The 52,972-nt window shown below is 41.1% G+C and overlaps 1 protein-coding gene across 7 annotated transcripts; it reads right to left on the bottom strand.

The window, feature by feature from the left end:
• Positions 1-857: 857 nt before the first annotated feature.
• On the bottom strand, positions 858-27,010 carry LOC117502534 (probable serine/threonine-protein kinase kinX). Of its 7 annotated transcripts, none has more exons than XM_034161571.1 (7): positions 26,502-27,010; positions 24,972-25,369; positions 14,694-16,623; positions 14,536-14,580; positions 13,025-13,144; positions 8,050-8,148; positions 858-1,851 (listed from the first exon to the last, which is right to left on the bottom strand). In XM_034161571.1, the coding sequence occupies exons 1-7, from the start codon at positions 26,749-26,751 to the stop codon at positions 1,631-1,633; spliced, it is 3,063 nt and encodes a 1,020-aa protein (XP_034017462.1). In that variant the 5' UTR covers positions 26,752-27,010; the 3' UTR covers positions 858-1,630. The 7 variants fall into 7 exon arrangements, with proteins under 7 accessions (XP_034017462.1, XP_034017463.1, XP_034017467.1 ...); XM_034161572.1 differs by having other exon boundaries at positions 14,554-14,580; XM_034161576.1 differs by having other exon boundaries at positions 16,536-16,623; positions 26,502-27,006.
• Positions 27,011-52,972: the final 25,962 nt, after the last annotated feature.

Here is a 52,972-nt window from a genome sequence, read left to right as displayed (position 1 = left end):
CAAAATAAAAATAAGTGTAAGATATATATTTTTCAGTTTAAATAAATTTTTGATTCAACTGTAAATATTGTGATCAAATAATTTATTTTCATTCATATTTCTTTTTTCACCTTCAGATCTTTTGTTTCACCTTCAGATCTTATTTTTTCAGTCTCAAACTTTTGGCCCCATTCTGGCGTGGGAGGGCATGGCTTCGATTGACAGGGGCGTGGAATTGTGAGTGACAGCAGAGCAATCAGTCCTCACATGATGTTGCTTTTCAGGAAATGTGGGTACTTTGATAGATAATGACTTAATTTCTCTCCACTGTATTGTCTTGATACCTGTAAATAAAGTGAAGCTAAAGATGTCTATTACAAGTAATTCTAGACCACTCTTGGTCATTTTTGATGTTTAAAAACTGGAAAATATGCAAGAAAAAGTAAAGTTTAACACCTATACCTAAAAATCCGATGTGTCCCAAATCCAAACAAGACCGTGAATGAGCGCCGCACTCCGCTGCTACCAGAAATCCACTGAACTGCTGATCCACAAGCTGCCCTTCCAGCACCTGGTGAGAGAAATCTCTCAGGACTTCAAGACTGACCTCCGCTTTCAGAGCTCCGCTGTAATGCTCTGCAGGAGGCCAGCGAGGCTGCTTCTTCTTTTAAATGAAACCTCTCATAAAATAGTAGCACTGCAATGTACTTGTATCAGTGCATTGGGTTCCATCATTGCAGTTGAGAGTGCTGAAGTGCCACTGTGCGAAAAATGCAGCCATATCAAATGATATTCAATAGTTTCCTTTGAAGAATAGTTGAATTTGAAGAAAATCAAAGAATAGTTTAATTTGAAGACAATAAACATGCAAACAGAATGGGTAAATGTGATTGATTTAATCCAGTTTACTTGTTTTATAGTGGACAATCAAACATTAATTGTGAACAATGCACATCTTAAGAACTGCTTTGTAAAAACATACAAACTTTTGTGATAGTATACTTCTATGAAGTATCGTGTAAAAAAAAAAAAGGTTTTCCAAATTGTACAAACAAAATAACTGCACCAGAGAATTGATATATACACTGCATACTGTATACTGAGTATTGAGTATTCATATTATGAATACTCACTGTCAGCAATATATGCAGTTAGCTTTGAGTGGCCATATGTGGTCACAAGTATTTTACTGATAAATATGAGGTTTTGATCACATCTCTAGCCATATCGGTAGCTGAGATATTATGGTCAATATGGTTTTGTTTTTTGGACTATGTTTTGGTTGACATTGACCTTGAACTTTGACCAATCTGTTCTAAAAGTTTATCATCTGGGGACACTACCTCAAGTAATATCCACATGGAGTTTGGTGAAAATCTGTCCAGCTGTTTTTTTTTTTTTTTCAAACACACACAGAATTGATTGCAACACCCAGTTTACTCAATAGAGCCACTGTTACTACCTGACTGGAATCCCCGTAGCTGCGATCAACTCTAAGAGATTAAATGTCACTGTGATGGATAAAATTGATTTCAAGTACAGAAAATATAGAAAAGTAATTCAGTGCCTTAATGGCTCAGGGAATTTGTTTCTTGACAAATACAAGTGTAAAAAAAAACTGCTACAAACTTAGTTATTAATCTCCACACTGTTAGCGCTGCACTTTCTTTTTGTACGCTTGAATGCGGTTATGAACGTAAAATTTTAAGGTCTGCCAATTTCGGTTTTTGAGAGCTTCTGGTTCTGCCCTCAAACATTTTTCGCAATCACGCTTCGCTGGTACAACACAAGAACGGATGAATGGATCCATTTGTCTCTCCACAGCTTGCACCTCCGCCTGCTGCCAGAACTTTCTTTTCCGTAACACTTTATCTGCAAATAAGAAGAAAAATAAATTGAGAATGTGAGTTAGAATTCCTATAAGCTCTAAATCATGTATCTCTAGATTTATACAGCGATCAGCCATAACACTGGGACCACTAACGGGTGAAGTGAGTAATACTGATAATCTCATTACAATGGTACCTGTCGGTGGGATCTATGAGGCAGCAAGGTAACATTTTGTCCTAAAAGTTGGAAAAATGTGGGCACATAAAGACTTGAGTGACTTTGAGAAATTATGAAGGCTGGATGACTCGACCAGAGCATCTCCAAAACTGAAGCTCTTATAGGATGCTTCCAGTCTGTAGTGGTCAGTACCCACCAAATGTGGTCCAAGGAACTAAGTAACTAAATCTGGTGAACCAGCAACAGGGCCATGGCGTGACAATTGATTCCCATGGGGAGTGAAGGATGGCTCATGTGGAGTCCATGCCTCAAAGAATTAGGGCTGTTTTGGTGCCAAAAGGGGGACCTACGCAATATCAGGCAGGTAGTCACAATGCTATGGCTGATCAGTATATAAAACCACTCACAGTAAACAGGGAACACTAAATTGTGTGAGGAACCACTCCTCCGCTGCTCTTAACAATTGATAATTGTTAATAAACTGTTAATTGAAATGGTTAATAAATGTAAAAACAAAAGGTCCACTGACTGTGATGACATAGATGTAAGAACAGTTAAAAGAGTTATTGCTGTAATTGTTAAACCACTGTAACCTGTTATTCCAAACTGGTAAATTGCCAATCAAAATGAAATTTGCAAAACTCATACCACCATATAAAACTGGGGACAGACAACAATTCACAAATTACAGGCCAAAATTTTAGCAAAACTCTTTGTTGACAGATGGGATCAATTCAGTGATGAACATAAACTATTTTCAGAAAGTCAATATGGATTCAGAACACAAAGATCCACAGGATTGGCAGTCCTGGAATTAACAGAGGAAATCACTAGCTCCATAGATAAAAAGAAGGTTGATGTAGGGGTATTTATTGATTGAACAAAAAAAAAAGTGTCTGACACGATTGATCACAAAATACTAATTAAGAAGCTAGAGCATTATGGTGTTTGTGATATATGCAATAAAAAGGCTGTTTTATTTTAACTTGTGGTTTTCACACCTTTCTTCACCAGTGTTCCAAAGGAGAAACATATTTTCAGACAGCAGCTGTGTGAGATGCAGCTGATGCTTCAACACCTATAGTGGGCAATACAGAAATGTAGATGTTAAATGTTCGTGGACCTGCCTGATTAGGAACACAGGTCCATCACTCCAAAGGTCACTGATGACACAAATTTAGAAAGACAATTCTCCTTTTCACATCTTGATGTAATGTTATCCACGGCCATACAATCTGACTTCATCTACATTTCTAGTTATATTGTATATTTCTAGTTGTGATTCATCATTCTAGACCTTTGTTCTTCCACAATCAGGAAACACATAAAATATTTGTTAAAATTATGAGCCACTGTAGGCATGTCATCAATATTTTCATCATTATTTCTGTGTAGGCTCTCAGTTGTCCAGGTGGTTTCCATAGTAGAGAAGCTTGAATCTTCGACTGGACTGGGTTGCTTGACGCGAGGACGTTTCGCTTCAAATCGCAGAAGCTTCCTCAGCTAAATTCTTGCTCTGGTGGTCTGACTTCTGTCTTGACTCTTGTAGAGAAGAATAATCAAGAAGTCACAAAAGCTGGAGTTTTAAACCTAACCAGACACCTCCTACCGAGAGGCAGACTGCTATAGGCTGGTGACTAAACAATAGCTCCAATTAGCACCTATTGTGCTCTAGTTAGCACCCTCCTAATGACAGGGCAGCTGTCCCTCTCCTGATGGCTCCCTTGACGACTCTGCTGATGACATGAATGACTCATTACCATGAACAAAAGATTGAAACTGCTTTGACCTGAGTACCCCATTGTAAACAGGGGATAAAGCGTGTCTCAGACCCCCTCCCCGGTTAAGGCTGGGTTTCACACGTTTCACAAATAATGCCTCCTTGACCCCTCTCTCAAACCATTTCTTCTCTCTGGCTAATATTTTAACTTCCTTGTCCTCAAACGTGTGGCTAGTGTCTTTAAGGTGGAGATGAACTGCAGACTGAGGTCCACTGGCGCCCTCTCTGCGGTGCTGGTATAACCTTTGGTGTAAAGGTTGCTTAGTCTCACCTATGTAGTGTTCGTTACAGTTTTCCTGACATTTGATAAAATAAACTACATTGCTCTGTTTGTAACTAGGGATCCTGTCCTTAGGGTGAACTAATTTCTGTCTCAAGGTGTTAACCGGTTGCGACATTGCGACCAACTGTGGGCATTAGGCCCTGGCACTGGTACGTAAGCTGGAAAAGACTGTTAAAAAGATAGCTAACTTTAGAAACCACTTAAGATTTAACCTGAGATGCAAACAAAACAATGTTATTCCCAAATGCATGAAGCAAAAGGCACTAGAAGCAGGTCACACAGCAGCAAAGATCCAGCACAGTTACCTTAGGAGGATTTTGGGTCTTAGAATTAGAAGGCTTCATTTTAAAATATTAGACCTCCAAAATAATCTTGATAGTCTGCACAAAATGTTAGAAACTTTAGTGGAGGAAGAGGCCCATAATAAGATCACAAAGTTCATAGTTAAAATTCAAATGGCTGAGCATTTAAAAAGTAAGGAGAGGCAAATCAGGAAGTTTCACAACCTTTTAGTGCAGAAAAGGCGTACTTGCAGTGGGAGTATTTTTAAAGATACACCCAGACAAATTAGTGACAACAGGGAAAATTGGGTAAAGAATCTCTCCAACAGGGTTCTTACACAGACAGAAAAGGATGTGCTCGCTAAAGGACTAAATTCTCAGGACACCTAACATATACCGACAGATTACATCACTGCAGTAGAGTCAGCCATTAAACATAACAGTTTGTCAGAGTCAGAAGTGGGGGACCTCCGACTAAGAGTCACAGCAGTGCTGAACAGTGCTAAGCCTCTCTGTCCAACATCACAGGAGAAGAACGGGAAAGCTTTTGTCAGCACTGCAAAAGGACCAAAGCATCCTTATCCTGCCAGCGATAAAGGCAGATTCACGGTAGTCCTGAACACATCTGACTATGAGGCCAAGATCAACAACTTGCTCAGTGACTCCAATACATATGAATGTCTGAAGAGAGACCCCACGAGCGGCTATAAGAAGAAATCATTAGCTACCTCCAAACCTGGAGAAAGAGGGACTCATCGACAGGCAGCATACTACAGGACTGTACCCTGGGGACGTCACTCCGTGCATCTATGGACTGCCCAAATCCACAAACAGGACCATGCCACTCAGGCCTATTGTATGTAGCACAGATTCCATCATGTACAATGTGGCCAAGCACCTCAGTGGATTTTGGCTCCTCTAGTGGGTAACTCAGAACACCATGTGGAGAACACACAAGATTTTTGTGACAAGATCAAGGACCTGCAAGCTGGAGGCAGATGAAACAATCATGTCTTTTTGATGTGACTTCGTTGTTCACCTGCATCCCCACCGCTGAGGCCGTCTCAAGCTGTGAGGCAGAGACTGCTGGAGGATGTGGCTCTACTTGAAAGGACCAAACTCACACCAGACCACATCTGCCAGCTCTTGGAGATCTGTCTTAACACCAGTATTTTCCTGTTTAGGGGGAATTACTACAGGCAGAATTCACGGCTGTGCGATGGGGTCTCTGGTATCCCCCATTGTGGCCAATCTGTACATGGAGCGAGTGGGAGGAAGACAGCATTGACGTCTTTCACGGGCAGTCACTGGTTCAGATATGTTGATGACACATGGGTTAAAATCCAACAACAGGAAGTTGAGGACTTTACAGAAACACATCACTCGGTGGACGCCAATATCAAGTTCACACGTGAGGATGCCAGAACAACCACTTAGCCTTCTTGGACTGTGATGTTACGATTGGAGGAGAACAGGCAGCTCCAGAACAGGGGTTTTACAGAAAACCAACTCACACTGACCAATATCTGCTCTTTGGCTCAAACCACCCCCTTGAACACAAGCTCGGGGTGATCAGGACGCTTCAACACAGAGCCCTACAGGTGCCCACAACTGCAGAGGGAAGGGCTAAAGAACAACAACTTGTCTGGAAAGCCCTCACAGTATGTGGGTACCCACGATGGTCCCTGGACAAAGTGCAGAAGTCCCAGAGAACAAAGAGACCAGATAGACAGGAGAGAGACAACAAGAAGAGTGTCTCTCCCTTATTTAGCAGGAGTAGGGGAAAAACTACAGAGGATCTTCAGACAGCACAAAATCCCAGTTTACTTTAAACCGGTTAACACCTTGAGACAGAAATTAGTTCACCCTAAGGACAGGATCCCTAGTTACAAACAGAGCAATGTAGTGTATTTATCAAATGTCAGGAAAACTGTAACGAACACTACATAGGTGAGACTAAGCAACCTTTACACAAAAGGCTATACCAGCACCGCAAAGAGGGCGCCAGTGGACCTCAGTCTGCAGTTCATCTCCACCTTAAAGACACTAGCCACACGTTTGAGGACAAGGAAGTTAAAATATTAGCCAGAGAGAAGAAGAATGGGTTTGAGAGAGGGGTCAAGGAGGCATTCTTTGTGAAACGTGTGAAACCCAGCCTTAACCGGGGAGGGAGTCTGAGACACGCTTTATCCCCTGTTTACAATGGGGTACTCAGGTCAAAGCAGTTTCAGTCTTTTGTTCATGGTAATGAGTCATTCATGTCATCAGCAGAGTCGTCAAGGGAGCCATCAGGAGAGGGACAGCTGCCCTGTCATTAGGAGGGTGCTAACTAGAGCACAATAGGTGCTAATTAGAGCTATTGTTTAGTCACCAGCCTATAGCAGTCTGCCTCTCGGTAGAAGGGGTCTGGTTAGGTTTAAAACTCCAGCTTTTGTGACTTCTTGATTATTCTTCTCTACAAGAGTCAAGACAGAAGTCAGACCACCAGAGCAAGAATTTTAGCTGAGGAAGCTTCTGCGATCTGAAGCGAAACGTCCTCGCGTCAAGCAACCCAGTCCAGTCGAAGATTCAAGCTTCTCTACTATTTTTTATCATTACTAATAAAATATTGTGGATAATTAGTTTTAACATCCATTATTTAATATATTCCATATGCTTTTAATATTGCTTTTATTCTCATCTAAAATCGCACTATAATATTCCTGCTTAACTGTCCTTAAAATATTAATTAAGCTATTCTTATATTTTTATATATATATATTTTCTACCTCTGTAGTTCCATATTTTATCAATTCTCTGTAAAGTGTGTGTGTGTTTTTTTTTTTTTTTTATAGGCATTGTGGAATCCCTTTGTGATCCATGGTGTATCTTAATATTTTCCTTTCTTAGTGTATTTTTATTGGACAGTGTCTATCATAGGTGATTTAATAGTGTTTAGGAACATTTCATAGGTTTAATCAATGTTGTTTTCCCTCAGTATTGAGTCCCAGTTTTGATTGTGCAATTCCTCTTGAATGTCTTCACTGACTCCTCTGTTCTCACTCTTTTATACCTGTGTGCTATCCTTTGCAGTTTTCCTGTACCGCTATCATATACAACAAAAAAAACATCTAGATGATCACCAATATCATAGATAAATAATCTGCTTATTATGTTGTTATCTATGAGGTTTGTAACTATATTATCTGGGTCTGGTGATTTTGCAGTAAAGGCTCAAACCAAACTCATCAGTAGATTATGATTCACCGAGTTAATCAAATCAATATTAAAACCCCCATTGATATCCCTGAAGATTTCTATATTAGAGCCTGGTGTTCTATAGATGCAACTAACAATTACATTTTTCTTCTTTTCCATACCAACTTCTACCGTATACATCTACTATGCCCTCTATCAACATTGCCATTTTTTTCTACCACTTTATATTTGAGGCTGTTGTCCACATACACATTGTGTAATCAAAACCCTAAATTACAAAATCAGGCTTCAGTGTTTCAGGTTTTGACCACTGCTTTTCAATGCTGGCGAGTCAAGACCTAATGATTGTTAGATAGACAGACCATCAAATGGGTTGGCTTGTTGTAATAATGCAAATCCCAGCTGCACCCTATTGACGGACCAAGTCAAACCAAACCAGCATGTGTTTTTTCCAAACACAGCTTTAAACTATCAACAGTTAAAGTTAATAGCATTTTTTTTTTTTTGCAGTAAAAATTCACCTTTGGAATGTCTCACAGCACCGCCTCCTACTGGTGACAATTTGCGCTTCATTTTCTTTGGTGGGATTCCATCCCCTTCAGAAGGTTGTCTACCCTTGGCTGATGGGTCAATGACAAAAACACATACATTGTCAAACATATATACATGATATATTAACGGTATATTTTATATACACCCCAAGAATGTTGACCATAGAACAATCAATGTGGCATTTGTTCTTCCAAGTGTGTTCACATTTAAGTGCAATAAACCAAGTATACCCCAGTGTCCCATCAGAGGACCCAAAGCGCTACGCAAAATTCTGCTGATGCATGAGCATGGCCAGTATTATGTACGTCGGAATGGCAGTTTCAATAAAATGTCTAATTTCATCACAAATAAAAAATATGTCACAAATAACTTACATGATTGTGTCCATTTTTTGTCCTTTCCTTTTCTCATTCATTAAATGTATTCCATGTTATTGAATTTAATTTCAGGTGGCCATTTAACCAACTTTCTTCAAAAAAGGGGTGGGCTGATGCTTGGCCCTGGACCATCTGACGGGAAAACGGAATATAATCACATCATAATCGCAATGTTGGCCTGTACAAGCAACCATGGAAGGGGGTGATTTAAATAAATAAACATAATCTTCCATTCAATCTTTGGTAGCAAATTTTAACCTATTAAGCATCCAGAGGAATCAATTCAGGCCAATATTTCAGCTATACTCACAACAAGCTCGCATATTTTGGCAAACAGCAGCTTACAGTTCCTGTAAACTGTTCACCAAATTAACTGTGCCTTGTTATGAGTTGTGCTGCAGTTGCTTGCTGTTGCATTGAGTTCACTCTTTTGGCACCAATTTTGAAATTTTCAAAACTGTTGCTGCACCTGCGTGGGAAAATGTAGCTACTCTCTGTTGAGTTCCAAGCAGATTGTACACATGGTGTGTAACTCTGTTGTAAGTATTTGCATTTATAAAAGAATTTGTATTTGCAAGAGAGAGAAAGACACTTCAGGCAGTTGTTGGATGTGGGTCTTCCGACTTTCGCCTTGACGTCAATTTTCGTTTCATGTTGTTGGCCGAGAATAGCTCAACTTCCTTCACGCAACTGGCTGTGTGCAAGAATATGACCAGCAATCCCTTTGCTTAGAGCCCCTTCACACATAACACGACTGAAGCCGACTAGCGCATGAAGGAGGAATTACATGCCAGTCGTGAAAAATCGGAGCTGCCTCCAACACCTCGTGCATCTGTCGCTACAACTATTCGCACACACCAGCGGCCAAAAGACAGCATGTGCCCTGTGAGAGCCCATTTGATTCCTCTCGCGGCAGGTGTCGGCTAAATTCCAAGTGTTAAACACGAACATCCAACACCGCTTGCTGGCCACTTAGAAAATGTGGTGCGGTTCGCTCTGTCAGCACTAAAATAGTGAGCAGACGGTCACTTTTGAGCTGGTAGTGAAATCTGTCTAAGTGCCCCCACGAGTGTGGCGTTGCAAAAGCCACACATGTGGCATATGTGTGTGTCGTGCCCCCCACACACACACGGCGTGCGGTGGGAGAGCACACTTGCATGACATGCTGATATGTAGTTACAGACATGATCATATGGGGTCCGGACAGCCACGTCTGAGCGCACACAGCCGGGCTGCAGCGGCTGCACACAGCTCACGTCAGCAGGCTGCTCCATGTGAAACGGACCGCCAAATCACGCAGCAGGCAATCTGAATGTCATGTGCGCATTGCAGGACTATGACAATATGACAAACCAACACCACGACTTTCAGTCACGTATCACCACAAATACGCTGTAACAAACGCCGTTTTGTCAGTTATTATGACACTTTCTCCCTTTTAAAAAAAAATATGTTTATCTTCTTGTTGATTTTACCCATTTTACGCTCTTGTTATAAGACAGTGAGTTTCCGTCTGTTAATCAGAGCATTTGTAAATTGCAGGTTCGAATCCTGAGTGCCATTTATTTTTTTATTTAACCAGGGTTATTTAACTGCAGGGTTCTGTATTGTGTCCCCTTTTATTTCTTATTTGTATCAACCCAGTGATATTCACTAATTATACAGCTGGTTTTTATTTTTCTCCACATCAGTGGCACATTGGGGTGCAACACGTTCCAGCTGCTCGCACTGTGTTCGTGCACGAGCACAATGGTTCATGGTTCCCCATTTTGTGTATGTTTCGCAGATTTTCTTCCAGTTTCTGCGTCTTTTGTGTTATGTGTGAAGGGGCCCTTATCGAGGGCAGCAACACACTCTTCAGTGTGCAATCTACCAGAATTTCATTCCTCATAGTAGTAGTAGAAGAAGAGGACAGTGGGAGTGCACAGGGATACTTCAGTGCTTCACCAATAACTTAATACCATAATACAACATTATAGAATTCTTGCCACTTTGGCTTTCTGTTGTGATTATTGTGTACCCCTGTAGCATCCTCTTTATTATATCAAGACTTGTATTTTTGCTGAAAAATAGCACAACTCACACCTGAAAGATCATATCAACAGGGTTGGGAGGGTTACTTTAAAAATGTATTCCGATATAGTTACTAGTTACCTGTTGAAAAATGTAGTCAGTAACGTAATCCGAGTACCATAATATTAAAGTAATGTAATTTGATTACTTTCAATTACTTCTGGATTACTCCAATATCAAATATGCTAATACAGACAAAAGAAACTAAATAGAAATAGTCTTGACCACATAGTACAGTTTATTAAGCAAAAATAAAACTGTTTCTTTTACATGGCATGCTCTGTTTTACTTCACATTATGAATTAAGAGTGCCACAATATTGTTTTAAACACACCCAGTGTTCACCTGCTAAATTTTCAACAAAAAATGCAAACAAATGAAGGATAATGAAAATCAGGTGGTGTGCGGATGAATTTATAATTAAAAGGGGCTTGCAGAACAATATACAAAACAAAAAAGTCTGCTACTTGTTCAGTAAACATAAAATTATCTTACTTTAGTCTTTCACATAGCATTCGCACCATGTTTAACATATCAGTCCACTTATTGAACTTTCAAAATAAGAGCATAACAGCATAATGAAAACCATTAAGTAAATACTGTCAGTAAGAAGGCGTGATCGCCATTTTAATTCCGGGCAAGTTAGTGATTTGCGTGCATAGAAGTTCAAGAAAAAGGTGGAATATGCCGGAAAGCTGCGCATGTTGGCAAAACCACAAACAGAGGAACAAGGGAGACAATATTTAATTCCATAAGTAAGTGGTTTAAAATAAGAGCATAACAGCATAATGAAAACCATTAAGTAAATACTGTCAGTAAGAAGGCGTGATCGCCATTTTAATTCCGGGCAAGTTAGTGATTTGCGTGCATAGAAGTTCAAGAAAAAGGTGGAATATGCCGGAAAGAACAAGGGAGACAATATTTAATTCCATAAGTAAGTGGTTTTGGTTCTTCTTGTCACTTTGTCCATGATATTTGGATGATAAACAGCTGTATGTCTCCTGCCATGTTGCCCAACGACATGGACCATTAACTCTTCACTTATGTCTAGTTGATATTTTCCACTGATAGACCAATGTCTAGTTAAAATACTTGTCGTTAGTGATTAAAATTGTTCGACAAGACGGGATTTTTTTTATTTGCACCTTAAAATAATGAGATTATAATGACCCACGCTGTGCCGCTCACCGTCACACCCACACATAGAGATGTGTACCCACACCACTGACTTCATGAATGAAAGTCGGTCAATAAAGGATTACTTGTGTAAAAATATAATATGTATATAAATGTATTGTAATGGTTTTAGGAGCCGCGCTGCGTTGAACACAGCAGCAGCTGCAGGACGCCTCAGCTTGAACAGCGCAGATCCGTGTAACTTTCAACACTAATATTTGGGAATGTGTGTGTGTCAGAGTAACTTTAATACTTTCCTGACATAATTTAATGTAATTTAATTTTACTGGCTTGATATCTAGGTCAAAATGGCATTTTAATACGTATTTTGCGAGCATTTTTCTGAGTATATTCAGTCGTGAATCTCCATTGAAAATGCATTAACATCTGGGCACTTCATCAATATTTTGCCCGGTTAGGAGACGTCATGTCGCTGTCCATGAAGGGACATTTTCATTTCAAAGAAAAAAAATAATCTTATATACAGATAATATCATAAAATGCATTAAAATTGTAATCCTGCGAACTAATCCCCATTTTTACTAAATATACCTGTAATCTGAATATGCCTTTTTTTCTGTAACTGTAGTGGAATACAGTGACCTTTTTTTTGTATCCTAATTAAGTAACGCAGTTACATGTATTCCGTTACTCCCCAAGCCTGCGTATCAACTACCAAATACTACTATCAGCTGCAGAATTGTTAACGACCAGTTGTGCCTTCAAACTGGACAGTTTTAAGTAAACCCAAGTAAACACGATAAATCTGTGGCATGCTGGATTAGTGGTTAGCACTGGTGCCTCACAGCAAGAAGGTCATGGGATCACTTCCCGCTCTTTCTGTGTGGAGTTTGCATGTTCTCCCCGTGTCTGCGTGGGTTTCCTCCCACAATCAAAAACATGTTTATTTATGTTCTGCTCCTTTCTCTGCCCCTGACCAAGGCAGCATCTCTACATCCGGAGCTGGTCCCCGGGCTGCGGACTGTAGCTGTCCACTGCTCCTAGTGGTTGGATTGTGTCTGATTGTAATGAGGATGGGTTAAACGCAGAGGACACATTTTGTTGTGTGTACAATGACAATAAAAGCCCTTCTAATTCTAATTCTATCTGCAGCACATGGCTGCACCAACTCCCCTTTATAGTCGTGAACGGCGACTTCAGGCGACTTGTGACCCCAAGTGCCACCAGCTTGAAGCACGGCAAATAGAAAAAATAAATCTTTTGGGATTAATTTCAGGGGCCAGTCTACATACATTAATAGAATTATTATCATCATTAATTTTTTAAATTTAATTAAAATCTGGGAGGGGGTAATTACCTTTGGAAGTAGTTTTCAATGAAGGCATCTCATCCACTGGCGATGATGGTTTGCGTCTCTTGTGCGTTGGAGAGATTTCATCCCCTACAGTAGGTGGAAGACTCTCCTCTTCAGACAGTTCTATGAAAAGAAAAAAAAAAGCATAAATTTATTATTAAGACATCGATACTTTACATGTGCTCACATAATGGTGACTATACCCAATCACTGGCCATTATAATATAATATAATATAATATAAGACCATTCTTATATTTCTCGTACTTCGTTGAGTATGATGGGGTCATATGAGTGCGCCCCACCAGACTCATCAAGCATTCATAATTCCAGATAACTGCATGAATTCCACCTGCGCATAAATAAGTGTGCCCACAAGAGGATCACCATAAATAATCTTCCCAAAATACCAAATAACACCAAATATGGCAAATGGGAGAAAAATAATGAGTGAATTACAGAGATGAACAGAATTGTAACATGCCATATGTGATTTTCCTCAAAAAAATAGCTTACCATTTCTTAAATTACAGTATAATTAGGAGGTATGAATAATAAATTAGAATTATACTACATCTCAGTTTGTAGTATAAGTTTCCTATGAGTGGACTCAAAAGCTTAAACATAACATATAACATTTTTCTTTTAACACATAACTTTTTTAATGATACTTCAGTTTATTGGTTCTTTAATAGATATCAACATATAGTATCTAAGTTTGGGGTTTCCATTAGATAGCATATAGAATATGTATTTTGTCTTCCTATAGTAAGCTAGCAGGGTGAACTTTAGATAGATACCTAAAACATACTACATGATAGCTTCTGTTTCTATAATAAAATAACCATATTTATAGCTTAGCCTACTAGCTATAATTTAATTTTACTACTAGTCTACAGACTAGGTATAATACAATCTTCTCCTATATGAATATTCAGGTTTTAGAAGCTAACACCTATAATATTATGTAATAACTATATTTCTTGTATATGTTGTTTATTACCCTTATTGTGTAAATATCACTTATATACATGATGTCCATTTTCTTGAGTCGCTTGGGTGGGTAGGGAGAGTTCCCATGGGATAAAAAAGCTTTTCAACCTACCATCCCTGGTTCTCAAGACCAGGCACCTAAGTGGCTCTACTCTACTCTACTCTTCTTCTTTTTTTTATATTAGATATTTAGATATAGCTTAGTATACACTAGTACAGTTCTATCTTAGAATTGGAATGTATTATAGAAGACATACCTTATATAATTTTCATATAGAGAGGATTTAGAAAAAAACACTGCTGAAGGTTTTATTAGACATCAAGTCTTTATCAATATAGCAATAAAGAAATTACTATTTTGTGAGTGGTCTTAACAGCTTGCATATTTCACTAGTAGCAATCTACATTACTTGGGATTTAAAAAAAAAAAAGCTAATGGAATAGAAAAAACTCAGTCTATATGATTTTGGTGAACAACATCCATTATCTTATTTCCTTTCAGCACTCCATACCATTAAGTACCTTCTTCTCTGCACCCACCTTCTGCATCACTACCCAGGACTTTTTCTGTGTGAGACAAACAAAGCACTACTTATTAATACACTCAAAGAAGAAGAAGAAGAAGTAAGACTGGGGGTGGGGGGGGATTAGGCAAAGGAATATACTAAAATAAAACACACCATCTGGATATATGATGATTTGATCCAAGTTCTTGTCACGGAATTCTGCTAATCGTCCTTGCTCAAGCGCCATTAGAACTTTGCTGATCTTGGCGAGATGCAACGTCTTCTCGGGCAGCCGGTCTAACTCACAATGGATTGCAACGTCATAACTAAGGAAGTTGGTCAGCTGGTCCAAATTTGTGTCTGCCATGTTCAGCACTGTTGAAAGGGCTGCAGCATGCTTTTGTAGTTTGGTGGACACCAATGCTTTGGGACACTTTGCCCCACATGCCTCTGCAAAGCCACGGATACAGCCTGTACCACTTAAATGTGTCATTGCTGCAGGTCTTGCAAACAAATAGATATTGTCTTTTAGAATCCCACAAGCCTTCCTTTGCTTAACAAGGAGTTCTAACGCACACAGAATTTTTGGAGTCACAAGGATTGGAACCGGTCTACCTTGCTTCGTCGTGGTGACAAACCTTGAGAAATGATGGCAAAGTTTCGTTTCCACTTCAGAAAGTGACCAATCCAAATCCGGATGTGGATCAGACGTGTCCCTTGACAAAAATTCTGACAAGGTAATGCTTGACACCCTTCTTTCCCTGCGTCGGTTAAAGAGGATGGTCTGTGCTAAACAAACCTCTGCCAGATCCACCCAGACCTTTGTCGATGAACACTTCGAGATCTCACTGCTGCACTGAAGTTGCATTTGCCCGAGAAACTGATGAATTTTTTGCATATCCTCAGTGAAGGAGATTAGATTGGGCACATTCCACTTTGTTGTCTTCGTCAGTGCTGTCAGAGAGACCATCGAGTTCCATTTGTTACTGTAGACCTTTTGAAACTCAGTGGCATTCCTGACAAGTGTTTGGTTGTTTGCTGACAATCCCTTAGCTTTTAAGAATTTGCTAACTTGAACCAAGGCATTCCCAAGTTTATATGCCAGTGATGGAACAGAGAACATGTTAGTGGCACTATCATATCCGCAAGTCACCTTGACAGCTTTGACTGTCGCCAAGAAATTCTTAGGATTTATGAAATCCTCCATTTTTGTTAGGTTGGTAACTCTCCTAGCACTGTGGATTAGTCTTCCCATTCCTCGTATTTTGTCTCGCACAAACTGTTGATTCTTAGCCGACATCCCACCTTTGTTTAACAGGTGCTTCCCAACTTCAATAATGACACTGTCATTTTTTACTATATCTGTGATTGGATCATGATTCATGACACCAACTACTTGCCAAAATTGTTTACTGAAGTGTGAAGGCATAGTCATTCCTGGTTTCGTGGGCAATGATTCAGGTTTATGTTTACACAGTTTCATGTGTTTCAAAAAGACGTTTCTTCTAAGAAGTCCATGGCAGTATTCACAGTGAATGAATTTACTTCCCAGCACTTCTTTACGTGGTCGTTTACGGGGTATGAGTTCCCCTTTCCCTGTCTTCATAACCGCCGTGTTGTGAGCATGGTTGCCTTTGTTTCGTATGAGTTCTAGGCATTTTTTTTTCTCTTCAGAACTCTTTGGAAAGCTCATAGCTTTAGCCACATCCAGCTCATCGTTGTGCACCTCTTGTAGATGCCGTGCAATCTTCACATAAGGCCTCTTGCAATACAAACAATAATGTCTCTTGTCATTTACTCTGGTGCCATTTATTTTGTTTAAAGCACCAACAACTAAACTGCCAACAGTCTCCTGGTTTGAGCTGCGTTCTTCTGCTTGAGTGACTTCTGCTGTAATTCTTTTGTTGTCACAAGTCTCATGGTCGGTGATTGAGGTTCTTTTTGGACCAATGTCACTGAATAAAGGATCACGGGACTGGTATTTTGTTTGCTTTGGTTGAAGATGAGCATCACTACCTTTGTTTTTAGAGGAGGCATCAGGAACATCTTCACTCACTGATGTAGAATCATGCAGTTGAGAGTCTTCAAGACAGGTGTCTTTCATCTGAAAAACAAAAATACCAATAATATATATATATATATATATATATATATATATATATATATATATATATATATATATATATATATATATTAGTGCTGCTTGAAAGTCTGTGAATCCCCTGGGCTTTGAAAATTTTTTGGGACATCAAAAAAAAAATAAAAAAAAAATCAGGCTTTGAAATTCCTAAAATTATGCCCTTTAAAGTGTAGGTGACACGATATGTAATGTTTTGTTTTGTTTTTTTTGAGTATTTAAGACTAAAATTAAACAAAAGTTTGAAATTTATCCTTTCCTGGTACGCAGTTACTGAAGAGATAAATATTCGGATTTTGAACTGTGCACCACTAAAAACCAAGAACTTTCTGGTGAGTACCGACATTGGAGAAGAAGGAGGAAGTGACATCAGCGCCGGATCCATTATCTTCATAGGCCCATTAATTTATGGATTTATGGATTATGTGTTTTCGGTGTCAGAACAGTTAATTCTCACCAGCAGAATCCTTTTGATTGGCAGGTGGAACACTTATATTGACGCGCACTCACGCACGGTGTCTGCAGCTTCTCCACTCAACACGGAGGCAAAACTGAGTTTACACATTATTTTGTCGCAAGCAGACTGAAACATTATGAGCAGACGACTACGAGTCTTAACTTGCAGCACAAAGCTGCTCGTGGTGGGACAAGAGGATCCATTCGCTGCAGAGACATCAGCCGCAGATGCAATTAACGGATTACACCTGTAGTTGACTGTGCCACTCCCACAGTGGTACAGTAGAGACTCGACCCAACATGGACTTTTCTTCAGACAGGACAACAAATTAAATTATTTTCAGACATTTTCATCAGACTAAGATGACCTTACTGAAACGTCCAGGTAAGACTATATTATTTACTCTTTGTGTGAATAGTTTTAGGATTTAATAATAACATGTCATGCTACTAAAGTACAGTACACTAACTATTCGAAAAAGAAACAATATTTATTTTTTTTTTAAATCTGATATTTTCAGTCCCTCGTGACATTTTTCAGATTTGAAATGTATGTACCTGTTTCTCAGAAAAAAAAAATCATAAATAAAAAATCCACACGTCCTCATCACTTTTTTCCTGATGTCACAGGTAGTAAAACATTTTTTTTTTTAATCAGTTGATTACGAACAGAGTTGGCAAAGAAAAAAGTTAATCATCTCCACCTGCATGCTGAAATCGCCTGCATTATTATTATTAGTTTTATAATCACCATTTTGTGTTCTGAACTCTGCCAGTATCATCACTGTTGTCAGACTGAAGGTTTTCCTCCAAGGTTTCTTCTCCCTCATTGTGGTCTAAATAAGGCTCAAACCATAAGGCTGTGTCCCCACAGCTTCTTCAAAAACACATTCAGACTGGACTTAAAAAAAAAAAGAAGCTCCACACTAGAGAAAAAATTGTTCGAAAACAGCTCGACCTCCGCAGTATTTACAACTGATTTGGGCTTGAATCAGCAGGTGCCGTTCCAGTGATGACGTAGCAACAATATGGCCACAACTACGGGCTGAAATCAAGTGCAGGCTTCAGACAGCTGTTTATCCTTCACCTGCGCACTTATCAACTTTTATTGTTCAGGATTTTTTAGAATATCACCATTTCATCATTTTTAGTGAATATTTGTGTACATTTTTGGTGTCACCTTCACTTTAAATTCACAGTGAAAAGTAATCGCGACATCATGAATTAAAAGAAATATAAATGTAAAAGCCAAAATGATGGCGTGCATAAGTAAGTGCACACTTCAGTATAACACAAATAAACTATCACTTTTACATCTAGTCTTCTTCATACAAGGAGATGAACACATGAACATTTCCAAGACATTGAATATGCCTTGGTCTTTAGTTACATCAGTTACAAGAACTAAAGGAAAAATAGTAATAATAATCTTCTGACTGAATTTTTTTGTTCACCATCTACCTTTTTTATAGAAACCTTTCGCTATTGCGTCCTAGTGTTTAAGGTAAAACAAGGTAGAGACAGGTAAGAAAACAGCAAATTGTTCTCCTGCTGAACAAGATTAGATTTCACTCACTAACCATTGCTGCTCTTTTCTAATGCAGCCATCATATTATAGTGGACCTATAAAAGTGGACCTTTAATAAAGGGGTGCTGTGGAGGGCACAACCCCCCTCTTTCCATCTGGATGCACCCATGGTTTGTACTCTCTGAGCAGAAACAAGAATTTATGTGGAAAGTGTGATCTGATTGAGGGATGAGAAGATTTTATGAGTGTATCTTACATCATGCTGTCCTCAGAAAAATTTTAGGTGTATTTTTTTTTTTGGGGGGGGGGGGGGGGGGCATTAGTGATTGTTGTTAGTGTGTCACGGGTCTGCAACTGTGTTTTTAGTTTAACCACAGCGAGGACACAGACACTCAGAGCAGACTTTGACAGAAAAGAAATAGTTTAAAAATCTGTTTGTAAAACTCTGCTCTTTGGTCGTTGTATCTCACCACGGTGCTGTGAGACACTCAACCACCCCCCAAAAAACATTGCAGACAGGACACAGACAAACAGACACATGGACTCACCGCCAGGAGAAAAAACAAAACAAAACAAAAATAAAACAGAGATGTTCTAAAAAAAAATTTTTTTTTCAACATTTTAAATGCGGTGAAGTTTATATCTTGCATCCAGCCTTGATTTTGCATCAGGGTGGCATCAGTACAAACCCTGTGTTTTGGCAGCCCAATTGACAGAAATCCATCATAGCGACAAAGAACTTTAATCCCTGCAGTTAAGAAGACATACAGACAGTATGGTACTCTACAGTAAAACTAAGGGAGTGTGCAAGAAGGAGACGAGTGAAGAAAGCCACCAAGACACCCAGACAAACCTGAAGAAGTTATAGGCTTCTGTGGATGTGACTGGAGAAACTGTGCATAGTGCAAGTTTTGATCTTTGCATCACCACTCATAGCTGGAGTGGAGCAAAGAAGAATTTTCTTTCAACAGAACAGATCAGATCCAGGCTTGCATCTAAGACGTGCCTTCTGGCAAATTGCAGCTGAACTTTCGAGTTTTCTTTTAAAAAAAATCCATCTTCCACTTGCAATAAATTGGTGCCAATTTCAATTCATAATTTTGCAAATTAATTAAAAAAAAAAAAAAACAAAAACTGAAGAAATCAAATGTACATGTGCTCTCCAAGGAGTGCTCCTTTTTTTTTTATATAAATTTGCAAAAATTAAAAAACAAACTCTTTTTCATGTTGTCATTATGGGTGTTGTGAGTAGAATTTTGATGGGGGGGGGACTCCATTTTGGAATAACGCTGTAACATAAGATTTGGAAAAGTGAATACTGTGAATACTTTACAGATGAACTGTATATCTATTTACACAGGGCTTTGCCAGGAATCAAAGCATTAAATAAAATCAACTCCAATAATGAAAGAATATATGGCATTCATTAAAAAGATTGCTATAACAATGCGCAAAACCACCAAATTAAAGAGCTGATAATACAGGAAAAAAGGTGCGAGTTATAATCCAGAACATATGGGTACTGTCACACTTTGTACTTTGTTCCTTTGTTTTGGACCTTGCCATCAATATTACTTTCCATAACAACTGCAGTGTTACGATGTCTTACAGTATGCAAACATGACTACCTCACTGAGGTTCTTCTTCTCTTCACTGCTGCCTCTACTGGTGGTTGGCTCTCACTACGGTATTGTATCACTTCCTGTTCCGGAGCACAGCGGTGTTTTGCTGTATCTGTTAGCTGTTTAATCTGCGCAGTTAGATTGATCTACTTACCTAGATAACGATTTGTTTCACAGTGTAATCTTCACGTGCCTTAACTAAAGCACTCCCTCTGCTGAATCACCTCTAAATTATTTACACATTATTCACTTTGTGTGTTTTTAGGAATCCGCTAGCTTAGCGCAGCTACTAGCTCTTAGCCGGTTTAGCATGGCGGCTTCTCCTGTCTCTCCTGCACTTTTCTGCTCTGGGTGTGAAATGTTTAGTTATTCCTCGGCCTCCTTTAGCAGTAATGGTACTTGTAATAAGTGTAGCTTATTCGTAGCTTTGGAGGCCAGGCTGGGCGAATTGGAGACTCGGCTCCGCACCGTGGAAAATTCGACGATACACCCGCCGAGGATCAAACTCTGGTTATTGGCGACTCTGTTTTGAGAAATGGGAAGTTAGCGACACCAGCAACCATAGTCAACTGTCTTCCGGGGGCCAGAGCAGGCGACGTTGAAGGAAATTTGAAACTGCTGGCTAAGGCTAAGCGTAAATTTGGTAAGATTGTAATTCACGTCGGCAGTAATGACACCCGGTTACGCCAATTGGAGGTCACTAAAATTAACATTGAATCGGTGTGTAACTTTGCAAAAACAATGTCGGACTCTGTAGTTTTCTCTGGGCCCCTCCCCAATCGGACCGGGAGTGACATGTTTAGCCGCATGTTCTCCTTGAATTGCTGGCTGTCTGGTGTCCAAAAAATGAGGTGGGCTTCATAGATAATTGGCAAAGATTCTGGGGAAAACCTGGTCTTGTTAGGAGAGACGGCATCCATCCCACTTTGGATGGAGCAGCTCTCATTTCTAGAAATCTGGCCAATTTTCTTAAATCCTCCAAACTGTGACTATCCAGGGTTGGGACCAGGAAGCAGAGTTGTAGTCTTACACACCTCTCTGCAGCTTCTCTCCCCCTGCCATCCCCTCATTACCCCATCCCCGTAGAGACGGTGCCTGCTCCCAGACCACCAATAACCAGCAAAAATCTATTTAAGCATAAAAATTAAAAAAGAAAAAATAATATAGCACCTTCAACTGCACCACAGACTAAAACAGTTAAATGTGGTCTATTAAACATTAGGTCTCTCTCTTCTAAGTCCCTGTTAGTAAATGATATAATAATTGATCAACATATTGATTTATTCTGCCTTACAGAAACCTGGTTACAGCAGGATGAATATGTTAGTTTAAATGAGTCAACACCCCCCGAGTCACACTAACTGCCAGAATGCTCGTAGCACGGGCCGAGGCGGAGGATTAGCAGCAATCTTCCATTCCAGCTTATTAATTAATCAAAAACCCAGACAGAGCTTTAATTCATTTGAAAGCTTGACTCTTAGTCTTGTCCATCCAAATTGGAAGTCCCAAAAACCAGTTTTATTTGTTATTATCTATCGTCCACCTGGTCGTTACTGTGAGTTTCTCTGTGAATTTTCAGACCTTTTGTCTGACTTAGTGCTTAGCTCAGATAAGATAATTATAGTGGGCGATTTTAACATCCACACAGATGCTGAGAATGACAGCCTCAACACTGCATTTAATCTATTATTAGACTCAATTGGCTTTGCTCAAAATGTAAATGAGTCCACCCACCACTTTAATCATATCTTGGATCTTGTTCTGACTTATGGTATGGAAATTGAAGACTTAACAGTATTCCCTGAAAACTCCCTTCTCTCTGATCATTTCTTAATAACATTTACATTTACTCTGATGGACTACCCAGCAGTGGGGAATAAGTTTCATTACACTAGAAGTCTTTCAGAAAGCGCTGTAACTAGGTTTAAGGATATGATTCTTTCTTTATGTTCTCTAATGCCATATACCAACACAGTGCAGAGTAGCTACCTAAACTCTGTAAGTGAGATAGAGTATCTCGTCAATAGTTTTACATCCTCATTGAAGACAACTTTGGATGCTGTAGCTCCTCTGAAAAAGAGAGCTTTAAATCAGAAGTGCCTGACTCCGTGGTATAACTCACAAACTCGCAGCTTAAAGCAGATAACCCGTAAGTTGGAGAGGAAATGGCGTCTCACTAATTTAGAAGATCTTCACTTAGCCTGGAAAAAGAGTCTGTTGCTCTATAAAAAAGCCCTCCGTAAAGCTAGGACATCTTACTACTCATAACTAATTGAAGAAAATAAGAACAACCCCAGGTTTCTTTTCAGCACTGTAGCCAGGCTGACAAAGTTTCAGAGCTCTATTGAGCCGAGTATTCCTTTAACTTTAACTAGTAATGACTTCATGACTTTCTTTGCTAATAAAATTTTAACTATTAGAGAAAAAATTACTCATAACCATCCCAAAGACGTATCGTCATCTTTGGCTGCTTTCAGTGATGCCAGTATTTGGTTAGACTCTTTCTCTCCGATTGTTCTGAGTTATTTTCATTAGTTACTTCATCCAAACCATCAACGTCTATTAGACCCCATTCCTACCAGGCTGCTCAAGGAAGCCCTACCATTATTTAATGCTTCGATCTTAAATATGATCAATCGATCTTTATTAGTTGGCTAAGTACCACAGGCTTTTAAGGTGGCAGTAATTAAACCATTACTTAAAAAGCCATCACTTGACCCAGCTATATTAGCTAATTATAGGCCAATCTCCAACCTTCCTTTTCTCTCAAAAAGTCTTGAAAGGGTAGTTGTCAAACAGCTAACTGATCATCTGCAGAGGAATGGTCTATTTGAAGAGTTTCAGTCAGGTTTTAGAATTCATCATAGTACAGAAACAGCATTAGTGAAGGTTACAAATGATCTTCTTATGGCCTCAGACAGTGGACTCATCTCTGTGCTTGTTCTGTTAGACCTCAGTGCTGCTTTGATACTGTTGACCATAAAATTTTATTACAGAGATTAGAGCATGCCATAGGTATTAAAGGCACTGCGCTGCAGTGGTTTGAATCATATTTATCTAATAGATTACAATTTGTTCATGTAAATGGGGAATCTTCTTCACAGACTAAGGTTAATTATGGAGTTCCACAAGGTTCTCTGCTAGGACCAATTTTATTCACTTTATACATGCTTCCCTTAGGCAGTATTATTAGACGGCATTGCTTAAATTTTCATTGTTACGCAGATGATACCCAGCTTTATCTATCCATGAAGCCAGAGGACACACACCAATTAGCTAAACTGCAGGATTGTCTTACAGACATAAGGACATGGATGACCTCTAATTTCTTGCTTTTAAACTCAGATAAAACTGAAGTTATTGTACTTGGCCCCACAAATCTTAGAAACATGGTGTCTAACCAGATCCTTACTCTGGATGGCATTACCCTGACCTCTAGTAATACTGTGAGAAATCTTGGAGTCATTTTTGATCAGGATATGTCATTCAATGCGCATATTAAACAAATATGTAGGACTGCTTTTTTGCATTTACGCAATATCTCTAAAATTAGAAAGGTCTTGTCTCAGAGTGATGCTGAAAAACTAATTCATGCATTTATTTCCTCTAGGCTGGACTATTGTAATTCATTATTATCAGGTTGTCCTAAAGTTCCCTGAAAAGCCTTCAGTTAATTCAAAATGCTGCAGCTAGAGTACTAACGGGGACTAGAAGGAGAGAGCATATCTCACCCATATTGGCCTCTCTTCATTGGCTTCCTGTTAATTCTAGAATAGAATTGAAAATTCTTCTTCTTACTTATAAGGTTTTGAATAATCAGGTCCCATCTTATCTTAGGGACCTCATAGTACCATATCACCCCAATAGAGCGCTTCGCTCTCAGACTGCAGGCTTACTTGTAGTTCCTAGGGTTTGTAAGAGTAGAATGGGAGGCAGAGCCTTCAGCTTTCAGGCTCCTCTCCTGTGGAACCAGCTCCCAATTCAGATCATGGAGACAGACACCCTACTTTTAAGATTAGGCTTAAAAATTTCCTTTTTGCTAAAGCTTATAGTTTGGGCTGGATCAGATGACCCTGAACCATCCCTTTGTTATGCTGCTATAGACTTAGACTGCTGGGGGGTTCCCATGATGCACTGAGTGTTTCTTTCTCTTTTTTGCTCTGTATGCACCACTCTGCATTTAATCATTAGTGATTGATCTCTGCTCCCCTCCACAGCATGTCTTTTTCCTGGTTCTCTCCCTCAGCCCCAACCAGTCCCAGCAGAAGACTGCCCCTCCCTGAGCCTGGTTCTGCTGGAGGTTTCTTCCTGTTAAAAGGGAGTTTTTCCTTCCCACTGTCGCCAAGTGCTTGCTCACAGGGGGTCGTTTTGACCGTTGGGGTTTTTACGTAATTATTGTGTGGCCTTGCCTTACAATATAAAGCGCCTTGGGGCAACTGTTTGTTGTGATTTGGCTCTATATAAATAAAATTGATCGATTGACTTTCAGATTCAGAACAGTGTGAATATGCTCCATCAGTATGTGGTCGTAAATGAGTGTTTTGATCAATGTTTTGGGCTGGTTGTGATCCTGTGCAATCCTGTTCTTCCATTTCTTCAGCTGAGTTGCTGATTTGAGGCTCTAACTCTTTGTCCTCACCAATTCGACCTTGACAAAGTTCTGAGACTGACGATTCTCTGCTCTAAGTTCACTCTACACTGAGTATTACCGGAAACTTGATGGCATCCACCTCTTCCAACTGTTGAAGCTGTTCTTCCTCCTGACTGGTCCAGCATTCCTCCTGTTCCTGTTTATTCTGTGGTGGCTCTGGTTCTTCATGGCTCACATTAGTGCTCCAGTCCCCTGACTCAGGGGAATTCAGTTCTTTACTGACCAACAGCTGAGGATTCTCTTCATCATTCTCACTCTTTACATTGAGTATAATTGGAAACTTGGTGACATCCACCTCTTCCAACTGTTGAAGCTCTTCTCCATTATGGATGGTCCAGAAATCACCCAGTTTCTCTTCCGTTTGTGTTGCTTCTGGTTCTTTCTGGTCCACAACTGGGTTCCATTCCTGTTGTTGAAAGAAAACCTCTTCTTCAGTCACCAAATGATGATGCAGATCTGCATGGAACAATTAAACAAAGGTCTGTGTTTGACTTGAAGGCTCATACCACAAGCAAATGTTACTCTGATCTTCTCTAATTTATTTATTTATTGTAGTAGTAGTAGTTCCCACTGTCAGTACTTACTACTGAGCATTTTCATTATAAATTAAGAATTTCAGTTTTTTTTTTTTCTGGATCAGAATAATTATGAACAAATTTCAATTACATTCAGTGTAATCTGCAAACTTCCAACAACATTAAATTTTCATTCCGGTCATCCATGTGAAAATTTACATTAAATTCACCATTCTTGAATGCTGTACCATGAATGTACGTTAACACCTGAGACAGAAATAGAACAATCTCCAAGGAGTTCTCGAGTTTTGACATTCCATCATACAGTACTTCACTGCAAGCAAAGGCCTCCAAAGTGATGATTTATGTTAACTGGATTTATGATAATTCTGCAGCTTAATTGGAGGTGGACTCCAATTAAGCTGCAGAAACATGATTTCAAAGCGTCTTCGCGCTTGACCAATCACAGCACGTGACCGGAATTTCCTGACAAATAGCTGATATAAATCCTCTTCCAGTCACAGAAGAATATCCACAATATTAACTACTAGAGGTGGGTGATACTGGGAATTTTAGTACTGATCTGATACCAAGTAAATACAGGCCCAGTATCGCAGATATCGATACCGCTACTTTTTCATATTTAAGCTTCATAGATCAAAAGGATCCAAAAGACCTAGGATAGAATTTTGCCAAATATTGCACGTGACAACAAAATACTTTATCACAATCAGCATTTTTGTTTAAAAAATATCACTCAACACAACTTAAAACAAAATCTCCTGAGGTAGAGGGCTGACAAACCACAATACAAGGGTGCGCTGCTCTGTGTTGTGTGACAGCGCAGCTCTTACAGACAGAGAGTAGACTTTGATGAATCTGCATGCGCAGCAGTCAGTGCGTACAGGAGAGGGAAAAAAAAGCTTGAGTATCGATCTTTTTACACAAGGATCGTTCAATATCAATACCAGCGTTGGTATCGATATTAGGATCGATCCACCCACCTCTATTAACTACTACATTTTGGTGTGTTTGCACTGCTCTAAACGTCTTTGAATGTGGACTGAACAAACCTGCTCTGTGATCTCCAGTCTTCGGAACAGTATCCAGCAGTTTATGTTGTTGGTCACCGTGTTGAGGAGGAGAACAAAGTTGCTCTTCAAACAGACCAGCGATCTCTGCAGCTACTGCAGCGAGGCGCTGATTCAGCTCTTCAGCTACGATACTGAGACGCTGGTAAACTAATTCTCTCACCGTCTGGACTGCAGGCGTTTTCACACGAGTACTTTTTCCTCCACAAAAACACACTTCGCTCCCCGTCATTGCTGCTAAACTTTGTTCCTGTCTACAAGCAGCTAGCTTAGCTTAGCTAAATAGCTTAGCTTCAAACAACTCTTAAACCGAAGCTCTATTTTGTGTTGTCATACGTCCTACTTGTTGGTTTTTAACTTCTTTGTGTCCAACAAAGAACATTTTTGAAGAAGGAAAACAATCTTCACTTCTTAAAGTCTTTTAACACTAACAAGAGTTTTCTGTTCATATCTTGTAGCCGCTATGGGCCTTCTTCTTCTTCTTCTTCTTCTTCTTCTTCCTCTTCTTCTGCTGCTGCTGCTGCTGCTTCTTCGTCGATAGGTGTCAACCTGTTGGTACATTACTGCCGCCAACTGCACAGGAGTGTGTACCGGCAAACTGACAGAAAAACAAACAGTTTATAAAAACAGTACTACAATACATTGTTGATGCACCTTTGACAGCCCCAGGTCTTCTTGAATATGATACCACAAGCTTGGTGCACCTATTTTTGGGCAGTTTTGTCCATTCCTCTTTGCAGCATCTCTCAAGCTCCATCAGGTTGGATGGGGAGTGTCAGCGCACAGCCATTTTCAGATCTGTCCAGAGATGTTCAGTCGGATTCAGGTCTGGGCTCTGCCTGCACCACTCAAGGACATTCACAGAGTTGTCCTGAAGCCACTCCTTTGATATCTCAGCTGTGTGCTTAGGGGTCATTGTCCTGCTGAAACATGAACCGTCACCCCAGTCTGAGGTCAAGAGCACTCTGGAGCAGGTTTTCATCCAAGATGTAAACCTGGAAGCACCTTGGGGCAACTGTTTGTTGTGATTTGGTGCTATATAAATAAAATTGATTTGATTTGATGTCTCTGTACATTGCTGGATTCATCTTTCCCTCATTCCTGATTAATCTCCCAGTTCCTGCCGCTGAAAAACATCTCTACTGCCTTGCTTTTTGTCTCATGATTTGATCCCATTGCTGTTTGTTGCTTGTCTTTTCGTGTACCAACCTCCGCCTGGTTTTAAACCCTTTTTCTCACACTACACACCAGAGTGAGTCTTGCAGTCATGTCCTGCACTCTTGTGCCCAAGTTCTTGACAGAATGAAATGGCCAAAAAAGGACACAGCAGACTCCACCCCGGTCCATTTGATGGTTTGCGCTTAGGTACAAAAGCTCACACAGCAGGAAGTTACATTGATGACTTTGTGCTCCAGTTTAAGCGAGCTAGCAAAGCACCAAGACCAGATAATGACCATGTTAGGGTCCCAGATCAGTCTCCTGGTGGAGAGGCTTGATGAAGGCAGCGAGACCCGAAGCGTCTGTGCACCCATTCCCCGATGTGTCAACAGTCCATTCCAAGTCAGTGACACTGGTTTTTGCAATCAGCTTTCCCGTCTGGAGCGTTTTTCTGGGAATCAGGACACCTGAAGCTGTTTATCACACAATGTGAACTACATTTTGAACTTCAAGCCTCAGCTTTTTGGTCTGACCATGCAAAAATAGCATTCATTACTTTCCATCTGTCAGAATGCACTGAGGCCTGGGCCACAGCTGAGTGGAGCCGCACTTCCAACACCTGCTTGTCAGTTAATTGTTTCGTTCAGGCATTTGAGCAGGTGTATCAGCACGTCTTTGGGTCAGGAAGCTGCAAGGTCATCACTGAAATTAAGGCAACATTCACGTAGAGTAGCTGATTTCGCTATCGATATCCACACGCTCGCCGCTAAAAGTGAGTGGAATACAGGGGCATTAACTGATGTCTTTTCCCAAGGATTATCCGAGAATATCAAGGATCAGCTCATGGCTGTGGAGTTACCAGAGGACTTGGACTCTCTCATCACTCTAGCCATAAAGGTTGACAGGAGGCTGTCCGAAAGACACCAGGAGGCGGGCCGTTTCTGCGGTCATGGATCACAGACTCGGAGGGGAAGGAGCGACTGCAGGGATCTGTCCTCCAAGCCGACAATGCCGACCATCAGCGCTGCAGAGACCAGTACGGAGGAACACATGCAACAGGGACAAACCCGCCTATCTGCAGAAGAACGCCAGCGTCAACAACAAGAGGGGCGATATTTCTACTGTGGACAGCTTGGACACCTGGTTTCAGGCTGCTAGGTCCATGTTACCTGGGCTTTACAGAGACCCACCGTGAAGGTGAGTCAGAACCTGGTTTATCGATGGCGGTCCTGCATTCACTGTGCGATAGCTCCTGTCTGCTCTTTGTTGGTGCCAGGGCATGCAGTTCCTGGTTGACTGGAAAGGTACGGTCCAGAGGAACGGTCATGGATCCCATCTCACTTTGTTTAGGACCTTGGCCTTATTTGGGACTTCCACTCCTTGCACCCTGATGCTCCTGCACCATTGGGGGCCTGCCTTTGAAGGGGGTGGGGAGTGATAGTGATGTCATGGGGGACTGTGTACATGTTTGGTTTTATGTATTGCTTGTTTTTGGTTTGTGTTCACCGTACTCTCTTGTGTTGTGTCCGGGGTTTGGGTCTGGGTGTCTTTCCTTTTGTTTGCCACACCTCTTCCTCATTTTCACCTAATCATCACCTGCTATATTTAAGTCTTCTATTTCCTTTATGTGTTTACCAGTTCATCATACCTTAGTGTTGTCGCTACCAGCCTATCTCAGAGTCCTTGTTTGTTGTTTTGCCATGCCATGCTTAGAACCTCTTGCCTGCTTTTTGACCTTGCCTTTTGTCTCATGATTTGAGTACCACTGCTGTTTGTTCCCTGCCTTTCCATGTACCGACCCCTGCCTGGTTTTGACTTAAACCATTTTTCTCACACTACGCACCAGAGTGAGTCTTGCAGTTGTGTCCTGCATTCTTGTGCCCAAGTTCTTGACATCCACAACATGATGCTGCCACCACCATACTTCACTGTAGGGATGGTGCCTGGTTTCCTCCAAATGTGATGCCTGGCATTCATGTCAAAGAGTTCAATCTTGTCATATGACTTTTTCTAAGGAGTGGCTTCTGTCTGGCTACTCTACCATATAGGCCCGATTGGTGGATTGCTGCAAAGATGGTTGTCCTTCTCGAAGGTTCTCCTGTCTCCACAGAGGAATGCTGGAACTCTGACAGAGTGATCATTGGGTTCTTGGTCACCTTCTTGACTCAAGTCCTTCTCCCCCGATTGCTCAGTTTAGACAGGCAGCCAGCTCTAGGAAGACTCCTGGTGGATCCGAACTTTTCCATTTATGGATGATGGAGGCCACTGTGCGCATTGGGACCTTCAAAGCAGCAGAAATGCTTCTGTACCATTCCCCAGATTTGTGCCTCGAGACAAGTCTGTCTCGGTGGTCTACAGACAATTCCTTTGACTTCATGCTTGGTTTGTGCTCTGACATGCACTGTCCACTGTGGGACCTTATATGTAGACAGGTGTGAGCCTTTCTAAACCATGTACTATCAACTGAATTTACCCCAGATGGACTGCAATTAAGCTGCAGAAACATGATTTCAAAGATGATCAGTGCTAACAAGATGCACATGAACTGAATTTTGAGCTTCATGGCCAAGGCTGTGAATACTTACGTACACATGATTTCTTAGTTTTTTTATGTTTAATAAAATTGCAAAAATCTCAAAAAACCTTTTTTCACATTGTCATTATGGGGTATTGTGTGTAGAATTTTGAGGAAAAAGAATGAATTTCATCCATTTTGGAATAAGGCCGTAACATAACAAAATGTGAAAAAAAAAAGTGTAGCACTGTGAATACTTCCAGGGAAAAAATAGAATAGTCACTTTCAACAATTTACTCCAGCCTTGTCAACAAACGTGCTAATGTTTCAGCTTGATGGCTTGATCAGAGCATGAATGAAAATGGAGGTCATAGTCATATTCAGGAATTGACAGATGAGCTGTTTTAAGGGTCACATGGTAATTTACTTTCTCAGGTCCCATATACATCTTTGCTTGTTAATCTGACAATGATGAAAACAAATAAGAACAATGATTAATAAACAAATATAATGGTACAATTCTGACTGAGGTTACAGATCTTGTAATGTGCATTCTATGTATCTAAAATTTGAAACTTGTTCAGAATATTTACCTTGTCAAAAAGGCTAAAGCTTTAAAAGGAATGACTGTGCTTTACATCATTTCTGTTCCTGGGTTGAGAAAGAGATTACATTTTATTAATGTATTTACAAAATAATAGTGTTCTGGGCTGATGTATACCTTTTTTTCTCAAGAACACTAGCCCTTTAAGCATTTGGATGTCTTATTCTATTTTGAAATCAGAATTTTGAATCCAAAACTTAGATTTTTATACCTACCATTTAAAGAGAGACGAGACGTTGATTACCTCCAGTGGGCAAAATTCTTGAAGGTTGACATTATTACATTATGTTATTTCATCACACAGAACAGCTAAATAATTTCAGTTTTGTATGGATGACCATGTGTTAAAAAAGAATCATCTGATTTGAGCTTACTCTTAAGCTTGCATTTTTTTTAACCATACTCAAAACAGCTATTTTTAATGAATTGTGTGTTTGAGAGTACTCTAACCTGGTATCTACAGTTGCATCCTAATCATTACTAGCATTGTATCCGAGGGCTCTCTTCAAGATGGCGACCGTTCCCTTAACTGCGGATATCTGCACCTCATGGGCACTTGGGTGACCAGGGATTGCCTCGGGGTATTTCTTCAGGTTCTTCTTCATAAGCCCTGTTGCTCCCACCACAATTATCTATTTCTTTCAATGGCCATATTGCTCATATAGGTCATTTTAAAGGTCTTGGTATTTTGTGATTTTCTTCCTTTCAGCTCTATTCAGGCCGTAGTCATTGGGGACTGTCACATCAATAATTTTTGCTGTCTTTTCTTGCTTGTTCCAGATGACAATAAGAGGTTTTACTGCACCTCCTTCGATACGTCTTCCTGCTGGGATCGGTTTGTCGTAGAGGATAGTCACTTTTCTGTTGGATGAGACTGGTGCTGGCTCATGCTCCCAGACGTTTCCCTCTACTTCCACATCCAGTTCCTTGCATACTTTCCGGTGTCGATATTTACAGATCTTGTTGTGTCGGGTTACATAATGTCCATCTGCCATGAGGATCTGGCATGCTGATATTAGGTGGTTTACACCCTCAACAGCTGTATGACAGAATCGGTATCGATCATTTTGTTAAATTCCTGCCATTTGTTAGAAGTCCCAGATCTTGTGCTCCAACTATAATTCTTTCTCTATCGAAACCAAGTTCTCCATTTTTAAGCCACTGTATAGACGCTTCTTTGTCTATGTAATGCTTTTCGAGTTCTTCTTGGAATCGGCCAGCCATTTTGTGCTGGTTCTATCTGTTCATTTGATGTTTTTGTTCTGTTTTGCTGTATTTTGCTCTCCTCTATGAATAAACATGCATTTCTGACCACACTCTGAGCAGCTGAATGGCTTTTTACTTGTATGAATCATCATATGCCTTTTCAGGCTGCTCTTAAACCTAAATGTTTTATCACAGTTAGAGCAGCTAAATGGTTCCTCTCCTGTGTGAGTCATTTTCAGATTGCTCTTAAACCTAATTTTTTTACCAGTCAGAGCAGCTAAATGGTTTCTCTCCTGTGTGAATCAACATGTTTCTTGAGATCACCACTAAACTGACTTTTTTTTACTACACACGGGGCAGCTAAATGGTTTTCGCCTGTATGAGTCATCATGTGTTTCTTAAGATCATTCTTGCACCTGCATTTTTTACCACACTCCGAGCAGGGAACTGGTTTTTCACCTGTATGAATCATCATGTGTAGTCTAAGATTGCTCTTATGCATACATTTTTTAACCACACTCAGAACAGCTAAATGGTTTCTCTCCTGTATGAATCATACGAGGTCTGTCCAAAAAGTATCGGACCTTTTTATTTTTTGCAAAAACCATATGGATTTGAATCACGTGTGATTGCATCAGCCAAGCTTGAACCTTCGTGCGCATGCGTGAGTTTTTTCACGCCTGTCGGGTGCGTCATTCGCCTGTGAGCAGGCTTTGTGTGAGCACTGGTCCACCCCTCTCGTCGGATTTTTATTGCGAATAAATGTCTGAATGATTTGGAGCTTTGCTGCATCAATTTTTTTCCAGAAACTGTGAGAGACCTCCAGGTGGACACCGTTCGGAAAATTAATATGGCTTTCAGGGACGATTTTGTGGGGATTAAACAGATTAAGGAGTGTTAGTGCCGCTTTAAGGATGGCCCACAACTGCTGAGAGCGCGCCGCGCTCCCAGCGCCGATCAACAGGCTCACACCCCGCTGAAACAACCAGATCATTTCCAACGTGAAGGCTTTGTTGATCCGGGACGTCGTCTGACTTTCACAAAAAGGCAGAAGGCGTGGACATCAGCACTTTTTCGGCACATTCCACTGTTACAGGAGTTTTTTTCATGGAAAGAAAAGTGGAGGGACGCGCCACGGAGCAGTTCATTACGCGGCACAAAACCACCTCCATGTTGGTCTCACAGGACGGCTTTCAGACGGCTGTCGGTGGGTTTTCAGTCGTGTGACTAACCGAGAAATTGTGGATGAGCCTGGACATGCCAGAACATGTCCTGTGAGGCTTCATCACGGCGTTGCTTTGCGCCATGCGGCTCCACCGCGATGCGCGGAATTCCTCCGCACGTCTGTCTCAATGTGCCGAAAAAGTGCTGATGTCCACGTCTTCCGCAATTCCTGTGCTAGTCAGAGGACGTCCTGGATAAAACACAGTGTCCAGTTTGGAAATGAACAGCACATTCCACTGTTACAGGAGTTTTTGTCAAGAAAGAGGAGTGGAGGAATTCCGCGCATCGCGGTGGAGCCGCATGGCGCAAAGCAACACTGTGATGAAGCCTCACAGGACATGTTGGGGCATGTCCAGCTCATGCACAATTTCTCGGTTAGTCACATGACTGAAAACCCACCGACAGCCGTCTGAAATCCACCTGAAAGCTGTCCTGTGAGACCAACACGGAGGTGGTTTTGTGCCACGTAATGAACTGCTCCGTGGCATGTCCCTCCGCTTTTCTTTCCATGAAAAAAACTCCTGTAACAGTGGAATGTGCCGAAAAAGTGCTGATGTCCACGCCTTCTGCCTTTTTGTGAAAGTCAGACGACGTCCCGGATCAACAAAGCCTTCACGTTGGAAATGATCTGGTTGTTTCAGCGGGGTGTCAGCCTGTCGAGCGGCGCTCGGAGCGCGGCGCACTCTCAGCAGTTGTGGGCTGTCCTTAAAGCGGCAGTAACACTCCTTAATCTGTGTAATCCCCACAAAATCGTCCCTGAAAGCCATATTAATTTTCCGAACAGTGTCCACCTGGAGATCTCTCACAGTTTCTGGAAAGAAATTGATGCAGCAAAGCTCCAAATCGTTCAGACATTTATTCGCAATAAAAATCCGACGAGAGGGGTGGACCAGTGGGGTCCTGGCATATATTACTGTTGCCTTCAAGTCCACGTTCATGTTCGGAAGAGTCTGAAGATGTGTCATCGGTATGTGATTGTACATGACCATCTTGATCAACACTTTTGTCTGGATGTGTTCCTCCACAGTCCTCTTCATCAACTTCTGTGTTCATTTCTTCAATTGAGCTTGTGTTTGGAGGCTCTGTCTCTCCGTTACCCTCAGTTAGGCCTCGATGAAGGTCTGATGACTGTGGGTTCCCTCCACCACTTTCATGCGTTATATCGAGTATAAATGGAAACTTGGTGAAATCTTACAACTATTGAAACTGTTCTCCCTCCTCATTGTTACAGAATTCCTCCCATTTCTTTTTAATTTGTGGTGCTTTTGGCTCTTCTAGTTCTACTTTTGGGACCACCTCCTGCTGCTCGGAGTGAATCTCTTCTTTAGTCACCAACAGCTGACAAGGAGCTGTATGATTAGACACAGACAGATGTGTTTGCCAAATTCCATTTGATTTAACACTCATAACATCAGCTTGAATTACTACTATTCCACTCATTTGATTTTAAAATGCTGTTGTTTTTTACTACCAGTGAAGGTTCTTTATTTTATATTGAGTGTTATCTATCTACAATATCTAGCTACTTATTTATTTGTTGTAGGACAAGTGTTTATATCATCCAGCTCTAAGTAGAACAGATTTCAGTGTAATTTTCAATCAGCCAAGGGGGTGACATTTTCCCTTCAGCCATTTAACATGAACATTTTATGACAAATCAATGATTTCTGGCATTTGAATTCATATTAACACCCAATCACAAGACTATTTGACTGCAGACCTGTGGGAAGATGGAAGTGGAAAAATGTCCAAGGACTTCCTTGGCCTCAGCACTCCATCATACTTAACTGCCAGCAGAGGGCTTTGAACACGTGCTTTTTACAAAGATATTACAGACATTAAAGCAATTATAATGGCACTTGTCCAAATAATGTACATGTATTTAGGCCAAAAACTTGATTTAAGCTAAGAGGAAGAAACTACACTCAACAAAAATATAAACGCAACACTTTTGGTTTTGCTCCCATTTTGTATGAGATGAACTCAAAGATCTAAAACTTTTTCCACATACACAATATCACCATTTCCCTCAAATATTGTTCACAAACCAGTCTAAATCTGTGATAGTGAGCACTTCTCCTTTGCTGAGATAATCCATCCCACCTCACAGGTGTGCCATATCAAGATGATTAGACACCATGATTAGTGCACAGGTGTGCCTTAGACTGCCCACAATAAAAGGCCACTCTGAAAGGTGCTGTTTTATCACACAGCACAATGCCACAGATGTCACAAGATTTGAGGGAGCGTGCAATTGGCATGCTGACAGCAGGAATGTCAACCAGAGCTGTTGCTCGTGTATTGAATGTTCATTTCTCTACCATAAGCCGTCTCCAAAGGCGTTTCAGAGAATTTGGCAGTACATCCAACCAGCCTCACAACCACAGACCACGTGTAACCACACCAGCCCAGGACCTCCACATCCAGCATGTTCACCTCCAAGATCATCTGAGACCAGCCACTCAGACAGCTGCTGGAACAATCGGTTTGCATAACCAAAGAATTTCTGCACAAACTGTCAGAAACCATCTCAGGGAAGCTCATCTGCATGCTCGTCGTCCTCATCGGGGTCTCGACCTGACTCCAGTTCGTCGTCGTAACCGACTTGAGTGGGCAAATGCTCACATTCGCTGGCGTTTGGCACATTGGAGAGGTGTTCTCTTCACGGATGATGCAAAGGAGATGTGTTGCACTGCATGAGGCAAATGGTGGTCACACCAGATACTGACTGGTATCCCCCCCCCAATAAAACAAAACTGCACCTTTCAGAGTGGCCTTTTAGTGGGGGCAGTCTAAGGCACACCTGTGCACTAATCATGGTGTCTAATCAGCATCTTGGTATGGCACACCTGTGAGGTGGGATGGATTATCTCAGCAAAGGAGAAGTGCTCACTATCACAGATTTCGACTGGTTTGTGAACAATATTTGAGAGAAATGGTGATATTGTGTATGTGGAAAAAGTTTTAGATCTTTGAGTTCATCTCATACAAAATGGGAGCAAAACCAAAAGTGTTGCGTTTATATTTTTGTTGAGTATAGTTCAGACTATCAATGTTCAAACATGCCAGTACAATTATGTTCCATCCTAGCAACTGCCTTTTATATGTAGTTTAGTTTTCATTTTCACAACTGCATCATGGACTTATAAGTCTATATATGTTGTTTTATGACAAAATAAATTGAGAATTATAACATTGATGTGGCCCTGCGACAGACAAACTCTAGGTCCAGGCAGACAACTTTGATCACAGCCTGGATTGACTACAAGAAAGCTGACTCAATCAATCAATCAATCAATTTTTTTTATATAGCGCCAAATCACAACAAACAGTTGCCCCAAGGCGCTTTATATTGTAAGGCAAGGCCATACAATAATTATGTAAAACCCCAACGGTCAAAACGACCCCCTGTGAGCAAGCACTTGGCTACAGTGGGAAGGAAAAACTCCCTTTTAACAGGAAGAAACCTCCAGCAGAACCAGGCTCAGGGAGGGGCAGTCTTCTGCTGGGACTGGTTGGGGCTGAGGGAGAGAACCAGGAAAAAGACATGCTGTGGAGGGGAGCAGAGATCGATCACTAATGATTAAATGCAGAGTGGTGCATACAGAGCAAAAAGAAAAAGAAACAGTGCATCATGGGAACCCCCCAGCAGTCTACGTCTATAGCAGCATAACTAAGGGATGGTTCAGGGTCACCTGATCCAGCCCTAACTATAAGCTTTAGCAAAAAGGAAAGTTTTAAGCCTAATCTTAAAAGTAGAGAGGGTGTCTGTCTCCCTGATCTGAATTGGGAGCTGGTTCCACAGGAGAGGAGCCTGAAAGCTGAAGGCTCTGCCTCCCATTCTACTCTTACAAACCCTAGGAACTACAAGTAAGCCTGCAGTCTGAGAGCGAAGCGCTCTATTGGGGTAATATGGTACTACGAGGTCCCTAAGATAAGATGGGACCTGATTATTCAAAACCTTATAAGTAAGAAGAAGAATTTTAAATTCTATTCTAGAATTAACAGGAAGCCAATGAAGAGAGGCCAATATGGGTGAGATATGCTCTCTCCTTCTAGTCCCCGTCAGTACTCTAGCTGCAGCATTTTGAATTAACTGAAGGCTTTTTAGGGAACTTTTAGGACAACCTGATAATAATGAATTACAATAGTCCAGCCTAGAGGAAATAAATGCATGAATTAGTTTTTCAGCATCACTCTGAGACAAGACCTTTCTGATTTTAGAGATATTGCGTAAATGCAAAAAAGCAGTCCTACATATTTGTTTAATATGCACTTTGAATGACATATCCTGATCAAAAATGACTCCAAGATTTCTCACAGTATTACTAGAGGTCAGGGTAATGCCATCCAGAGTAAGGATCTGGTTAGACACCATGTTTCTAAGATTTGTGGGGCCAAGTACAATAACTTCAGTTTTATCTGAGTTTAAAAGCAGGAAATTAGAGGTCATCCATGTCTTTATGTCTGTAAGACAATCCTGCAGTTTAGCTAATTGGTGTGTGTCCTCTGGCTTCATGGATAGATAAAGCTGGGTATCATCTGCGTAACAATGAAAATTTAAGCAATACCGTCTAATAATACTGCCTAAGGGAAGCATGTATAAAGTGAATAAAATTGGTCCTAGCACAGAACCTTGTGGAACTCCATAATTAACTTTAGTCTGTGAAGAAGATTCCCCATTTACATGAACAAATTGTAATCTATTAGACAAATATGATTCAAACCACCGCAGCGCAGTGCCTTTAATACCTATGGCATGCTCTAATCTCTGTAATAAAATTTTATGGTCAACAGTATCAAAAGCAGCACTGAGATCTAACAGAACAAGCACAGAGATGAGTCCACTGTCCGAGGCCATAAGAAGATCATTTGTAACCTTCACTAATGCTGTTTCTGTACTATGATGAATTCTAAAACCTGACTGAAACTCTTCAAATAGACCATTCCTCTGCAGATGATCAGTTAGCTGTTTTACAACTACCCTTTCAAGAATTTTTGAGAGAAAAGGAAGGTTGGAGATTGGCCTATAATTAGCTAAGATAGCTGGGTCAAGTGATGGCTTTTTAAGTAATGGTTTAATTACTGCCACCTTAAAAGCCTGTGGTACATAGCCAACTAACAAAGATAGATTGATCATATTTAAGATCGAAGCATTAAATAATGGTAGGGCTTCCTTGAGCAGCCTGGTAGGAATGGGGTCTAATAAACATGTTGATGGTTTGGATGAAGTAACTAATGAGAATAACTCAGACAGAACAATCGGAGAGAAAGAGTCTAACCAAATACCGGCATCACTGAAAGCAGCCAAAGATAACGATACGTCTTTGGGATGGTTATGAGTAATTTTTTTCTCTAATAGTTAAAATTTTGTTAGCAAAGAAAGTCATGAAGTCATTACTAGTTAAAGTTAATGGAATACTCAGCTCAATAGAGCTCTGACTCTTTGTCAGCCTGGCTACAGTGCTGAAAAGAAACCTGGGGTTGTTCTTATTTTCTTCAATTAGTGATGAGTAGAAAGATGTCCTAGCTTTACGAAGGGCTTTTTTATAGAGCAACAGACTCTTTTTCCAGGCTAAGTGAAGATCTTCTAAATTAGTGAGACGCCATTTCCTCTCCAACTTACGGGTTATCTGCTTTAAGCTACGAGTTTGTGAGTTATACCACGGAGTCAGACACTTCTGATTTAAAGCTCTCTTTTTCAGAGGAGCTACAGCATCCAAAGTTGTCTTCAATGAGGATGTAAAACTATTGACGAGATACTCTATCTCCCTTACAGAGTTTAGGTAGCTACTCTGCACTGTGTTGGTATATGGCATTAGAGAACATAAAGAAGGAATCATATCCTTAAACCTAGTTACAGCGCTTTCTGAAAGACTTCTAGTGTAATGAAACTTATTCCCCACTGCTGGGTAGTCCATCAGAGTAAATGTAAATGTTATTAAGAAATGATCAGACAGAAGGGAGTTATCAGGGAATACTGTTAAGTCTTCTATTTCCATACCATAAGTCAGAACAAGATCTAAGATATGATTAAAGTGGTGGGTGGACTCATTTACTTTTTGAGCAAAGCCAATAGAGTCTAATAATAGATTAAATGCAGTGTTGAGGCTGTCATTCTCAGCATCTGTGTGGATGTTAAAATCGCCCACTATAATTATCTTATCTGAGCTAAGCACTAAGTCAGACAAAAGGTCTGAAAATTCACAGAGAAACTCACAGTAACGACCAGGTGGACGATAGATAATAACAAATAAAACTGGTTTTTGGGACTTCCAATTTGGATGGACAAGACTAAGAGACAAGCTTTCAAATGAATTAAAGCTCTGTCTGGGTTTTGGACTCAATGCCATACACATGGATACTGGAGTGCTTTGCACTATACAAGGTTAACAGTGCATTGATAACCTTGGCATGGGAGCAATATTTGAATTGGGCTGAATCTCAACCTTGCGGACTTTGACTCAGGTTTTGGGTAGTCAGACTTCTACAGTGAGTCACTGGAGACTCAGAGTTTAGTGACTGCAGCAGTGGTTGTGACATGGGTACATTCAAGAAACAGGGAGAAGTTGCATGTTTATGGTGGACTGGAACAGAAAATACAAATCAAAGATAGGCTCAAGTCTGCCATGCCCCTCTTGGCAAACTGTAGCTGAAATTTCACTTTTTTTTCCTCTTTATTCATTTTTTTTTCCATTTATAATACATTCAAACAAAAATAAAACACAGTACAAACAGAGGATGTCACACTTCCATCATTTCCATTCCAAAAAAGTAGTTCTATAGAATAATTGATAAACAGTTGCCATGTAAAGGAAAATGTTTCTGTTTTATCTTTCAGCAAGTATTTTATTTTGTCTGATCATCGGTGTCCCAGAATGTCTTTTATTAGAGCCGAGTGGGAGGGGGTGTTTTTTTTGTTGTTTGTTTGTTTCCAGTGCAAAGAATCAGTCTCTGTGTCATCAGCAATCTTCCATTCCAGCTTATTAATTAATCAAAAACCCAGACAGAGCTTTAATTCATTTGAAAGCTTGACTCTTAGTCTTGTCCATCCAAATTGGAAGTCCCAAAAAACCAGTTTTATTTGTTGTTATCTATCGTCCTCCTGGTCGTTACTGTGAGTTTCTCTGTGAATTTTCAGACCTTTTGTCTGACTTAGTGCTTAGCTCAGATAAGATAATTATAGTGGGCGATTTTAACATCCACACAGATGCTGAGAATGACAGCCTCAACACTGCATTTAATCTATTATTAGACTCAATTGGCTTTGCTCAAAATGTAAATGAGTCCACCCACCACTTTAATCATATCTTAGATCTTGTTCTGACTTATGGTATGGAAATTGAAGACTTAACAGTATTCCCTGAAAACTCCCTTCTGTCTGATCATTTCTTAATAACATTTACATTTACTCTGATGGACTACCCAGCAGTGGGGAATAAGTTTCATTACACTAGAAGTCTTTCAGAAAGCGCTGTAACTAGGTTTAAGGATATGATTCCTTCTTTATGTTCTCTAATGCCATATACCAACACAGTGCAGAGTAGCTACCTAAACTCTGTGAGTGAGATAGAGTATCTCGTCAATAGTTTTACATCCTCATTGAAGACAACTTTGGATGCTGTAGCTCCTCTGAAAAAGAGAGCTTTAAATCAGAAGTGTCTGACTCCGTGGTATAACTCACAAACTCGCAGCTTAAAGCAGATAACCCGTAAGTTGGAGAGGAAATGGCGTCTCACTAATTTAGAAGATCTTCACTTAGCCTGGAAAAAGAATCTGTTGCTCTATAAAAAAAAGCCCTCCTTAAAGCTAGGACATCTTACTACTCATCACTAATTGAAGAAAATAAGAACAACCCCAGGTTTCTTTTCAGCACTGTAGCCAGGCTGACAAAGAGTCAGAGCTCTATTGAGCTGAGTATTCCTTTAACTTTAACTAGTAATGACTTCATGACTTTCTTTGCTAATAAAATTTTAACTATTAGAGAAAAAATTACTCATAACCATCCCAAAGACGTATCGTTATCTTTGGCTGCTTTCAGTGATGCCGGTATTTGGTTAGACTCTTTCTCTCAGATTGTTCTGTCTGAGTTATTTTCATTAGTTACTTCATCCAAACCATCAACATGTCTATTGGACCCCATTCCTACCAGGCTGCTCAAGGAAGCCCTACCATTATTAATGCTTCGATCTTAAATATGATCAATCTATCTTTATTAGTTGGCTATGTACCACAGGCTTTTAAGGTGGCAGTAATTAAACCATTACTTAAAAAGCCATCACTTGACCCAGCTATATTAGCTAATTATAGGCCAATCTCCAACCTTCCTTTTCTCTCAAAAAGTCTTGAAAGGGTAGTTGTCAAACAGCTAACTGATCATCTGCAGAGGAATGGTCTATTTGAAGAGTTTCAGTCAGGTTTTAGAATTCATCATAGTACAGAAACAGCATTAGTGAAGGTTACAAATGATCTTCTTATGGCCTCAGACAGTGGACTCATCTCTGTGCTTGTTCTGTTAGACCTCAGTGCTGCTTTTGATACTGTTGACCATAAAATTTTATTACAGAGATTAGAGCATGCCATAGGTATTAAAGGCACTGCGCTGCGGTGGTTTGAATCATATTTATCTAATAGATTACAATTTGTTCATGTAAATGGGGAATCTTCTTCACAGACTAAAGTTAATTATGGAGTTCCACAAGGTTCTGTGCTAGGACCAATTTTATTCACTTTATACATGCTTCCCTTAGGCAGTATTATTAGACGGCATTGCTTAAATTTTCATTGTTACGCAGATGATACCCAGCTTTATCTATCCATGAAGCCAGAGGACACACACCAATTAGCTAAACTGCAGGATTGTCTTACAGACATAAGGACATGGATGACCTCTAATTTCTTGCTTTTAAACTCAGATAAAACTGAAGTTATTGTACTTGGCCCCACAAATCTTAGAAACATGGTGTCTAACCAGATCCTTACTCTGGATGGCATTACCCTGACCTCTAGTAATACTGTGAGAAATCTTGGAGTCATTTTTGATCAGGATATGTCATTCAAAGCGCATATTAAACAAATATGTAAGACTGCTTTTTTGCATTTACGCAATATCTCTAAAATTAGAAAGGTCTTGTCTCAGAGTGATGCTGAAAAACTAATTCATGCATTTATTTCCTCAAGGCTGGACTATTGTAATTCATTATTATCAGGTTGTCCTAAAAGTTCCCTGAAAAGCCTTCAGGTACTGACGGGGACTAGAAGGAGAGAGCATATCTCACCCATATTGGCCTCTCTTCATTGGCTTCCTGTTAATTCTAGAATAGAATTTAAAATTCTTCTTCTTACTTATAAGGTTTTGAATAATCAGGTCCCTTCTTATCTTAGGGACCTCATAGTATCATATCACCCCAATAGAGCGCTTCGCTCTCAGACTGCAGGCTTACTTGTAGTTCCTAGGGTTTGTAAGAGTAGAATGGGAGGCAGAGCCTTCAGCTTTCAGGCTCCTCTCCTGTGGAACCAGCTCCCAATTCGGATCAGGGAGACAGACACCCTCTCTACTTTTAAGATTAGGCTTAAAACTTTCCTTTTTGCTAAAGCTTATAGTTAGGGCTGGATCAGGTGACCCTGAACCATCCCTTAGTTATGCTGCTATAGACTTAGACTGCTGGGGGGTTCCCATAATGCACTGAGTGTTTCTTTCCCTTTTTTGCTCTGTATGCACCACTCTGCATTTAATCATTAGTGATTGATCTGTGCTCCCCTCGACAGCATGTCTTTTTCCTGGTTCTCTCCCTCAGCCCCAACCAATCCCAGCAGAAGACTGCCCCTCCCTGAGCCTGGTTCTGCTGGAGGTTTCTTCCTGTTAAAAGGGAGTTTTTCCTTCCCACTGTCGCCAAGTGCTTGCTCACAGGGGGTCGTTTTGACCTTTGGGGTTTTTACGTAATTATTGTATGGCCTTGCCTTACAATATAAAGCGCCTTGGGCAACTGTTTGTTGTGATTTGGCGCTATATAAATAAAATTGAATTGAATTTAATTGAATCAGGGTGACAAACTAATTGTATTATCCTGAGGTTTTGAGACCTGCTCTGTCACCGGTCTCACGCCAAATAGAGTCCAGAATGGGTCTGGTTTAAGTTCTTTTTTTTTTTCAGGATTTTTGAAAGGGTCTGAAATAAATCCTTCCAGTATGTTGTGATGTGGAGACAGTTCCAAAACATATGTGCCAGTGAGGCCAGTTGCTGTGCACATCTGTCACAAGAGGGATCCACTGTAGGAAACATTCTTGATAGTCTCAGTTTGGACAAATGTAATCTGTGTAAAATCTTGAATTGTAAAAGTCCATGTCTGATGCAAGCAGAAATGGTATGGACGTAACTCTGAGCTTTTATCCATTGATTGTCGGTGATGTTTACTTCCAGGTCCTCTGGCCAGGTCCTTTTCAGATTCAATGTAGACGTTGAGTCCCCCTGTGATAACATGTTGTGGATCCTTGATATTAGTCCTTTTTTAAATGGTCAGCCACCCAACTCTCCTCCATAGCAGAGCTGGGGGGCTGGTTGGGGGAGGATGGGAATCGGCTTTTAACACAGCTACGTATGTGAAGGAACTTAATAAAGTCTTTGCTCTCTAACTTAAATTTGTTTTGTAATTGTTAAATATGGGGAAAGTTCACATTTTTAAGAAAAGCCTTCCCTGTTCCACTCCACCATGAAGCTTTGTAGTTGGTGACGCAACAGACAAAAGTTTCATAGTGCAGTTTCTCCAACCACAGACACAGAAGCCTACCTTCAGAGTTGTCATTTGTTTAGGTGGCTTCCCTCGCTTGTCTCCTTTTTATAGTCCAGGCAGAGCATGCACAATTTTACTGGAATTGCTCAGTTAGTGATAAAAGCATGAAACTTGGCACAATGATACTTCAGGGTGTACTGATTATTTATTTTCAGATGTGGAGGAATTTCAGAACGTGTCCTCCTTAGCAATCGTTGCCAGGCCGCTGATGTGCCTACTGATAAGCATCATTAGCTTTTAGAAAAAGTTTGATATTTTTATTTGGGCCATGAAACAACAACAAATATGAATACACATACCTTTTGAACTACATTACACTTACAGGACCAGTTTGTATTCCTACAGTAGATGTCTAGCAACCAGTTCACCATGGCAACCAGTTAATTAAGAGCTTTTCAAATAGACATTACACAAGCTTTTTGGGTGAAGCATGTAAACCATAGTGGTTGTCACAATTTGTCAATTTATATTAAAATAGTGTTGTGCACAATAAATCATACAATTTGCTGGTTGCTAGGCAACAAGATCACCTTAGTAGTCTTTGACCATGTTATTAATAGCAACCCTTGTAACAGATGTCTACTGATGAAAAGTCTTTAGATTTTAGATGGCAGTGTTACCTGGCAACCATATTTACCTAACAACCACCTATAGCATGTCAATTGTCACAATATAATATATGATATGATACATTATTTGGAAAATTATCAAACTTTAATAATGTAAGTCATAATTAAGTCATAATGTTTGAGAAAATCTGTTGCCTAGCAACTGTTGCTAAGGATGGCACTTGCCTCCACATCTGAAAACTATTAGTACTCTCTGAAGTATCATTATGCTGTGTTTCATGCTTTTATCACTAACTGAGCAATTCTAGCACTCTCCGCCTGGGCTATTACATAATCACTGTTTTTGAGAGCTGCCTACTTGACACAGATTTACCACACAGTATCATACTGTTTATATTTCTTAATAATTGATGTAAATTAAGTCCAAGACATAGTCACTGATTTGGAAATGTCCATATGTCCATCTCTTTGTTTAACAAAGACTGACTGTAAAAGTGATGATTTGACTCAACAATATTCCTTATGTTTATTTTTTAATCTAATTTCTTATGGCCTGTGGAAATGTTTCTGTGGCATGGGTTGTATTGCATTTGGCATTTCAATTACTGTTATAGCTCCTGTGAGCATCACAGGAGCACAAAGGCCTTTCCAATTAGGGGACAGCGATGACAGGAGTTTCCTTCTTTGTCCGCATATCCAAAAGATGTCAGCTAAGGGTACCGTTCCCTTAGCTAAATTTGGAGTAGATACCCATGAAGCATGGGTGAGATTCAGTCCAATTACAGACCCCCCTGTGGCCGGTACTATTTGTTCACACTGTATGCCTGCTGCTGGCAGGGTGTGACAGACGGTAATGTTCCATGCTGTTTTGGCCGATTTGTATTCTTGCTGCTTTTGCATACACTGTATGTGGTGTTTTGGCTGGGTCGTCCCTACCTGCCAATCGCTTATGTATTGTGTATTTAGCTATACAGAATGGGTGTATCATCCCTTTCTCTATTTTAATCATAGGTGGAACGGTTCCTTCTGTACTTAGAGGCACTGGACAAAGTTTACTGTTGGCAGCATATTTTTCATCACCTACTGCCATTTTCATAACACATTGTGTATAGCATTCTGCTTGGTCTGAGTTATGTTGGGGACTCCTATAACAGTTGTTGATATCAGGTAGGGGTTTAGCCTGAGGTATCACACCTTTCCGGTGACAGGCTATGCAAGGCTTTTCACTGATCTGCCTAGCCGAAAATTTCAACCATTGGTAAAATAAATTGGTCTTCAACCTTTGTGTGCGGGCTAGGTCTGTACTGGGATCCCATCTCCCTAAGTGACTGCTTGTTTCTAGGCTTCTAATTGTCCTCTTTTTCCTTGGTTTGATTTTTACCCATTTTGTGGCTTCATGTACTGTAACAGTTACGTCTTGCTTGGTTTCCCTGCATCTTCCTTTATCACAAATTACCTCTATGTTGAGTGTTCCCTCCTCTTCACATTTGATGCTAATGGCTTCGCCTAATATGTAATCCCCCAGCTTTCCCTGTATTCCTATGTTCTTGTAGGCTTTTGATTTAATGTATACCAAATTATATGTTTTTCCTGTGTTTAGAATGCCTTGTTTAGCTGCTATTGCGGCCATGGCCACGGCACAGTCCGTTGTATGTTTTGGATGTCTATTTTCTCCCATACTGACCACCAGTAGTATTGTCAGTCCCTTGAATAATACCTTAATCATTGCTCTGATGACTGTTGAGATGTGCTACTAGATGTGCTACTGAGTGAGCCGTCACTAGATGAGCTGTCACTAGGGATGTGTGGTGTATCTGTGCTTTGTCTGGGTTGTACTTCCTGTGGTTCTTCTGTCGGTAAATCTACTAAGTTGCTGTCCGAGTCTGATGTCTCCTGTACCCTGTCTATCTGTCGGTCTGTATTTCTGTCTGTCTGTTGGCCTGCGTCTCCAGTTGTTTCTGAGTCTGCATCTGAGTCTGTCGCTGCTCTATCTGGCAGGGATCCACTACTCTCTGAAGCTGTGCGTCGTCTTTGTTCAATCAGTCTCTGTGAGCGCCTTGGCCGGTGTTCGCCTGGCTGCAGGGAGGTGTGGCCTTCCCTCGGTGCTTCTTCTGGCTGCAGGGAGGCGTGGCCGTCCCTCGGTGCTGCTGTAGGGTCTCTGGCTTCTCTTGCTTCCCCCCTTGGCCCGGCGGCTCTGCCAAGACGAGCTTGCCGAGGCCGCAGGGGCGCTGGGCCACCAACCCTACAGCAGTGGTTTAAATGAAACCAAGTGTCCTTACCGTCTACTTTGACTGCTGTACGTGAGGCAAGAATAACTTTGAAAGGACCTTCTCGGCAGGGCCTGTCCCACTTCTTTTTGAACACTTTGACGTAAACCAGATCACCAGGCTGGATGCTCTGATTTTCGAGTGGAATCTCTGCTTCTCTGTCTTCTGTAGCACCTTTGACCTGCAAAAAGATAGTTTTGTGTATTTGGGTTAACTGTCTCAGATAATTATGCCATTCGTCTTGTAGCTGCTCCAGCGATGGTCCTTCGTAGGGTCCTCTCAGGTATGGAATAGGCATCGGCCGACCTGTAAGAGCTTCAAATGGTGTCAAATGGGTTAGTCGGTTAGTTTGTGAGCGCATTGACAATAAAGCAAGCGGCAACGCATCCAGCCAGGTTAGTTTGCCATTGCTGTCTGCTATGATTTTTGCTAGTTTGTTCTTTAAAATGCCATTAGCCCGTTCCACCGCCCCATTTGATTGAGGGTGATAAACACACCCAAACTTCTGTTTGATACCCAATTGTTTGAATGTTTCTTGTGTAACCTTGGTTACAAAAGCCCTACCGTTGTCAGATGAGATAGTATCTGGAATGCCAAATCTTGGAAAGACATCTCGGCACAGAAATTTGGCTACCGTTTTATGGTCTTGATTTGCAGAGGCTACTGCCTCAATCCATCGGCTGAATCTGCATATCACTACCAAAACATATCTCATTCGTTTAACTCGGTTTTCAGCTCCCATGTCTATGAAATCCATCATAAGATGTCTGAATGGCCCATCAGGGACCGGAATGTGGGCTAAAGGGGCTGTGAATGATTTCCGGACATTGTACTGTGCACATACCTGACACTCATTCAACAAACGGTCCACTGTAGCTGCCATATATGGTGACCACCAGACAGCTTTTAGTTTGTTCATAATTTGGACTCGCAAACAATGATCGGGTCCGTGGGCCCAAATGATTGCATGTCGTAATAAATTGGTGGGTAACACAAAATGTCCATGACTACTGCGCCACAGCTTGTCCGCTGGCCCCTGACTGCGTGTCTCAATAGCGCCTCGTTTAACCCACATTCCTTTTTCTTCTCCACTGGCCCTACTTTGAGCCACTATCAGTGCGTCAAGTGAAACCAGTGGGGCACAATCTTGGATGGTTAGCAGGGGAAACATATTTTCTCCTTGTGCTCCTTTGCGAGCTGCGTCATCTGCTAGGTTGTTACCTTGAGCTATGATGTTATTATTCTTTTGATGACCTGCACATTTAATGATGGCTACCTCAGATGGTAATTGGAGAGCTTGTAACAGTTGGGAAATCGCTTCTCCATGAGTGACAGGGGTGCCATCTGCTCTCAGGAATCCCCTTTGTTTCCAAATGTTTGCATGTACATGACATACGCCATAAGCGTAGGCTGAGTCTGTGTAGATATTAACACGTTGATCTTTAGCTATCTGGCAAGCCATAGTTAAGGCTTTGATTTCTGCCAGTTGGGCTGAACAAGGCTGATCAATTCCTTGGGACTCCAGTAATTCAAAGGTCTCGCCATCCGTGTTTAGTTTAACTATCCCCATACCCGCATGCAATCCCGCGGCATCCCGAAAGCATGAGCCATCCACGAACAGGGTTAGATCTGCATCTATGGCGTGATTATACAAATGTTCTCTGGCTCTCAAAAATTTCTCTGTCTCTGCCACACAGTTATGTGGAGTACCATCTAACGGTGTGGTCAATTTGGTGGCAGGATTCACCGTGTGACAACGTTGTATTGTTATTTCTGGGGCGGACAACACAACTTCATATCCAGTGCGTCTAGCTTGTGTTAAGACAAACGTTGACTGGTTAGCAGGGCATGTAACTGATGCGACGTGTACAACGTTACTGCATGTCCCATGATTATGGATGATGCTTTTTGAAATGCAAAGGCAGCTGCTGCTAGACCCTGATAGCATGGTGGCAATCCTGTTTCAATGTTGTCAAGCTTTGTACTATAATAGGCCAATGGTTGTTTTCCTTCATTTGTTTCCTGCATTAGAACAGCACATGCATATCCAGCTTTTTCAGTAACATACAAATGGAAAGGTTTCCCATAATCTGGGTTACCTAACGCGGGAGCAGATTGCATGTCTGTTTTTAGGGCCTCAAAAGCTCCCGTTGCCTCATCTGTCCAGATGAGGAGAGCTGCATTGCTTGTTTGCCCCACTGCTCTAATCATGGCACGCAAAGGTGCAGTTTTTATAGCATAATCACAAATCCACGGCCGACTGTACCCTGCCATCCCAAGGAATGAAAGCATCTGTCCCACTGTTTGGGGTTTGGGAGCCTTGATTATAGCCTCCACTTGGCTTGGGGCTATACATCGTGTGGTCCCACACAACTGTCTTCCCAAGTATTCTACTTGTTGTTTGCAGAACTGCAATTTGTCCTTACTTACTTTATGACCTCCATCTGCCAATGCATGCAATACAATTAATGAATCTTTTTCACACTGTTCTTGAGTCTCTGATGCAATAAGGAGATCATCCATATATTGCACCAATGTACTGGGTATGTCAAGGTGTTGTAAATCTTCAGCCAGGACTTTGTTAAAGATGGCTGGGGACAGGTTCAGTCCCTGAGGTAGCCGTGTATACGTTAGCTGTTGTCCCAGAAATGTGAATGCAAACAAATGTTGTGAGTCTGGGTGCACAGGCACACTGAAATAGGCTGAACACAGATCGATTACTGTGTACCATTTTGCTCCAGCAGGGATGCTTGATAGTATAGTATGCGGATCAGGTACTATAGGTGCATCCATTTCTATTATTGCATTGATAGGACGCAGATCATGTACCAGCCGATACTCTTTGGTATTGTTTTTAGGGATAGGGTAGATAGGAGTATTGCATGGGCTTGCAGTTTTTATTAAAACTCCAGCTGCCATTAGTCCCTTAATTACTGGTTTTATGCCTTCAATAGCCTGAGGTTTTAATGGATACTGCCTTTGGTGAGGCAGTTTTGCTCCCGGTTTTACTTTTATTTTTACTGGTAAGGCTGTTTTTACTAGTCCTACATCCGTTTTGCTTTTGGACCACACCACTGGTGGTATTTGCTCTAACAATTTCTCTTGTTGGGCCGATAACACCATCTGTCCCTCTGGTCTAGGATTGAGCTCCACTTTTTGAGCTATAGCCTCATCATTTACTTTTAAATTAATTCGTACAAACTGCTGGTCTTTTGACAGATGTACTTGTGGACTTTCCATGTTTTGCCATTCTTCAACTTCTGAGGCTGTCTTTACCATTGGACCTAGGTCATGGGATTCGTACTTTTCTGAGACTAAAAGGGTCACATGAGGCGTGGCATTCGGCACTTGATACCATTGTTGTTCAGCTGAAGTTAGCTTGACAGAAGCTGCGGCCCCTTGGGGGCCTAAATAAATTTCTGTGGTGGTTATGTGAAACAACCGTTGATTCATCAATGCATCCCAGCAGCATGCATAGTCAGTTTGTTCTTGTTTGGCATCGAACATCAGGGTGACATGTAAAGGTAAACTAGGTGTATATACTGCTTCATAGTGTTGTTCTGCCCAGGGCTTCCATTTTTCCCATTCCAGTTGGAGATTGAATTTTCTGGTTGTAACTTCAGCCAGTATACCATGGGTTGCACAGGTCGGACCTTGTTTTCCATGTCCATAAGCACCATAATGTTGGCGAGTGCTTCGTCAGGAAAGTGTATTTGCAGTCCTTGATGGGTACACACTATCTGGGTTTGTAGCTTACATAAAATGTCTCTTCCCAGCAAATTCACAGGTGTATTTTGTGAGTATAACAGGGGTGCTTCAATTGTTTTTTCCTGCAATCGTTACAGGAAGTGGGCGTGTAAAAGGTATTATTTGAGTCTTCCCAGAGAAGCCGATGGTCTTAATTACAGACCCAGAGAGGGGGAGATGAGCGCCCATTTTCCCTATGCAAGAGTATGTTGCCCCTGTATCCACCATGAAAGGGAAATCTCTGTTTTGTATATTAACGGTGACGGTTGGCTCCTCCTTAGGTATCATCGAAATAGCCAATGCCACCGTTTCCCCCTCTGTCTTCTCTAGGCCTCCCTATTGCCAATAGGCAGAGGGTCCAACCCAAGGCCGGGCCGGACAATTTCTCATTCGATGTCCAGGTTGTCCACAGCTCCAACACTCATTAGAGGGTTGATCCCCTATTGGGGGTGTTGATCCCATAGGCGGTCCCGCTTGACTGTTCCTGGGAGCTGAGTTTTGGAATCTGCTTCCAAATGAAGGTTGGCGAGATCCTCTTCGCCACCCTCCTCTTTGACCTTGAAAGTTCCGTAACTCTCCTCTCCACCCATGACTGTAGGTGGGTCCATTTCCGGGTGTGCCAGTGCTATGGTAGTGATAGTGATGCTCCACTGGTGCTGAGACTTCTCCTGTAGGAGTGCTTCCTGCTGCTCCTTGGGGGCTCTGTGTGGCTGTTACCACAGGTGCCTGTATGGTGGCAGCAGTGTTTGCCGTAAGGCCCGTGCTTGCCGGCTCAGAAGGAACAGGGGTCATCATTGGTGCCTGGGTCTTTGTTTTTTCTTTCTTGACTTTGGTTAGCTCTCCCAACTGCATCTGCACCAATTTTTTCGTCAGGGATTTTGCTGCATCTTCTTCTTTTTGTTTTTCTTTCTTGTAGATTTCAAGATGGTGACAAATATGCTCAGAGTATAAAGCCCAATTCATTTTTGATAGTCCCACGACTCCATCTAGGGCTTTCTGAACCTCATCTGGTAGAGCCTTTTTTTACAGTTATTTTAAACAGGATTTCAGTTGCTGGAGAATGGTTCCATGCATTTCCTGTTTCCTCCGCCCATCTCTTCTGGAATCGGTGCAGGAACTTCTTTGGGCACTCTTCAGGTGTCCACTCCTCATCATCCAATTTAGAGGGATCCAAGACCTCAGGGTACTTTCTTCTCAGTCCTTCCCACATGGAGTTTCTATAGCGATTAAAGGGGACTTCATCATGTTGATTAGTGCCCATCATCTGTGTTAGTCCAACCTTTCCTGCTAATTCTTTAGTGTCATGTTTTCCCATTACATGCATTAGCAAGGCTTTTATGTCACCTAAAGACAAGGTTACACCTGCAGTGCCTTCTTCTAAGGCAGTTATCCATCTCCCAGCTCCTTGGGTGATGTCTGGCAGCCTGTTGGCCAGCCCCACCATGTCTGTCCAGCTCCATGGGGTATACACATGATGACCATTTCTAACCACCAATGGGCATATGAGGTCTTCGTCCTCCTCTTCTTCTGTGGGGGCTCCATACTGTCTTCCAGATCGAGTGCGACTGACTGGTTCCAGGCAGTCCATCCAGTTGGTTATATTCTGTTCTAAAGCCGCTATGTCTTTGGCTACACATTGTTGTCTTTGCCTGAGTCGGGCCTCTTTTGCACTCTCAATGACGATCTCACCAGAAATTTTTCGGGTGGGTGGCTCTATAATGTGATTCCCTTGATTGGGCGTTGATTGTTGTAATATTCTTCTTTCCTCGGCGTCCCTATGTCTTTGTATTCTTTCCTTTGCTAGCCGAAGCTGCTCAGCTAGTTCTTCATTATCTCTTCTGGCCAGATCCAGTGTGTCACAGAAGCTCTTGTGCCACTCTTCGGAGCCTCTATAGCCTGTGAAGGTCCAGTCGGCTGACTTATGGTGGGAGGGGACGGTTTTCAGGGGACCTCGATGTACAGGCGGAGCCTTCAGGTCTCTCTCTTTATCCTCGTCTGCCTCCGTCTCACTGTTATTTGTGGCCCCCCCTGCTGGTCGTGGTGAGCAACCACTTACTTTCGGACTTGGAGACCTTGTATGATCCATTTGACAGACTGAGGACCTGTCTCCTTGTGGCTCTCGAGCTTTTAGTGTCAGTGTGAATTTGCCCTCCACATCCATGCCTTGGTCCTCTTCACGAGTTCCTAATACAAATTGTCCAGCTGTCTTTCCCATATCATGACGTTTATATGGGGGTGGCTCTGCTTCCCAGCTCGGTGCACTGGCTTCAGTGTCTTTGGATCTTTCCTCTGTCATTTTTTCTCTTTTCTGCTGTAGCCTCTGTGCTTCCTGCTTGAACAAGGCCAAAACTTCTTTTCTTCAGTGCGTTTTTT

Source organism: Thalassophryne amazonica, chromosome 21, assembly GCF_902500255.1.
Source record: "Thalassophryne amazonica chromosome 21, fThaAma1.1, whole genome shotgun sequence".
Lineage (NCBI taxonomy): Eukaryota > Metazoa > Chordata > Actinopteri > Batrachoidiformes > Batrachoididae > Thalassophryne > Thalassophryne amazonica.
Note: the sequence above shows the minus strand (reverse complement) of the source record. Positions and strands in the feature narration are given on the sequence as shown.

Coding starts and splice junctions, on each gene's coding strand:
- LOC117502534 (XM_034161571.1), bottom strand. CDS start 26,751: ATGACGGGGAGCGAAGTGTGTTTTTGTGGAGGAAAAAGTACTCGTGTG. Junction 14,581..14,693: donor AATCATCATATATCCAGATG/GTGTGTTTTATT, acceptor TGTCTCACACAG/AAAAAGTCCTGGGTAGTGAT. Junction 13,145..14,535: donor AGGTGGGTGCAGAGAAGAAG/GTACTTAATGGT, acceptor TTCTTTTCATAG/AACTGTCTGAAGAGGAGAGT.